Source organism: Triticum aestivum, chromosome 4D (genome assembly GCF_018294505.1).
Source record: "Triticum aestivum cultivar Chinese Spring chromosome 4D, IWGSC CS RefSeq v2.1, whole genome shotgun sequence".
NCBI lineage: Eukaryota > Viridiplantae > Streptophyta > Magnoliopsida > Poales > Poaceae > Triticum > Triticum aestivum.
This window is the reverse complement of record NC_057805.1, coordinates 301257026-301329114: the sequence shown is the minus strand read 5'-3', so window position 1 is coordinate 301329114 and position 72089 is coordinate 301257026. Positions and strand designations below refer to the sequence as shown.

At 44.9% G+C, this 72089-nt stretch overlaps 2 protein-coding genes across 3 annotated transcripts; both read left to right on the top strand.

Annotated features, from left to right (window-relative positions):
• Positions 1-27074: 27074 nt before the first annotated feature.
• LOC123097557 (ribosome biogenesis protein BMS1 homolog) lies at positions 27075-40376 on the top strand. Its single transcript, XM_044519328.1, has 18 exons — positions 27075-27346; positions 27658-27804; positions 27880-27970; positions 28064-28182; positions 29887-30077; positions 30585-30795; positions 32086-32323; positions 32844-33280; positions 33605-33707; positions 33867-34045; positions 34435-34787; positions 34989-35082; positions 35165-35383; positions 36285-36524; positions 37082-37291; positions 39123-39389; positions 39479-39682; positions 39765-40376. Exons 1-18 carry the CDS (start codon positions 27212-27214, stop codon positions 39915-39917), a joined length of 3591 nt encoding a protein of 1196 aa, XP_044375263.1. The 5' UTR covers positions 27075-27211; the 3' UTR covers positions 39918-40376.
• Positions 40377-43153: 2777 nt separating this feature from the next.
• Positions 43154-48679, top strand: LOC123097556 (receptor-like protein kinase FERONIA). 2 transcript variants are annotated; one of them, XR_006447369.1, is made up of 3 exons: positions 43154-46106; positions 47973-48115; positions 48197-48679. XR_006447369.1 is itself a non-coding variant. In XM_044519327.1 (2 exons), exon 1 carries the CDS (start codon positions 43433-43435, stop codon positions 46103-46105), a length of 2673 nt encoding a protein of 890 aa, XP_044375262.1. In that variant the 5' UTR covers positions 43154-43432; the 3' UTR covers position 46106; positions 47973-48679. The 2 variants fall into 2 exon arrangements, 1 of the variants encoding a protein (XP_044375262.1); XM_044519327.1 differs by having other exon boundaries at positions 47973-48679.
• Positions 48680-72089: the final 23410 nt, after the last annotated feature.

The following is a 72089-nucleotide window of genomic DNA, read 5'->3' as shown; positions in this document are numbered from 1 at the left end:
CAGCCAGGTGTGCTAGGCATGACATCACCTTACCGAGTCATAAGAGGACCAATGTTATAACTCTTGAAAGTATGTTCCAACCATCATATCTAACCGAGATTCAGATCTGATTGGTGTCAGGATACCTCAGACTCGGGATGCCTGAGAAGAAAAAGGTGCGACAAATTGATGAGAAGACATTATAAGATTCTCGGGAAATGAACTATGGAAGCGAGTTCCGAAACAAGAGTTCATCAGTAAACCAAGGAGAGGATGAGGGGGTGGCTGATGAACTAAATGACAATTCATCAAGAATTCCAAACGGATGGATTTCCACAATAATGTGAACAAGAAGATGACACTTGTCAATTCAAATGATATAATGTTGTATGCTCGAGGAAAAACATACATCATCAATCACTAGTTGAAAGGTGTGCCCAAAATATGAGCTCTGGTAGCATCACCGATGTTAGAATGGTGATTCGATAACCGATGGCCTAAGAATGGAATGTCGACCATTAACTTCAAAGCAATAAGGTTGCTAGAAGGGCAGAATCCAAACAGCATCGTTCACTTGTTGGTACCCCCGTTGGAATCAACACGAGGACCAAGAAAGAATGGTGATGGTGAGAAGTATCACTATACCAAGAATTCTTAAGAGGTGGTGAAATTCCCACGACATTCTTGACATAAAAGGTGGTAATACTCCAAGGTAAAGAAGAACAATGCTGGGTAGCAAGGAACTCAACGTATAACACAAACACAAACAATTTTGTGTTGGAGGGAAGGCAATAAAGTGGCCGATGATAACACAACTCATCGAGGGCAAGGATGGTATTTCTCTTCATGAATTCGATTGATATCCTGGAAACGCTCAGAATGTTGATTATGATCACGACACATTTGTCAAGAGGTTTCATGAAGATGTAATCGGTCGGTGATGACATCAAGTCAAAGGAATGATGAAGCAAAGGGTTATTGGAACCATGGGTACGACACAAACTTGAAATCAAGTTTGCTGTTCAAGGAGAAATGATATGAGGAGAAAGATCGTCGTAAGATTAGCTCATCGTCGAATTTTGTGCTCCGAGAAGAAGAACCAGGTAGCATAGTTAAATTTAGCACGATAATGATGTAGCGATCAGGCTAGGAATGACATGATGGAGTATTAAACTCGTAAGCAAAGAAGACTACTAACAGTTGTTTAATCATGATGCAGACTCGATTCAGTTATCGGTGTTTCTTCAGTGTTTAATGACCAAGAGCCCGTGAAAAAATATTTGGAATCAGTGAGAATATAGTACTTGATGGAGAACTCATAAGAAGTTATGCAGTTCCGTGATAATCTCGAGATACTAGGGTGTAATACTCGACAAAAGATCAAAGTAAAGGTTGGACTGGTGCATTGATCTATAGAGGACAAGTGGTTTTAACTTGTCTGAGAAATTGATTCAAAGGGGAACAATATGGTCAGAACCACATTTGTAAATGATCAAACCACAGATACAATACAAGCACTTATAACAAGGGGGTAACTATTTTGCGAGAAGCTTCCATGATAAGATCTACATCGTGTCCATGGGCATGAACGAAAAGTTCAAGGTCGACTCCCACTTCTTCAATGCATAACCTTTCATTCACTTCTCGCGTTTGATGAAGTTGCAGTGTTGAAAATTTTATCTGGCAAAATACCAGAAGAGTATGACTCATGAAAACTTTCGAGTTCACACATATTATGGAAGGCATAGGTTCAACCCATCGGGGCATCGTGGAAACATATATCACAAGCTTCAATAGTAAATATCACCAGCTCGAAAGCAGAGCATGGTTGGCCAAATAAGGAATAGGATTTACCAAAGGCATTATGTATCAGGGAGAGAACTTCCGAAGTGATTGAATATGAAGGACGTTGTCGGATAAAATCCAACAAGGTTCTGATGGTCCATAAAGGATCTGATGTGAGTATCGGCACACAACCAGAGGAAGAATCAATGCAAAGACCTTGGATTATAGAAACAACTAAGTAACTTAGAGCTCAATTGCAAAGGAATTATGATTTACAAAGTGAAGGATCAAAACAGACGCTCTGATCAAGGATGGATAAGTTCAATAGACATAGGGGCACAATCGACGACAATTTGATTGGCGAGAACCAGCTCACGCTTCACATGACGTCTGAGCCGGAAGGATGAATTCTAGGATCTGATTGAGGATTGCGAGCATTCGCAACAAATTTAATCAACGGACTCAAAATGATAATGACAAGAGATGCCAATAAGATTACGAGACTTAAGGTTAATCATAATGGAAGTAAGCAAGAATTTCAAGAGCAAAAAGGCTCCTCAGGATTTTCGGAAGATCGAATGGTATTTTGAACACTTTTGTGAAATACTTGAATCAACTGGGGATGAGCGGATACTCAGTAAGTGCGAGAATTATCCGTAGGGGTATTCAGGTGACAAAGAACAGCAAGGCAGTAAGCTCAAAGGATTCTCGTAACAACAGAGAGAATTTTGGGGTATCTCGTAATAACAAGATCAACTGGGAAACATTTTATGAATGGCGAGTATACATGGTTATCCATAGGAGTTTATCGATGGAAGGGAATTGCAAAAGCGATGAACACAAGTTCTCGGGTTAACAGCGGAGAGTGTCTTCAGGGTCTTCACGTGCAGCAGACGATCATCGGTAATAAGGGGCTCTCCGGGTGAAAGTGATAACGAGATCCTAATGTTAGATTTAGCAAAATTCATTTAACCCGAATAGAAGAGAGATCAGAGTCCCAGAGTATAGACAAGGAGTAAAAGATCCTAATACCACCCAATGGCGACGTGGCCCCGTAAGCCACACAGCCATGTTAGTAAAAGTTTTTCAATGACTAGACTCGACTTCGGCCAAGGAGTTGGAAAGGGGGATTCCTACAGGCAGTCGGCTCTGATACCAACTTGTGACGCCCCCGATTCAATCGTACACTAATCATACACGCAAACGTGTACGATCAAGATCAGGGACTCACGGGAAGATATCACAACACAACTCTAAATATAAAATAAGTCATACAAGCATCATAATACAAGCCAGGGGCCTCGAGGGCTCGAATACAATTGCTCGATCATAGACGAGTCAACGGAAGCAACAATATCTGAGTACAGACATAAGTTAAACAAGTTTGCCTTGAGAAGGCTAGCACAAACTGGGATACAGATCGAAAGAGGCGCAAGCCTCCTGCCTGGGATCCTCCTAAACTACTCCTGGACGTCGTTAGCGGCCTGCACGTAGTAGTAGGCACCTCCAGTGTAGTAGGAGTCGTCGACGACGGTGGCGTCAAGCTCCTGGGCTCCAGCATCTGGTTGCGACAACCAGGTAGAATGGAAAGGGGGAAAAGAGGGAGAAAAGCAACCGTGAGTACTCATCCAAAGTACTCGCAAGCAAGGAGCTACACTACATATGCATGGGTATATGTGTAAAGGGCCATATCGGTGGACTGAACTGCAGAATGCCAGAATAAGAGGGGGATAGCTAATCCTGTCGAAGACTATGCTTCTGGCCACCTCCATCTTGCAGCATGTAGGAGAGAGTAGATGGTAAGTTCACCAAGTAGCATCGTATAGCATAATCCTACCCGGCGATCCCCTCCTCGTCGCCCTGTTAGAGAGCGATCACCGGGTTATATCTGGCACTTGGAAGGGTGTGTTTTATTAAGTATCCAGTTCTAGTTGTCATAAGGTCAAGGTACAACTCCAGGTCGTCCTTTTACCGAGGGACACGACTATTCGAATAGATAAACTTCCCTGCAGGGGTGCACCACATAACCCAACACGCTCGATCCCATTTGGCCGGACACACTTTTCTAGGTCATGCCCGGCCACGGAAGATCAACATGTCGCAGCCCCACCTAGGCACAACAGAGAGGTCAGCATGCCGGTCTAAATCCTATGGCGCAGGGGTCTGGGCCCATCGCCCATTGCACACTTGCACGTTGCGAGGGCGGCCGGAAGCAGACCTAGCCTAGTAGGCGTTCCAGTCCAATCCGGCGCACGCCGCTCCGTCGCTGATGTCACGAAGGCTTCGGTTGATACCACGACATCGAGTGCCCATAACTGTTCCGGCGTAGTTGGTTAGTGTGTATAGGCCAGTGGCCAGACTCAGATCAAATACCAAGATCTTGTTAAGCGTGTTATTTTTAAGTATCCGCGGACGCCGACCAGGGCCAGGCCCACCTCTCTCCTAGGTGGTCTCAACCTGCCCTGTCGCTCCGCCACAAAGTAACAGTCGGGGGCCGTCAGGAACCCAGGCCCACCTCTACCGGGATGGAGCCACCTGTCCTTTCAGCCCCCTCATCAGAATCCCTTGCGGGTACTCAACGAGCTGACCCGACTTTAGTCACCACATGTGTCATGTATATAAAGTATATAGTATATACCCGTGATCACCTCCCTAGTGATCACGGCCCGATAGTATAGCATAGCACACGGACAAGAGTGTAGGGCCACTGATGGAACACTAGCATCCTATACTAAGCAGTAGGATAGCAGGTAAGGGTAACAACTGTAGCAACAATGACAGACTATGCAGCAGAATAGGATTAACCGAAGTCAGTAACGTGCTACACTCTTCTCATGCAGGCAATATAGAGAAGAATAGGCGATATCTGGTGATCAAGGGGGGGGGCTTGCCTGGTTGCTCTGTCAAGAAGGGTTCATCGTCAATGTAGTCGATCACAGGGGTACCGGTAGCGGTCTCGGGGTCTACCGGAAAGAAGTAACGGAGGGGAACACCATAAATAATAGAGCAATCAAAGAATCACAAAGCATAACATGGCAATACACGGTGCTAGAGGTGATCTAACGCAGGGATAGGTAATACCGGCGAAGGGGGAAAACATCCGGGAAGGCATCCCCGGTGTTTCGTGTTTTCGGATAGATGAATCGGAGGGGGAAGGTTGCATGTTTGCTATGCTAGGGATATGTGGCGGACAAACGGGCTGCGTATCCGGATTCGTCTCGTCGTTCTGAGCAACTTTCATGTAGAAAACATTTTCATCCAAGATACTGTTTATTTTCTAAGATTTTTCAAAGATTTATCAATATTCTTGAATTATTATATTTAGCTTAAACCGAATTGACCAAGTCAATTTGACTAGTCACAGGGTAGGTGTGGCCCACATGTCATAGACTATAAACCTAAACAAATAAATAAACCTAACTTATTTAGAAGGGGCCTACATGTCATATACTACTAGAGTAACTTAGCACTAATACATCTAGCTAAACAGCAAAAATAATCCTAAAACTAATCCACCTAATTAAATTAGACCTAAACTAATTTTGGGGCAGCCCCACACATGGCACATCGGCCACACACACTCAAATGCTGCACACACATCACACACACCTACAGAACACACACACACAGCACGCATCAGCTTAGAGCAGTAGCAGGCAGGAGCTACCGGGAGCAGCAACGAAGCAGCCAAGCAACGGAGTAGTGCAAGGGGCAGCAGCCGCACGCAGCCGAGCAGCAGCGACGCGGCCGAGCGGCAGCAACAACAGGGCAACAGCAGCGGCAAGGCAGCAGCTGTAGCCGCCGAGCAGCAGAAGTAGAGTAGCAGCAACAGCATAGAGCAGCGGCAGCAAGGAGCAGAGAGCAGTAGCGACAAGCGCGGGAACAACGGGCGATGTGCGCACACGGCCGGGGCGCGGTGGCCACACGCGCAGACGGGCGCGGGGCAAGGCCCAGGGCGCGGCCAGGGAGCAGCAGTGAGCAGACCGTAGCAGTGGCGGCTCTAGCACGCACGTACGCGTACGTGTACGCGGAAGCTCGGACAAGTTCGGGGACGGTGGCTACGACAATGAATCGAGGCGGGAAGAAGGGGGATTTGGGGGAGGGGCTCACATCTAGCTCGGTGGCGAGGTCGGGGAGAGTCGGGGTTGACCGGAACGGCGGTAATCGACGACGGACGACGACGTACGGGACGAAGAAGACGACGATGGTGAGCGTACGAGGCGGTCTGGCTTGAGCTAGTCCCCGGAACGGACGGATCCGGCCGCGGCGGACCTCCTGGACGTGCTCCTGCACGCCGGAGACACAGGTGGCCGCATGCTTCACTGGTTGCAACCATGGCGGCGCTCAGCTTCGGATAAGGCAGAGGGGAGAGGACGAGGGAAGTGGGGGAGGGGAACAGACGCACTAGGGTTAGAGGGTGCGCGGGGGCGTCAAGTAGGCGCCGTGGGGGAGGGAGGATGGTTGCCACGGCGACATGCCTCGGCCACAGCCGGGGGATCTCTGCCACGATCCCCCCTGTGAACAAGAGGAAGGGGACGCTAGCTAGATGGGCCGGCCTGGTTGGCCTAGTGGCCAGCTGGGCCGAGGCCCAGCGGGGGAGGGGGGATTTCTTTTGCTTGTACTTTATTTTTTTGTCTTTCTTTTTTTATTTGCTTTACACTATTTTAGCTTAATTTCCTATTAATTTTAGTTTTAGTAAAATGTACACGTAGCATCTAAATTAGTATTTCAACTTAGTCCATAGTCACAAAAAGTCTAATCCTCAAATAAATTAGTTTGACATTTTATTAATTACAAAATGGATTTAAATATATATTTTTACTGTTGTTTTAATCATCTTATAGTAAATAAATACCTATGCAATATTTGGTTCACTCTGAACATTTTAGTTTTACTATTAGAAAAGTTTTATTGTTTGCTTGATTTTGAATTTGAATTTGAATCGGTTTCGAACTGACGCGAGATTATCAACAGTAATCGAAGTGAAGTGGCGTCATTAGCGGATGGTTACTGTAGCTTAATTACCCGGGCGTCACAAACACGTATCATCACGAAAGTGTCTTATTTTTGTAGTGACTACGACGATATGACCGAGGTGTGTAACAATGGAGGGGGGCACCGTACACGGCTAAGAGAAGACTTGGTGTGCCCCCTCCCACGTATATAGAGGAGGGGGGAAGAGGAGGCTGAAGGAAATATGCCCTAGAGGCAATAATAAAGTTATTATTTATTTCCTTATTTCATGATAAATGTTTATTATTCATGCTAGAATTGTATTAACCGGAAACATAATACTTGTGTGAATACATAGACAAACAGAGTGTCACCAGTATGCCTCTACTTGACTAGCTCGTTTATCAAAGATGGTTATGTTTCCTAGCCATAGACATGAGTTGTCATTTGATTAACGAGATCACATCATTAGGAGAATGATGTGATTGACTTGACCCATTCTGTTAGCTTAGCACTTGATCGTTTAGTATTCTGCTATTGCTTTCTTCATGACTTATACATGTTCCTATGACTATGAGATTATGCAACTCCCATTTACCGGAGGAACATTGTGTGCTACCAAACGTCACAACGTAACTGGGTGATTATAAAGGTGCTCTACAGGTGTCTCCGAAGGTACTTGTTGGGTTGGCGTATTTCGAGATTAGGATTTGTCACTCCGATTGTCGGAGAGGTATCTCTGGGCCCACTCAGTAATGCACATCACTATAAGCCTTGCAAGCATTGTAACTAATGAGTTAGTTGCGGGATGATGTATTACGGAACGAGTAAAGAGACTTGCCGGTAATGAGATTGAACTAGGTATTGAGATACCGACGATCGAATCTCGGGCAAGTAACATACCGATGACAAAGGGAACAACGTATGTTGTTATGCGGTCTGACCGATAAAGATCTTCGTAGAATATGTGGGAGCCAATATGAGCATTCAGGTTCCGCTATTGGTTATTGACCGGAGACGTGTATCGGTCATGTCTGCATAGTTCTCGAACCCGTAGGGTCCGCACGCTTAACGTTTCGATGACAGTTATATTATGAGTTTATATGTTTTGATGTACCGAAGGTTGTTCGGAGTCCCGGATGTGATCACGGACACGACGAGGAGTCTCGAAATGGTCGAGACATGAAGATTGATATATTGGAAGCCTATATTTGGATATCGGAAATGTTCCGGGTGAAATCGGGATTTTACCGGAGTACCGGAGGGGTTACCGGAACTCCCAAGGGTTAATGGGCCATAGTGGGCCTTAGTGGAGAAGAGGAGAGGCGGCCAGAGCAAGGGCCGCGCGCCCTCCCCCCTAGTGCGAATAGGACAAGGAGAGGGGGCGGCGCCCCCCTTTCCTTCTTCTCCTCCACCTCTTTCCCCCTCCACTCCTAATCCAACAAGGAAAAGGGAGGGAGTCCTACTCCCGGTGGGAGTAGGACTCCTCCTGGCGCGCCCCCTCCTGGCCGGCCGCACCTCCCCCCTTGCTCCTTTATATACGGGGGCAGGGGGCACCCTAGAGACACAACAATTGATCGTTTGATCTTTTAGTCGTGTGTGGTGCCCCCCCTCCACCATAGTCCACCTCGATAATACGGTAGCGGTGCTTAGGCAAAGCCCTGCGTCGGTAGAACATCATCATCGTCACCACGCCGTCGTGCTGACGAAACTCTCCCTCAACACTCGGCTGGATCGGAGTTCGAGGGACGTCATCGGGCTGAACGTGTGCTGAACTCGGAGGTGCCGTGCGTTCGGTACTTGATCGGTCGGATCGTGAAGACGTACGACTACATCAACCGCGTTGTGCTAACGCTTCTGCTTTCGGTCTACGAGGGTATGTGGACAACACTCTCCCCTCTCGTTGCTATGCATCTCCATGATCTTGCGTGTGCGTAGGAATTTTTTTGAAATTACTACGTTCCCCAACAGTGGCATCCGAGCCTGGTTTTATGCGTAGATGTCATATGCACGAGTAGAACACAAGTGAGTTGTGGGCGATACAAGTCATACTGCTTACCAGCATGCCATACTTTGGTTCGGCGGTATTGTTGGATGAAGCAGCCCGGACTGACATTACGCGTACGCTTACGCGAGACTGGTTTTACCGCCGTGCTATGCACACAGGTGACTAGCGGGTGTCAGTTTCTCCAACTTTAGTTGAACCGAGTGTGGCTACGCCCGGTCCTTGCGAAGGTTAAAACAGCACCAACTTGACAAACTATCGTTGTGGTTTTGATGCGTAGGTAAGAACGGTTCTTTCTCAGCCCGTAGCAGCCACGTAAAACTTGCAACAACAAAGTAGAGGACGTCTAACTTGTTTTTGCAGGGCATGTTGTGATGTGATATGGTCAAGGCATGATGCTATATTTTATTGTATGAGATGATCATGTTTTGTAACCGAGTTATCGGCAACTGGCAGGAGCCATATGGTTGTCGCTTTATTGTATGCAATGCAATCGCCCTCTAATGCTTTACTTTATCACTAAGCGGTAGCGATAGTCGTAGAAGCATAAGATTGGCGAGACGACAATGATGCTACGATGGAGATCAAGGTGTCGCGCCGGTGACAATGGTGATCATGACGGTGCTTCGGAGATGGAGATCACATGCACAAGATGATGATGGCCATATCATATCACTTATATTGATTGCATGTGATGTTTATCTTTTATGCATCTTATCTTGCTTTGATTGATGGTAGCATTATAAGATGATCTCTCACTAAATTTCAAGATAAAAGTGTTTTCCCTGAGTATGCACCGTTGCCAAAGTTCGTCGTGCCCAGACACCATGTGATGATCGGGTGTGATAAGCTCTACGTCCATCTACAACGGGTGCAAGCCAGTTTTGCACACGCGGAATACTCAGGTTAAACTTGACGAGCCTAGCATATGCAGATATGGCCTCGGAACACTGAGACCGAAAGGTCGAGCATGAATCATATAGTAGATATGATCAACATAGTGATATTCACCATTGAAACTACTCCATCTCACGTGATGATCGGACATGGTTTAGTTGATATGGATCACGTGATCACTTAGAAGATTAGAGGGATGTCTATCTAAGTGGGAGTTCTTAAGTAATATGATTAATTGAACTTAAATTTATCATGAACTTAGTCCTGGTAGTATTAGCATATTTATGTTGTAGATCAATAGCTCGCGTTTTGCTCCCCTGTTTTATTTTGATATGTTCCTAGAGAAAACTAAGTTGAAAGATGTTAGTAGCAATGATGCGGACTTGGTCCGTGATCTGAGGATTAACCTCATTGCTGCATAGAAGTATTATGTCCTTGATGCACCACTAGGTGACATAACTATTGCAGGAGCAGATGCAGACGTTATGAACGTTTTGACAAAAGCTCGGTATGATGACTACTTGATAGTTTAGTGCACCATGCTTTACGGCTTAGAACCGGGACTTCAAAAATGTTTTGAACGCCACGGAGCATATAAGATGTTCCAAGAGTTGAAATTGGTATTTCATACTCGTGCCCATGTCGAGAGGTATGAGACCTCTGACAGTACTTTGCCAATAAGATGGAGGAGAATAACTCAACCAGTGACATGTGCTCAGATTGTCTGAGTACTACAATTACTTGAATCAAGTGGGAGTTAATCTTCCAGATAAGATAGTAATTGACAAAGTTCTCTAGTCACTATCACCAAGTTAATAGAACTTCGTGATGAACTATAATATGCAAGGGATGACGAAAGTAATTCCCGAGCTCTTCGCAATGCTGAGATCGGCGAAGGTAGAAATCAAGAAAAGAGCATCAAGTGTTGATGGTTAAATAAGATCACTAGTTTCAAGGAAAGGGCAAAGGGAAAGAAGGGTAACTTCAAGAAGAACGGCAAGCAAGTTGCTGCTCAAGTGAAGAAGCCCAAGTTTGGACCTAAGCCTGATACTGAGTGCTTCTACTGCAAAAAGGACTGGTCACTGGAAGCGGAACTACCCCAAATAATTGGCGGATAAGAAAGATGGCAAAGTGAACAAAAGTGTATTTGATATGCATGTTATTGATGTGTACTTTACTAGTGTTTATAGCAACCCCTCGGTACTTGATACTGGTTCAGTTGCTAAAGAGTAGTAACTCGAAACGGGAGTTGCATAATGAACAGAAACTAGTTAAGGATGAAGTGACGATGTGTATTGGAAGTGGTTCCGAGATTGATATGATCATCGCACACTCCCTGTACTTTCGGGATTAGTGTTGAAATAAGTGTTATTTGGTGTTTGCGTTGAGCATGAATATGATTTGATCATGTTTATTGCAATACGGTTATTCATTTAAGTTAGAGAACAATTGATGTTCTGTTTACATGAATAAAACCTTCTATGGTCGTACACACCAACGAAAATGGTTTATTGGATCTCGATCGTAGTGATACACATATTCATAATATTGAAGCCAAAAGATGCAAAGTTAATAATGATAGTGCACCTTATTTGTGGCACTGCCGTTTAGGTCATATTGGTGTAAAGCGCATGAAGAAACTCCATGCTGATGGAATTTTGGAATCACTTGATGCTTACGAACCATACCCTATGGGCAAGATGACTAAAACTCTGTTCTCCGGAACAATGGAGCAAGCAACTGGCTTATTGGAAATAATACATACTGATGTATGCGATCCGATGAGTGTTGAGGCTCGCGGCAGGTATCGTTATTTTCTGACCTTCACAGATGATTTGATCAGATATGGGTATATCTACTTGATGAAACATAAGTCTCAAACATTTGAAAAGTTCAAAGAATTTCAGAGTGAAGTGGAAAATCACCGTGACAAGAAAATAAAGTTTCTACGATCTGATCGCGGAGACAAATATTTGAGTTACGAGTTTGGTCTTCAATTAAAACAATGTGGAATAGTTTCACAAATTCGTGCCACCTGGAACACCACAGCATAATGGTGTGTCCGAACGTCATAACCGTACTTTATTGGATATAGTGCAATCTATGATGTCTCTTACCGATTTACCACTATCATTTTGGGGTTATGCTTTAGAGACGGCTGCATTCACGTTAAATAGGGCACCATCGAAATCTGTTGAGACGACGCCTTATGAACTGTGGTTTGGCAAGAAACCAAAGTTGTCGTTTCTTAAAGTTTGGGGCTGCGATGCTTATGTGAAAAACTTCAACCTGATAAGCTCGAACCCAAATCGGAGAAATGTGTCTTCATAGGATACCCAAAGGAGACTGTTGGGTACACCTTCTATCACAGATCCGAAGGCAAGACATTCGTTGCTAAGAATGGATCCTTTCTAGAGAAGGAGTTTCTCTCGAAAGAAGTGAGTGGGAGGAAAGTAGAACTTGATGAGGTAACTATATCTGCTCCCTTATTGGAAAGTAGTTCATCACAGAAACCGGTTCCTGCGATGCCTACACCAATTAGTGAGGAAGTTAATGATGATGATCATGGAACTTCAGATCAAGTTGTTACTGAACCTCGTAGGTCAACCAGAGTAAGATCCGCACCAGAGTGGTACGGTAATCCTGTTCTGGAGGTTATGTTACTAGACCATGACGAACCTACGAACTATGAAGAAGCGATGGTGAGCCCAGATTCCGCAAAATGGCTTGAGGCCATGAAATCTGAGATGGGATCCATGTATGAGAACAAAGTGTGGACTTTGGTTGACTTGCCCAATGATCGGCAAGCCATTGAAAATAAATGGATCTTCAAGAAGAAGACTGACGCTGACGGTAATGTTACTGTCTATAAAGCTCAACTTGTTGCGAAAGGTTTTTGACAAGTTCAAGGGATTGACTACGATGAGACCTTCTCACCCGTAGCGATGCTTAAGTCTATCCGAATCATGTTAGCAATTTCCGCATTTTATGATTATGAAATTTGGAAAATGGATGTCAAAAATGCATTCCTGAATGGATTTCTGGAAGAAGAGTTGTATATGATGCAACCGGAAGGTTTTGTCGATCCAAAGGGAGCTAACAAAGTGTGCAAGCTCCAGCGATCCATTTATGGACTGGTGCAAGCCTCTCGGAGTTGGAATAAACGCTTTGACAGTGTGATCAAAGCATTTGGTTTTGTACAGACATTTGGAGAAGCTTGTATTTACAAGAAAGTGAGTGGGAGCTCTGTAGCATTTCTGATATTATATGTGGACGACATATTGCTGATTGGAAATGATATATAATTTCTGGATAGCATAAAGGGATACTTGAATAAGAGTTTTTCAAAGAAAGACCTCGGTGAAGCTGCTTACATATTGAGCATCAAGATCTATAGAGATAGATCAAGACGCTTGATAAGTTTTTTCAATGAGTACTTACCTTGACAAGATTTTGAAGTAGTTCAAAATGGAACAGTCGAAGAAAGAGTTCTTGCCTGTGTTACAAGGTGTGAAATTGAGTAAGGCTCAAAGCCCGACCACGGCAGAAGATAGAAAGAGAATGAAAGTCATTTCCTATGCCTCGGCCATATGTTATATAAAGTATGCCATGTTGTGTACCAGATCTATTGTATACCCTACACTGAGTTTGGCAAGGGAGTACAATACTGATCTAGGAGTAGATCACTGGACAGCGGTCAAAATTATCCTTAGTGGAATAAGGATATGTTTCTCGATTATGGAGGTGACAAAAGGTTCGTCGTAAAAGGGTTACGTCGATACAAGTTTTGGCACTGATCCAGATGACTCTAAGTCTTCATCTGGATACATATTGAAAGTGGGAGCAATTAGCTAAAGTAGCTCCGTGCAGAGCATTGTAGACATAGAAAATTGCAAAATACATACGGATCTGAATATGGCAGACCCGTTGACTAAACTTCTCTCACAAGCAAAACATGATCACACCTTAGTACTCTTTGGGTGTTAATCACATAGCGATGTGAACTAGATTATTGACTCTAGTAAACCCTTTGGGTGTTGGTCACATGACGATGTGAACTATGGGTGTTAATCACATGGTGATGTGAACTATTGATGTTAAATCACATGGCGATGTGATCTAGATTATTGACTCTAGTGCAAGTGGGAGACTGAAGGAAATATGCCCTAGAGGCAATAATAAAGTTATTATTTATTTCCTTATTTCATGATAAATGTTTATTATTCATGCTAGAATTGTATTAAGCGGAAACATAATACTTGTGTGAATACATAGACAAAAAGAGTGTCACTAGTATGCCTCTACTTGACTAGCTCGTTTATCAAAGATGGTCATGTTTCCTAGCCATAGACATGAGTTGTCATTTGATTAATGGGATCACATCATTAGGAGAATGATGTGATTGACTTGACCCATTCCGTTAGCTTAGCACTTGAACGTTTAGTATTCTGCTATTGCTTTCTTCATGACTTATACATGTTCCTATGACTATGAGATTATGCAACTCCCGTTTACCGGAGAAACACTTTGTGTGCTACCAAACGTCACAACGTAACTGGGTGATTATAAAGGTGCTCTACAGGTGTCTCCGAAGGTACTTGTTGGGTTGGCATATTTCGAGATTAGGATTTGTCACTCCGATTATCGGAGAGGTATCTCTGGGCCCACTCAGTAATGCACATCACTATAAGCCTTGCAAGCATTGTAACTAATGAGTTAGTTATGGGATGATGTATTACGGAACGAGTAAAGAGACTTGCCGGTAACGAGATTGAACTAGGTATTGAGATACCGACGATCGAATCTCGGGCAAGTAACATACCGATGACAAAGGGAACAACGTATGTTGTTATGCGGTCTGACCGATAAAGATCTTCGTAGAATATGTGGGAGCCAATATGAGCATTCAGGTTCCGCTATTGGTTATTGACCGGAGACGTGTATCGATCATGTCTGCATAGTTCTCGAACCCGTAGGGTCCGCACGCTTAACGTTTCGATGACAGTTATATTATGAGTTTATATGTTTTGATGTACCGAAGGTTGTTCGGAGTCCCGGATGTGATCACGGACACGACGAGGAGTCTCGAAATGGTCGAGACATGAAGATTGATATATTGGAAGCCTATATTTGGATATCGGAAATGTTCCGGTTGAAATCGGGATTTTACCGGAGTACCGGAGGGGTTACCGGAACCCCCAAGGGTTAATGGGCCATAGTGGGCCTTAGTGGAGAAGAGGAGAGGCGGCCAGAGCAAGGGCCGCGCGCCCTCCCCCCTAGTGCGAATAGGACAAGGAGAGGGGGCGGCGCCCCCCTTTCCTTCTTCTCCTCCACCTCTTTCCCCCTCCACTCCTAATCCAACAAGGAAAAGGGAGGGAGTCCTACTCCCGGTGGGAGTAGGACTCCTCCTGGCATGCCCCCTCCTGGCCGGCCGCACCTCCCCCCTTGCTCCTTTATATACGGGGGCAGGGGGCACCCTAGAGACACAACAATTGATCGTTTGATCTTTTAGCCGTGTGCGGTGCCCCCCTCCACCATAGTCCACCTCGATAATACTGTAGCGGTGCTTAGGCGAAGCCCTGCATCGGTAGAACATCATCATCGTCACCACGCCGTCGTGCTGACGAAACTCTCCCTCAACACTCGGCTGGATCGGAGTTCGAGGGACGTCATCGGGCTGAACGTGTGCTGAACTCGGTGGTGCCGTGCGTTCGGTACTTGATCGGTCGAATCGTGAAGACGTACGACTACATCAACCACGTTGTGCTAACGCTGCCGCTTTCGGTCTACGAGGGTACGTGGACAACACTCTACCCTCTCGTTGCTATGCATCTCCATGATCTTGCGTGTGCGTAGGATTTTTTTTTGAAATTACTACGTTCCCCAACAGAGGCCGGCCCAAGGGGGGCGCGCCAAGGGGGGTCCTACTTGGACTCCCGGTCCAAGTAGGATTCGCCCCGCCCCCCCCCCCTTCCTATTCCAACAAGGACAAGGAGGGAAGGAGGAAGAGGGGAGAAGGAAAGAGGGGGGCGCTGCCCCCTCCTAGTCCAATTCGGACCAGCTATGGGGCGGGGGGCGCACGGCCACCACTTGAGGCCCTTCTCTCCTTTCCACTAAAGCCCATTAAGGCCCACTACTTCTCGGGAGGGTCTGGTAACCTCCCGGTACTCCGAAAAATACCCGAAACACTTCGGAACCATTCCGGTGTCCGAATATAACCTTCCAATATATCGATCTTTACCTCTCGACCATTTTGAGACCCCTCATCATGTCCCTGATCTCATCTGGGACTCCGAACAAACTTTGGTCATCAAATCACATAACTCATAATACAAATCGTCATCGAACGTTAAGCGTGCGGACCCTACGGGTTCGAGAACTATGTAGACATGATCGAGACATATCTCCAGTCAATAACCAATAGCGGAACCTGGATGCTCATATTGGTTCCTACATATTCTACGAAGATCTTTATCGGTCAAACCGCATAACAACATATGTTGTTCCCTTTGTCATCGGTATGTTACTTGCCCGAGATTCGATCATCGGTATCATCATACCTTGTTCAATCTCGTTACCGGCAATTCTCTTTACTCGTTCCGTAATGCATCATCCCGTAACAAACTCACTAGTCACATTGCTTGCAAGGCTTAGAGTGATGTGCATTACCGAGAGGGCCCAGAGATACATCTCCGATACTCGGAGTGACAAATCCTAATCTCGATCTATGCCAACTCAAAAAACACCATCGGAGACACCTGTAGAGCATCTTTATAATCACCCAGTTATGCTGTGACGTTTGATAGCACACAAAGTGTTCCTCCGGTATTCGGGAGTTGCATAATCTCATAGTTAGAGGAACATGTATAAGTCATGAAGAAAGCAATAGCAATAAAACTAAACGATCATAATGCTAAGCTAACAGATGGGTCTTGTCCATCACATCATTCTCTAATGATGTGATCCCGTTCATCAAATGACAACACATGTCTATGGTCAGGAAACTTAACCATCTTTGATTAACGAGCTAGTCAAGTAGAGGCATGCTAGGGACACTATGTTTGTCTATGTATTCACACATGTACTAAGTTTCTGGTTAATACAATTCTAGCATGAATAATATAACATTTATCATGATATAAGGAAATATAAATAACAACTTTATTATTGCCTCTAGGGCATATTTCCTTCACCTGTGGTGTTGGAGGGTTTTTTCATGGAGAACCAGGTAACTAATTTACTGAAATAGTCACTCATCTGTTATCCTAGTCCGTCCGCCCCTTTAATCACCCGGCCAAAATCGCCGTGAATTTATTTTTCTTCTAGCTGATTCGAGGGTTTCTTTCATTCATAGAGTGCACAGTGCAAGGAGACATCAGGCCTATGCAGCCTCAGCCAGACATTCTAGGAGTTCCATCTGAGCGTACCAGATGACTTCAGGAAGCGCACGGTATGTTCAATCACACCCTACCTCGGTTGGCATGGCCTACTTTTCTATACATATACTATATATTTCTACATTTGGATAAAAGGTGCCACATGTGGCATATACGTCAAAGTTTTTTTCTTCTTTCTATATTAGGCAAATTAATGTTGTATTGTTCTTTTGATTACTCTCATATTTGCATGACATCATGGTTACACTATCTGTTTAACTGTAAATTTTTGTCCTTTGATTTCAACCGTTGTACTGTTCTTTCAATTACTCCCATTTTTTCATGTTACCCTATTCTTTAACAATCTTATCATTTCCTGCAGTACATCACTTTCTTTGCCACAGCAACTATAGTACACAGTCTTGGCCTTTACATAACTGAAGACTCTAGGGATGTCATATTGAACACAAACCATGGATTTACAATCATTGCATCTGTAAAACTTGATGAACATGGTCACTCCTATTTTGGTGTGGGCCTTTGGAAAGAAATTTCTAAGTTTTATGTAGTGAAAGCTGGCACTAAAATTGCACTGCACCTAAAAGTGTTGGTCATATGATATATGCTAACTTCCGCGACGATATCATCTGTCCAGACTTTGTTCGAAGTAAGTGTTCTTTTCAAGTATCTACATGTTGACTTACCTAGCAATATCAAAGTAATTGTGTAGTATTTAAGCAACCAATTGGGATTCCATTTTCTGACTCTGTTAAGTCTGTTCCTACCTAGTAACTTCTAGTTACCAATACACTTATCTTCTGCCCTGTTCTAACTAAATATTCCCTATCCTCCCACTCCTCCACTCCTATCAGATAGAGCCACCACCGAGGAGACTTCAGAGGTGGAGAACGAGGCAGCCAACAAGCGGAGGCGGGTCAAGAAAGAACCACAAGCAACTCCGGCGGGGCTCGACTTCATCAGCAGTCTCCCCGATGATATGTTGATAGTCATCATCTCCCTCCTCCCAATCAAATATGGCACGCGGACAATCGTCCTTTCCCAGTGGTGGCGCTCCATATGACAGTCCACCCCTCTCAACCTCATCGTTGTCCACAAGCTCTGCCATGGCTATCGCAAAAGCTTGGACGCATTGTCCCAGATCCTCGACAGGCACCATGGACCAGTAAGAGGCCTTATCACGAGCAAATTCCATTCCAATGGCAAGGACTGAGCCAGGCTTGAAAAGTGGTTTTGATCTCCCACCCTAATTAGCTTGAGGAGCTCAGTTTTAATGATGGACATATGCGCTCGCTGCCACCGTCCGCGCTGCGCCTCGCGCCCACGCTGTGCCTCGCCAGGTTCATGAGCTGCCTCCCCCCCCCCCGATTAATGACGCACCCACTATTTTTCTCCCACGACTGAAGCACCTCGAGCTCGTCGCCGTTTGCATCCCCAAGGATGACATGGATCGCGTACTCCGTAGCTGTAATGCACTCGAGTACCTTCGACTTAAGGCGATCAATGGGTTGAGTAGCTTCCACATCACCTTCATGACTCTCCCGATAATTTATTTGTGTTGTTGGTGCTGCAATAAGAGATCACATAAGGTGTATCACAGTATGGTCGTTGAGGACACAAATTTAATTGATAGATTACTTGTAGTTGATCAACAAGGTCCAACAAGAATCAATGTCATTTCTGCGCCGAAATTGGCAGTGGTAGGCTACTTGTCTATCAAATTCTCTGAACTTGTTATTGGATCCACACCCGTTTAGGTACAACAGTCGCCTTCTTCTTCTCCTTCTTGGAATTAACATTTTTTCTAATTTTGAAGATGTATGTTCGTCTGTCATCCAGAAAATGATTCCGACAAACTTGACCCCGTATCTGCACACAGTGAAGGTCTTGGCACTAGAATCTATCGGCCCTAACCTGGACCAAGTTGTCAGTTTCCTGAGATGCTTTTTGTGCCTGGAGAAGCTATATATCGAGGTGATACTCCTTTCTTGTTAAATGTTAACCATAAGGGAGTTCAATATTTGGTAGCTTTTTCGAAGGTTACAATGACGAATGTACCATGACTTCCGAAGGATTTTGGAGGATTTCAGTACATACATGTTTTTTTCTTCCTATAATGGTTGCTTGATTCAATGGTTACAATCCATACGCATTTCTCCTTTGGATTCATCTGTACTAGTTTTCGTAGGGAAATTTCCATCCACTCCAAACTCTTGTGAAGAAGCCTACATTTTTCTAGATTGTAATCAAATGCCCATGTTAATCATGTAGGATCAAAGATGGCATGTCACTCTATTCGTGTATTTTAGAAATCCTGCAAATCAAAGAGGCATGTAGTAGTGTTCAAAACTACATGTAGGCACTAATACGTTCTCTTCTTTTGCAGATAAAATTAGGCCCGGTAGTGGATGATGTGATACAATATAACAATCACATCGAATGCCTTGATCTACATCTCTCAGAAATTACTTTGAACTCCTATTGAGGGACCTTACCAGAGATTATATTCGCTAGGTTCTTTGTTGTGACAGCAAGGGTGCTAAAGGTAATGAGGTTTGCCCTATATTTATTTCGCAAAAATGAATGGTTTGCTGATCAGCGCCGGCGGCTACAACAAAATGGAAAAGGCTCTGCAGAAGCTGAATTTCATTTCAGAAGTTCAGTTGATAGAGTAACCGGAAGTCATTATGTCAAGCCCATACATGACATGCAAGTGGTTGATCCCTTTGTAGAAATGTTGAGGTTTCGAAAGAAGTGTTACAAGTGGTAATATCGGTTTGAACCTCTCATATGTCCGTGTTTAGCTCATCGGCGTTGGCGTCTGCAGTTGCATGAGCTGAATTACATTTCTAATATTTGTTTGAACCTTATAATCTTAGAATTTGAGCCTTCTAACTGAGGAATTTGAACCTTGTAATATTTCGGGCTTTTGTGGTACAATCGTTGAAATGGCATCATATGAGACTCGTATATTGGTAGTACTATTTTGACCTTAATATGCAATGGACGATTAATATATGGCCCTCAGTGGACTTTATTTTATTTACCATTCTCGAATGTGTTCCCCCTATCGATCTCATCGCAAACGATCTATATTGCGGACTCGACAACGATCTTCGACATTATTGTACACAGTTGGTTTCTTCAACTGTGTGCCTTGTAGAGCGCATAATTATCACACTCGAGTGTCCATAATTACCCGTCCGTGTAACTTTGACCTCGTCACCCACGGGTAAACTTATTGTCGAACGTGTGCGCTGCTTTAAGTCATTCCACACACATTTTTTGCAAAGCTTTTGCTAGTAAATTAACGCCCATGATTCCTCTTATAGCCGACATGTGGCTAAATGAGCCGGGCAGGAAGCTTGCGCGGTTGCGCATGAACATGCTCACCAACGATACATTTGGCGCCTCTTTGATCCCACGCATGGTCAAATGAAACACATGTGGGGTGCTAAAGCGTGCACTGGAATCATCCGCCAGGAACGCGGTGACAAGACGTACGATTACAAGCCATCTGACCCCCATTTATTACAGCGGCCATTTAACCCTTGTGTCTCTTCAACCTTTTGACACGCCCTAGTATCGCAAAAAGCATACCCACGGTGACAAATACAGAGTGGGTATCCTGCGCGGCTCCAATGGCACTCCTAGCGGTTGCCGTCGACGAGCGACAGTTCACCATGCATGTTGTAGTGGACACCCACAGAAGGTTCACGGAGCTCTCGGTGGTGTACACCAACAACCCTATATAGGTGGATGATCCCATCCACATTATGGAGTTGTTGCTTGCTGCGAAGAAGTACAAGGTGGTCGGGTTCGACCTCGAGTACACCCGCGCTCATGTCGGGTCTCGTCACAAGGTAGCCGTCGGCCAGATGTGCGTGCACAATCACGTCCTCGTCTACCGTTGCTACATAGCCACAAGGCCTTGCGAGCGTTTTTTCAGGTTTGTCAACATCCCCGACTACATGTTCGCTATGGTAGACATCACCAATGATGTAAAGGTGCACATGATTTCAGACATCGCTTGGCAGAATCTTGTCGACATCCCGGTGCCAATATAAGATCTGTGGTAGCAAGAAGCGTGAGAAGGACCCATTGGTTCACCTCACCGAGGCCATCATCAATCCCTACTACAAAGACATGAAGGATTCCTGCAACAAGGACAAGCGTGCTTGGCACTCGGCCTGGATGGAGAAACTCGACGAAGCTCACATCGTGTACGCAGTCAAGGAGACGTACACGAGCTACGAGATGTATAGGCGGATCGTTGACATGAGGAAGTGCCTCCTTCCCCAAAACGGCCAGGGATCCAGCCAGAAGCAGAGCAATTGCAAGCGTCGTCACAACAAGTAGATGATTAGATGAGCGTTTCTCCTAGTTTAGTAGGCATGTAATTGTTTACTTTGGTGTGTGCAAATGTTATGTGTGTAGTCACTTATGTATTTGGTTATGCAATCATGTTCTTATAAGTATATATGTTGTTGTTCTGTAGACAGAGCATAGATACTGTGCGGCTAGAGCAAATCACATCGCCCATGGGCTAAGCTAGGGAACCCGTCGGTGATGATTTCATCAATCGCTGACAATTGTATACCAGCAAGCGTTTGCCCAGAATACACATGGTGTATCAGCAGGAATCGTCTGTGTTGTTATCAGTCTTCCCACAGATTTCTGATTACTTGCTTGTTTGCCACATATCACACAAAATCTTGTTAAGTTGAACCTTCTCTGTTGTTTTGGCTCATCACAAATAGTCCGTCTGAGTGAACTGTATGCCGTATATCGCACACACCTTGATCTGGCTGACCGTTTTTTCTGTTGTGTTGGCTAATCGCAAACAGTTCATCTGAGTGAACTGTATGCCATATACTGCACACACACCTTGATCTGGCTAACCGTTTCTGTTGTTATGCTCATCGCAAATAGTTCGTATGGATCAACTATATGCCATGTACCGCACACACAACTTTAATCTGAATCGTGCTTGATGTCTCCGCCATCACACACAGTTCATCTTATTGGTGACGGTTTTATTAGAACACCGTTTGCGATTAATGCATCGCACACAGTTTGGTCGAAGGGTCTCTGATTCATGTGTCACGTTAGCAGCATCCTATAGTAGCGACAAGCTCATGGAAACCTTTTTATCAGAGTACTACCCTAAGATGAAATCTTACGAAGCTAGAAAAAGGATCTTAAACTTCCGACAAAGACCTGGAGAAAGCCTGGTAAATGCATATCAAAGGTACCGAACCTTGTTAAATGATTGCCCTCATCATAAACTCCCAGATTGGCCTGGATTAAATCCCTTCTATGGAGGACTTCGGGATGATTCCAAGGAGGAACTAGACTTAGCTTACGCAGGTTCCTTTATTACCATCTTGGTGCCTAAGGCCCAGGAATTATTGGATGGTGAGCTTGCTAATCATGAAGCTTGGGGGAGTGATGACGAAGAAGATGGGAAAGTTGAGATAAATTTTGACTGCATAAAAGCTTATCTTAATTTGGGGAGAGTTAACCAACTTAGTGATGAACTTTATCTTGACCCTAACGTTGTTTTAAGATTTGTTAAGAGCTATGCAAAACATATGGAGCTTCCAAAGAAAGAAATTGGGAATGCTATACCGCTGAGGACCCGGAGGAAGAGATTGTTGTGGAGGCCTTGGATCTAGAAACATCAGTAACTCCCATTGAAGATGATTATGAACTAGTACAAGAAGTACCATTTTTTGTTAGAAAGGCACAACTGGAGTACCTGAGCAATGAACATAAATAGGAGGAAGCTAAAGGTATATGCAACATTCATATAAAACCCCCGAAAAGGAAAAGGAAGGAAAAGCTCATTGAAGCAATGGAGAAAGAGGTAACATATTTTGTGAAGGGTTGTAAAGCATCCGACACCTGTAAATCAGTGGCACCTTGCTCCTTTGGTAGTACTTCTTATATGGGCTTTGTGATATGGGCTCTTGTATCAATGTGATACCTTATACTCTTTATACTAAACTTCATTGATGAAATCTATATGCATGTGATCTGCAGCCTACAGACATGGAGATAAAATTAGCTGATGGCACCTTCGGGAAACCTTATGGTATGGTGCTTGACGTTTATGTCAGTCTAGGAACTTTCACTTACTGAGTAGACTTTGTTGTAATGGAAATTCCCAAGGATGATTTTTGTCACTACCGGCATCTCGCCCAGGCTCCCCGCAAGTAAGAGCAGGCAAGAAGGAGAAGGCAAGATCCCGCCGACGGTCTCGAAGACGTCTCCTGCGACCTCCATCATGCTCGAGGGCTACTGATGGTGTCCTGCACTGGGGTGTCCCTCACAAAGGAGCCCGACCTCGGTATCCACCAGGAGCCCACCTGGCCTAGTATAGAAAGGGAACCCCTAAAGGAGCGCTAGAGACCTTCGTGCCCTCCAAGACTAAGGGCGGCGGCGCCTATATCGCATCTATTGACATGTAAACCCTAGACCTCCCTACATATATAAACTAAGGTCGGGGACCCCTCTAGATCATCTAATCTCAGATAGGCAAACTGTCCGTAGCAATCTCATACACCATTGTAACCCCTCGCACGAGGTATCCCTCCATGATGAATAATGAAAGCAAGTAGGATGCAGGGTATTACTCTCCGGAGGCCCGAGCCTGGATAAACCCTCTGTGCAACCTCCGAGCTAAGACTTCCAGCTGTGCTTCGACCCCTACCGAGGGACCTGATGGTATTTTGCACCATCATGAACACAAAGAACAACCACAACAGAGGAATAACTCAACAAAATGTTAATAATGAAAGTAATGATGGAATAAACCTACGGTGCTTGATGGCAACAAGTAATTTGTTCGACCAATTTACACTTCTACCAAAGTGCCTCGTCTGGTTGGAGGGACTTGTGATTGAAAACAAGAGCAAATGTCTCTGCGTGCTATTCTCCTCAACGTGAAGTTCCTCGAACCTCAATTGATTTACTCTTGGCAGATTCTTCAAGGCAACCTCTAAACCTTCATAGACTTTTCCTTGGCGAACCACGATCACTCTTGGTTGCTCAGACTGACACCTAATCGTCTAGTGAGTGTGCCGCTCACAAGAGTAAATGGCACAAGCTTCGTATCAATCTAGCTCCTCATGATGCTCAATCAGTTAACTAGATTTGGGCTATGGGTTTTCTCTAGGTAAAATCTCTCAATACTCTAACTTACTCATGGAGCAGCCAACCATTGCAAGTTGGGGTGGGGAGGGGCTATTTCCAGCTAACCGTTGCAAGTTGTTTTTACAGTCAAAACAAAACATACATTAAAAGCTGTTAAAGAATTTAAAAAAAAATCATGATTTGAGAAAAGATCACAAATTTGAAAAAACTTTACAAAATGCTCATGAATTTGGAAAAATTTACAAATTTAGAAAATGTTTTTTTGTGGATTTGAAAACTGTTCATGGATTTGAATAATGTTCATGATTCTTGAAAAGCCCTTGAATTAAAAAATGTTCATGAATTTGAAAAAAGATTATGATTTTGAACAAAAAGTTTGCGCATTTGAAAAATGTTCATGAATTGAAAATAATTCACAAAAATTAAACAAATTTCTATTAAAAAATGTTTGCAGTTTCAAAATTCTTCATGAATTATTTTTTCATGAATTAAAAAACATCCATATATTTCAAAATTTTCCATAATTTTGACTTTTTTTGTGTGTGTTCATGAATAAAAAATTTAAAAAGATAAAACCCACTCTATCGAATAAAACTAGGAAAAACGAAAACCAAAGAAAGCCCGAGACCAGGAGACGAGAGGGGACTTTCTAGAAGGCTCCCAAAACTAATGAAGGAGAATTTCATGGGCCGACAAGGCACTCAGATTAGTTAAGAAAATAGTAATGGACGCTCTATACCAATAGTATTGTAACTGGAGTTGTAAGGGCATGTACAATGGTTGATAAGATACTTTTATCTTAAGTCTTGCATGTAATTTAGAGATGACTGAAAAATGTATACAATGGGTCATCTCTTAGTCTTATCTTCAATAACTAGTTATTCCTAAAAATGTGGTGAGACATATTGTGCTAAAAGATCATCTCTTGTCTTCTCTTAAATAAGAGAAGACAAGCCTTTTCTTATGAGTTCTTTCTCCTCCATCTCAACATTTATCCTACATGGCACTCCTAAGATAGCACCATTGTACATGCCCTAAGTGGCATATAGGAAACAACCATCTGGCGCTGCACAGGATCGAGACCTCCTAGTCCCCACATAGGGGTGGTGTGGGTGCAGCAAACACGCACCTCCGGGCACTTTGGGTTGTGCGGGGCGGGGCACCCCTATTTTTTTTCCTTTCTTTGTTTCTTTTCTATTTTTTTCCTTTTCTTCTTTAAAAAATGCCCAGAATTTTAGAAAAAAATAAATTTTAATACACATTCATGAATTTTAAAAATGTTCTAAATCTAAACGAATATCCCCGCTTTTTAAAAATGTTCTTTGATTTGAAAAATTCCTCAAATTTCAAAAACAAATCTTCAGCAATCTAAAAAAATGTTTCTGGGTTGATAAAAAGTTCATGAATTTCGAAAATGTTCTTCTATTTAAAAAATATTCAATTTTTCCAAAAATTTCACGCATTTCAAATAATATTTTGAATTATATATTTTTTTACGAATTTTAAATATGCTCCTAGATTTTAAAAAATGTTCATGAAGTTTGAAAGTTGTCCCCGTATTTAAAAAAATGTTCCACATACATGTTAAAATTTCCAAAAAATTTCCCATATTCCATAAAATGTTTTGGCATTCAATTTTTTTACTAATTTGGTTTTCCCTAAATTCAAAATTTATTCATGAATCTGAAAAATCTTCTCTAATTTCAATTATGTTAGAATATTCATACATTTGAATAATCTTCCCTTGTTGGGAAAATGCTCACAAAATAAAAATTAGAAAAACCAAAAGGTAAAAGAAGGAAAAGAATGATGAAAGAAATAGAAAAACCACAAAAATACTGAAAAACCGACACTCTCATTAGGGGGGTGCACGTTTGCTCACTGTTCCCCGACCTATATGGGGAAAATGATTTGCCGCTTCAGTGCGAGGACTAGACCTGGTCGATGGGAGGTCCTATTTGTCTGTACTGCGTCAAATAGTGACTTGTCGAATAGCCGGCGACCAATTGGGATGGCCCATCAAGGATGCACATGGCACGACTGTTTTTCTTTTTTTCTTTTTTCAAAATTTGCTCCCACTTTTTCTAAAAATGTTCATAATTATTTTTCAAAATTTTAAGAAATGTTGAAAACAATTCAAAAAGTGCTAACATTTTAAAATTTTGTTCTTAAAAAAAAACCCACATTTTATAAAATTGTTCACAAATTTAGAAAATGTTCTTGCTTCCAAAATTTTATATTTGGAATTTCAATTTGACACTCGTTTGTCTGAATCTTTGAAAGCAGGAATAAAATTTGAAAATACTAGCAATGTTCTTAAATCCCAAACATATTTTCAAAAGGCAAACAACTTTAAAAAAATATAATTTATTTTTGAAATTGTTCACATTTTTAATGAAATTAGTTTTTGAATTCCTTGAACAATATTTGAGTACATAAACATTTGTGGTAAAGACAAACATTTTAAAAATTGGAAACCTTTTTTGGAAACGCTCTAAGTTTTTAAAACCTGTGAATTTTGTTTGAAAAATGGGATCGCTTTTTGAATTTGCTTTTTTCTGATTTTTGGATAAAGAACATTTTTGGTTTAATTTTTGAATTTATTTTTTAAATATGAAACATTTTAAAAAGATATTTATTTTTTTCGAATTTTGTGAATTTGGAAAAAGAAAAATAAATATGAAAAAAGAATTAATAATAATAATACAAAGGAAAACGCCTAAAAGAAACTAGGAAACGAAATCGAAATTAAAATCTTTGCGTTGAGGCGAAAATGTGCCGGCCTCGTGGGCACGACTATGTGCGTTTTGACGACTGTTGCCGCACTGAGCGGCAAATAGGATCTTCCCTGGTCGACCCCCTTGTCCCAAAGCTCTCTCCATCCACCGGGCCAAAAGCCCATCCCGTAGCACACGCAGGCACTCGGCAGCTCCCAAAACCCTCGCCCCCACTCTCCCTTCCGGCGGCCATCAGCTACCCCCCCTCCCCTCCTCCCCGCCGCCCCAAAACCCTCACCAGCAAAGACGCCGCAAAACTCACCATGGCTCCGGGGGACACCGGCGTCGAGCAGCCGCGTAAGGCGCATCGCGTGGCCAAGTCGGGCGCGAAGGTGCGGAAGAAGAAGGGCAAATGCGCCGCCGGCGACGATGAAGGGGGCGAGAGGAAGAACCCCAAGGTACGGATGGGGCCCGCTGTCTCCTGGGTTTCTCTCTCGGAAAGTGTGGGCTTTCTCGCCGCTTGTTTTGTTATCCGTAGATTAGTCAAGTATTCGGCTGGCGAGCATCCTATCTGGGTGCCTGTAAGAGCCTCGCTTAGGATGAACGATTCTGTTTAGTGCTTGATTGTTGAACATCCGGTACAAAGTACATATGATTCATGCCCAAATATGCTTGCACTATAAACGATGGTTACCGTTTCATTATTCCTTTTTCCTATCTGGTTTTGGAGGCCTTCGTTTAATTAGACTGCAAAAATGCCTTCTCCCAGGCTTTTGCCTTCCGTTCAGCAACAAAGGCGAAGCGGCTACAATCTCGGTCAGCAGAAATTGAACAACGCCGTCTCCATGTGCCAATCATGGATCGCTCAATTGGGGAACCACCTCCTTTTGTTGTTGTAGTCCAAGGACCTCCGCAGGTATGATATGGCTCTTGAATGAAAATGATGCCTATGTATTCTTCTCTGACCATTAGCTTACTTCAAATCGATCAGGTTGGAAAGTCGCTGCTGATAAAATGTCTAGTAAAGCACTACACTAAACAGAACTTGTCAGATGTCCGTGGTCCCATCACGGTTGTATCAGGTTAATGAATCTTTCACATCTCATACTTAAACAGTGGACAATGCTCTTCAAATTAACCAGATTATTGGGAATATTTATATATTTGTTACATAGGTAAAAGCAGGAGGGTGCAGTTCTTGGAGTGTCCAAGTGATATCAATGGAATGATCGATGCAGCTAAAATAGCAGATCTTGCTCTGCTGCTTATTGATGGTAGCTATGGATTTGAGATGGTATGTTGTCAAAGCTGTTATTCTTATAAATACTCGTAGGCCTGTTAAGTTGTTTAGCAGACACTAGGGCTGACGACATAAATATGCTTCGTGGATTTAGATGCACCTTAGGAGCACATACCCACCGACTTCTATTCTTACAAAGAGATTCGATAAAATGCCGCATCTTACTCCCCTTGGATAAAATGCCCCACCTTACTTCATAAATTATAATCGATAGCGAGCCATCTTACTTTGTCCTCCTCCTTTCAATATTTAAATCATTTTTGGCTAAATGGTCTCCAAATCAGGCTCCAAAAGGTCAAAATGCTCCAGTAGCTTCTTCTTCCTTAGCTTGCCCCACCTCCTTCCTCTCCCAACAAGGGTGTTTGGATCTTAGCTTGGGTGCCGTCTCCACCCCACCTTGATGGCTGCTGGAGCTCATGATGGTGTCTACTCCCGTTGCCGGAAGGGTTGAGCTTTGCCTTGGCCTGACCCAAACGCACCACTCCCCTCCGCGTTGCTTACCCATCCTCTGGCAGCTCTACAAAGGGAACCAACAGCGCACCCAGCATGGCTCTTGGTCCATTCATGTGAGTCCTCCATCGGGTCAAGATCCCTAGTGCTGCACCAAACTCTCAGGGAACCGAACTCTTCACTGTACTCCACTCGCACAAGCTCCAATAAATTGCTGCTCCACTTTCTTCAGTTCAGTGGGAGAAAAACAAGCAACCGACCAACACACATGACTAGTGATTGATGGAATACGTAACAGTACATGCAAAGCATCTATGATCACACCATTGCTGTTGATTGGTGAATTATACCAATTGTCTGTGATCCTTTCCTCCTTCTATGTCCTGTTGAAGATGATATATAAGGCTCTCAACGACTAGCTGTGGCAGAGTGCCATGTCACCTGTCGCCACGGTTCTCTCCTTGGTCGGGGAAGGCGGCGGGGATGAGAGTGCAGTGAGAGGGTTGGAGCTGACGAAGATAATGGGTGTTTGCCTTCCCCGTGGCTTTTGGATTGAAACCCCATGCGTTGCCATGGTATTGGAGATTTGATTTCTGAATATTATATAGAATATAAATTCAGCAAGATTTAAATATGCGAGAAGTTTTTTGCAGCAATTAAACAATAATCTTAACATAAAAATTTAAACATGTCACACTTAAATGTGTAGGAGTTAAAACCCAGTTAGAATACACTATTGCATGTTGCATGCATGGTAGGGAGGCTATCATGTCCAGATCAGAAGGTTACTAGTGAACCAAGGTAGCAAATCTAACAGCTAAACCAATTTTGACGAGGTGGCTCAAGAGCTGGAAAATAGCAATCAATGTTTGCTAGTGGGGTTTGCCTATATATGTTGTATAAATACTCAAAAGGCATTCTATCACGCTAAAAGTAAAATGGGTCACTAGATCAATTACAAAGTGAGATGGGCATTTTCTCAAGGTCAAAGTAAGATAGGATGTTTTAGAAAATCCCACTTCTCTTACACATTAGGCTAAATGCTTTATTACGGTTATTAGATTTCCTGTCCATGAATATTTGGTCCCTTTTTCATGGCTCGGTGTTCAACATGTTAATTCCCCAGATCTCAGTTTGTTAATTCCTACCAATTGGTGAAGCTGACCTGTTGTTTTGATCTATGTTTGTCTGTTAAATCTTTTCTGTTAACATTGTACTAAAGCTACCCAAATGAAACCTTGTATCCAGGATACATTCGAGTTCCTTAATATCATGCAAGTGCATGGATTCCCCAAGGTAATGGGAGTGCTTACACATCTTGATCAATTTAAAGATGTAAAGAAACTCAGGAAAACTAAGCAGCGCCTTAAGCATCGTTTCTGGGCTGAGATAAAGGAGGGAGCGAAACTGTTCTACTTATCTGGTCTCATTCATGGAAAGTAAGTTTCTGTAAAGTTGGTATTTCATTGTTCAGACTCTTAGTTTGTAGGTAAATAACTGGAAATGTGATCCATGGGACATGGTAGTTTATTTTAAGCCAATTCGAGCTCACTGCTAGTGCTCGCCATATCATAACGAAATACTATGCAGTACTAGGTGATTTCCCTGTGCGTTGCTGTGGAATTTAAAGATTAACTTTGGATAAATTTTGTATGAACGAAATGACCTAAATCAAAAGTTATTATTTTCAGAAGTAATTGTGTGTGAACAAATAGTTTGCATGTACGCTGGACCATTGAAGATGGACCAATTAAATTGAGGTATGCATGTGCTAGAAAATAGTTTTAGTGGATGATGACGTGGCACATTTGGTGATGTGGAGGGCTGCATATTGAGAGAATTAGAGTTAGTGGGGATCAACTATTTAGGTATACTATGCAATATGCATTGGCTTCTCTATGCTGCAGCTTCATAACATGGCTGTACACTTGTTCAATTCTGTGCAGATACACGAAAAGAGAAGTCCATAATCTTGCAAGGTTTATATCTGTTATCAAACCCATCCCTTTGAGTTGGCGAATGGCACATCCTTACTTGTTAGCAGATAGATTCGAAGATGTAACTTCGTCAGAAAGTGTGCGCTTGAATAGGAAATGTGACAGAAAAATAACGCTGTATGGTTACCTTCGTGGATGTAACATGAAAAGAGGGACCAAGGTAACATTTAAACATATGCCTTCTCTTTCATCATTGCTGAACTTTGATTTGAATCAGGGATTAACTTATTTGTGCAAAGGCTATTATACTTCATAACAGGCATTATTACTCCCATGATTGAGTTAATATATGAATTCATCAATATAGTTTACATTTGGACTTAGTTGAATAGCTAAAAAATGGAGGTAAAGAACAAGATCTTACTTTTCAGTAAGCATGAACTTGATTTGGGTGAACCTACAGAAATTACTATTCGATAATTATTTATTGTTCAGTTTGAAATTGACTAGATGGAATGCATAGCACTATTTTCATTAACTGTACTAGATATCGCTCAATCTGTTTCAAAATAAAAAGTGTGCAGTTTATCTCTCGGACATTTTATTTCAACTTCAGCAGCAGCCGAATAATACAGAGCTTTCATTAATGATATGAACTCCTGACTTGCAACCAAAGGAAACACACCTTTTACTAAGCCATATGCTATATTGCTATGAGCAAGTTACTTTTGTGCATTCACATACAGTAGAAACAAGCATCCCCATGCTCGACAAGTCCTTCAACACTAAAGTGATGAATGATTTAAGTGGGTGAGTATTCTGTGTAGTGGTTATAGCTGGGGAAAAAAAATCACTTATTAGGTAGCCAGATTACTTTTGTGATGTCTTATACATTATTGATTACTCCTTCCGTGTCTATTTACATGGTGCACATGTATTTTGAGATTCAACTTTGACCATCAATTTGACCAATAAAACGTGGTATATGTAAAAAAAACTGTACCATTCAATTCGTATTAAAATGTAGTTTTAAATGGTATGCTTTTAAGTTTTAACATATAATTAATATATTATTGGTGAAAATGATGATCAAAGTTCAATCACGAAAAACGAGGATGCCATGTAAATGGGCACGGCTGGAGTACCTTGCCAGTTGCCATGCCTACATGGTGACTTGGTTGTTAATTATTTGTTTAAAGATGGGAACGTTCTTTAAAGGGACCAAATGCTTTTCAATAGGGTTAGAAAGCGAGATTTTCTTCAATTATTATGCACTAAATTTGATGGGACTGCTGTGAATACCGAGGATGACTGCACAGGAAAGTGAGATATCAACCCCACACACAATTTAGAGGTGTGTCAGTATTTAGTCCTTGCACGTTAGAAGGAATTGGACTTCACCTCACTTAGAAGGATGCATGTACACATTGTTGTTCCTGTTCTTTTCTCTCTGTGTTTGATTTCATTGGCCTACTTTTTTGGATGCTAACACCTGCAGTAATTTGTGCAGGTGCATATCACAGGAGCAGGTGATTTCAGCTTGTCTGGTGTAACAAGTTTGGCTGATCCCTGCCCTTTGCCATCGGCTGCAAAGAAGCGAGGATTACGTGACAAGGAGAAGCTGTTCTATGCCCCAATGTCTGGTCTTGGGGATCTCCTGTATGACAAGGATGCGGTGTACATCAACATCAATGATCATCTTGTTCAGTTTTCAAACACCGATGACAACAATGCATCTAAGAAACAAGGTATGACCAGCATGTTAAACTATAAATACCTGAATTTGGTCCCCTCCACTGTGATTGCCTGCAGTTGGAGTTTTTTCATGTATGCTTGTTCAGGATAATAGTTTTTTATGAAATGATCATGCATAAACATGCTTTGTTTAACAAGGATATTTTAATGCCAAACTGGAAACTCAATTGATTGCTGATATTGTGTCGCTGACCTGGTATTGCATTCAAATAATGTTGTGGCTTATGGGTGTTGCTGAGACATAGATTGCAAAGTGAGGCTGGCTGCTACATAGTGGCTGCTTGTGCCTCGGGAAAATAATCTGAGTAGAGAAACTTTTGCTGGTGGACCAGTTATTTGACTAAATTGCCCCTGTAATATCTTTATGGTTTTCCGATCGTTCCATATAGTGCCATATGACTATTACAGAGCTTCTGAAAGTGTGTGCGACTTTTCTTTAATATAATATTTATCTCTAATAGTTTATCACATATCTATGCTTAATTGTTTGCTGGGCTGCTGACCATGCTACAGGGAAAGGTAATGATGTCGGTGTGGCTCTAGTAAAAACTCTTCAGAACACCAAATACTCCCTTGATGAGAAGTTAGATCAGAGTTTTATAAATTTCTTCGGCAGACGGCCTGCTGCTCAGTCCGAAGACAGTGACATGACAGGCAATGCCATTTCTTCAAGACAGAATGACCAGGGAGAAGCTAACATTTTGGCACAAGTAGGTGGTAATAACCTTAGTAGTGCAGGCACCCTGGAGAGCAATGGGCACTCTTCTTCTGAGTGCTCTAGTGATAGTGAAGGTGACAATGATGATGACATTCAGCCAAGTGATCATGGCGTTGACTTGAGAGAAGAAGTGGAATTTTGCAATGGAAGAATGAGGCGAAAAGCTGTGTCAGCTAATTTTCAAGATGACGATGATGATGATGATGATGATGATGATGACGATGATGATGAGGTTTACCATTTGCCCTTAGTATCAATGCATATCAGTGGATAGCTTTCTTTCTCTTGTTTTGTGTTACATACTTAGTTTATGTTCCTTTTACTTCCCACAAATGCTTTATATTTAAGAAATAATTGTTGAACATGCATTTATTTGTGAAATGTAACCCACCCAGGCAACCTATAAGACCATACGTTGGTATTAGCTTTTACTAAGTTCACCTGTCAATATAAAGTGGCATTTTGTAGGCATGAACTCGTTTTTTAATGCTTCTATGGCACTATGGGTTTTCAGTCTGAGTCTGTAAAAATATTTTAACCTTGTTTTGAAATACAGGGTTCTGATAACGAAGATGATAGTCATAATGAAGATTCTGACGATGACCACCTATCTGAAGGTTCTTTATCATCAGATGGTAGTGGAGAAGCTCTTGATTCAGGTAGGAGCCAATTTCACACGCATATCTTACCTCATGCACCCAGCAATCCTTGCATATACATATTTGTTATGCTAATTTCTTTGCCGAACCAATTTCCTTAAGAATAAAGCACTGACAATATTTTGTTTTGACATTTTAATTCTAACCTTTTTTATTTAGATGATGGAACTGAAAACACTTCGAAGTGGAAAAAGTCTTTACTTGCCAGAACACTGGCCAGACGGGGTGCCAGTCTAATGCAACTTGTATATGGGCAAGCTTCAGCAGAACTAGACAATGATAGTGGCGAAGAAGGTAGCTCTGATGAAGAAATTTTTGTACCAAAAGGACAAAAAAAGGTAATTGTGTGTTGCATGCATGATAATTAACGGTAGATGAGGTATCTTATCTTCTCTAGGATAGATTATCCATGATCTCTGGTTTGATAACCATATTGGATCAGAAATAGGTCAACAGAGAAGGGACTTTAATAGACCCTTGTTTTTCCTTATTATACTTCAGCCATCTGTATGCTGGGGGCAAAGAAAGTAGTGCCCAACTGCACTCTTGTTTTTTGCTATCATTTTAATAGTTCTCCTGGTCACAATATTTATGAAGGTACACACTATGCAGTGCTAATATATGTTCATGTGAGCATTTTACCTTCTGTATTTTACAGAGTTCTACATATCTTGCTAGTTTTGTTATTAGTGTGAATCAATAGATGACTTTGTTTTGTGATTCACAGCAAGTAAAGAACGAATTACCAAGCTTTGATGATATTGATGCTGAGGATTACTCTAAGTTCTTGAAAGTGGAGCTACGTGATTGGTCTAACGAAGATCTCATCAAAAGCATCCGTGACCGTTTTGTGACTGGAGATTGGTCAAAAGCTTCTCTGAGAGGACGCGAGGTAGATGAAAATGGAGAGGGTGATGAAGAAATCGATGGTGATTTTGAAGATCTGGAAACTGGTGAGGTGCACAAGAGCCAGGCTGCTGAAAGTGCAGCTGGGAAGCCAGGTGTTCAGAAAGAAGACGAACTAAAAGTTGAAGAACTAAGACTCAAGAAGCTTGCGCTTAAAGCAAAATTTGATTCAGAATATCCTTATACGTGATCGTTTTATCCTTCTTTATTTCTCTTTCGATTTGCAGTTTGTTCTTGATTGCTTGCCTCTTAGACTGGAACAGCACCTCCATGATCTGTTTATTTTGACCGGTTTCTTGAACTTTTTTTTATTTGACTAGAAATTAGAAATGCATTGTTGCTCATTTCTTGTTTCATTCCTTGACTGAAACCTACATATGATGGATCGGACCTCTCTGGCGAGGAAGTTGATAACGAGAAGAAGAAATCGAAAAGAGAGCAACCTGATGCAGGGGGCTATTTTGACAAAGTATGCTGTGCCATTCTCTGCCCTTTCCAGCTCTGCTCCTGAAAAAAGAAAGGAGACTGATCTAGCTTTTGTATCTTTTCAGTTGAAGGAGGAAATTGAACTCCGCAAGCAAATGAATGTATCTGAACTCAATGATCTGGATGAAGATACCCGAGTAGAAATTGAAGGATTTAGGACTGGTACTTACGTCAGATTAGAGATACATGGTGTGCCGTATGAGCTAGTTGAGCATTTTGATCCTTGCCACCCCATTCTTGTTGGGGGTATTGGCCTCGGTGAGGAGAACACTGGATATATGCAGGTCAGCTATTTTATATTTACTTCCAGTTTTCTTGATCAGTAGCTTAAGGAATTGAAATATGCTGGTGCAGTTACTTGATGTTGGAACTACGAATACTCTACATAACTGTAAAATAATGTTACATGGAGCTTTCAACCTTCCACATTTACATCACGTGTAAATATTATCGCGGCAATCAGAAGGAAAAAGTGGAACAGATCTTGACTGATTATTTGGCGGTGTAGATTATAGTGCCGCAGATTAGTCAAATCTGGATGTTAGAGTTAACCTTGTTGCATTAGAAGTACACCTCCATTCCAAGTTACAGACTTACAGTGAAAACTTGGTGGATGCTAAGAGTTTTCAGAAAGTCTTGAAAACTGCAGTATTTGAGGAGGGTGATATTCTATTAATATGTGAAATCGCAAGTTGAAAATCATATTCATATGGGAGATACATAAAAAACAAATCAGCATGAATATTGATGTTTACTCCCTCTATCCATATATATAGGGCCTAATGCATTTTTCGAGCCTAACTTTGACCACATGTTAGAGCAATAATATATGACATGCAAATTACACAAAGCATACCGTCAAATTCGTGTGGAAGGAGCTTCCAATGATATAACTTTCACATTATACATCTCATGTACTATTCATCTTATCAATAGTCAAAGGTAATCTCGAAAAATGCATTAGGCCCTATATATATGGATGGAGGGAGTAACTGTTTTTGTCTTCCACTGGATATTTTGCCCTAGTTTTTCTGTATGATGTTTAATGAGCACTATCCACTTTTGAATTATAAATATGTGTGCTGTAGCATCTAACAGGCAATTGCAGGGGGTCATTTGGTTCATTTTTATTATACTGGCGGTGACCCACAATTTCACATATTACCCTGTTTGTTGTTGATACAGGTTAGCTTGAAGCGCCACAGGTGGCATAGGAAAGTGTTGAAGACAAAAGACCCAATTGTTGTCTCTATTGGTTGGAGACGTTTCCAAACAACGCCTGTATATGCAATAGAGGATCGAAATGGCCGGCACCGCATGCTCAAGTACACACCAGAGCATATGCATTGCTTTGCTATGTTTTGGGGGCCACTGGCTCCACCAAAAAGCGGTGTACTAGCAGTCCAGAGTCTTTCCAGCAATAAGGTACATTCATTGATGAGTTCACACCAGTCCAGAGATGGTTAGTGGCAAATAATAAAAAATATGCTTGGTGTGACATTTAGACATGTTATTTTCTAGCAAATGTTCCTGTTTTTAATATCTTCAAGAGGCAGTGATAATCAAAATCAGAGGCTATCATAGTCGCAGACAAGTAAGTGACAACAGCCTAGTATCATAATCATCTAATCACAACCAAATCGAACGGAATCTTCAATTGTTGTGTTGCCAAGGCCCTGATTTATGTCCCCAACTTTATTTTCTCCATGACCCACGTTTCATGCTTTCTCTTCGAAGACAAAAGTTGAACTCGCCATTTCTCTGAAGAAGTTAGGCACTATGAATGCCACGGAAAGCTAGTCAGGAGTGACCATCATTTTATTGGATGGGCATGTTCACTAAGTGTCTGTCACTGTAACATGCATCTCGGAGATTCAGTTTGCACTACTTGATAATAGTTTGTAGTTTAATTCTGTTTTAGCAATAGTCATTTTAGTATATTTACTGATATGCTTTGCAATGATGTTTGCACATTCACGCAGGTACCATTTAGAATTACTGCAACTGGTTGGGTTCAGGAATTCAACAATACTGCTCGAATTATGAAGAAGATCAAGCTCACAGGCGCACCATGCAAGATATTTAAGAAAACCGCCTTAATTAAAGGGATGTTCACATCTGATTTAGAGGTTGCTAGGTTTGAAGGTGCAGCAATTCGGACAGTAAGTGGAATCCGAGGACAAGTTAAGAAGGTAATACATGAAAGGGCTTGCTTGAATAATCCGTGGTAGTTATTTATAGCATCTTATGATTTGATGAATCTAATCGTCTAATTTTACGCCTCCACAATTTCTCAACATTTTTATATCGTTGCATTGTCTTTGGTCTTGTAATGGACATGTAAGATGTAACAGCACACCAAGTGGCCTGGCTAGTAAACAGACCTTTTGCATACACATTTTTTTACTCTCCTTGCTCAAACCAAATTGAAGATCTTGAGAATGACCAACTATCGTCTCATGGGCTAGGTTTATAGCTAAACTCCCAAGTTTTAGTAGTTCTTAACTAGAACCTTTTAGCTTTTTGGGGACACCAATGGAAGTGATAACTGTACAGAACCTTGAAAACTACGAGCGGACATTATAAAACTCTCAATCTGTCCCTATCATATCTATAATTATGGTTTTGGAGAGATTTGTGAGGGGGATATTTGGCAGCGCCAATGGACAAGTCGAAGTAGTATGTGCTTGTACTTGTCCGTCCTTATCTTCTACTACCCCCGTTCCTAAATATTTGTCTTTTTAGAGATTTCAAATGGACTACCACATACGGATGTATAAGACATTTTTAGAGTGTATAGACATTTTTAGAGTGTAGATTCATTCATTTTGCTCCGTATGTAGTCACTTGTTGAAATCTCTAGAAAGACAAATATTTAGGAACGAAGGGAGTAGTACATTACAAATATATTTGAGTTACTCTACCCCTAGTAAGTTGATGCCTAAAAAGGCGGACAGTAACAAGGCGTTTCATAGAAATCTAGTAATGTGCATCCAAATGCATATAATATTGGATGTACGGCTGTCAATCAGCTGAACCAGAGCGAATACAACCAAACTCGGCTTGAGCTCGTTTTTTTTTTTGCCATGAGCGGATTAACCCAAAGGTTAACTCAGACTCGGCTCGTAAAACCTCGGGTCGGGTCGCTGAGGACTCGACAAAGCTTGAGCTTTGCTTTACTCAGGTTCTTGGAGAATCATCATTATCTTCTGACCAGAACATTTGCTCGGAAACTAGGCACTGGTCTACTAAAGAAATGTTGCAAACCTAATTTTCATAGATGGTACCGCAACTTCAATCTTCTGCAGTGGCCAAGGTGGGAACCAATAAACTGGGCACCAGGCTGTGCAGGTTGTGCTTCGCTGTTTGCTGCAGGGAGCATCCAATGTGAATGATCCATAATGGGCTGCAAAGAGACTGTCATGGGCCAATTGAAGAATGTTAACGGGCTAGTCCAAGGAGGTTGTAGGCAGCGAATTGAGTTGTAACATCCAAGTTAGAATCTGTTGCGGTTAGAAACAACCGGGTTTTAATAACACGGGCTTCAAATAAGGTCAGGGCAAGAAGAATAGTGAACCCTTAATTGGATGGATACTGCTAATCAGTCTATAATATTGTGTTACCTACGCTGAAATGGATGTATCTAGCACTGAAATACGTCTAGTTACATCCATTTCAGCATCAATTAATATGGGACGGAGGGAGTATCATTTTAGATTTTGGTAAGTTAGCAACTTCAGAACTGTGTGGGCTAGTTTAGGTGTTATTTATAGCTCTAAGAAAACTAATAAATAATAAAGGAAGTAAAAAAACGTGCGCCATGTAGGCACCCCTATTGATGTATGTTTATTAGTAGATTGGAATCTTATCTGGATTCTGTGTAAGCACATTAGTTTGTTTTTGCTGTTGGAGAGGAAACTTCAAGGTCAATCTGGAGTATGGAAACCCTGAAGCTGACAAATTCATCATTTTTCTGGTAATTTAAATATTCAAATGTAGGCACTAAATAGTACTCTGTTACAGGCAGCAAAGATCGAACCAGGAGATGCGTTAAGGAGAAAAGGGGAAATTACGGAAGGCATTGCAAGGTGCACATTTGAGGACAAAGTTCTTATGAGTGACATTGTCTTCATGCGAGCATGGGTCAACGTTGAAGTTCCCACCTACTGTAATCTTGTGACCACTTCTCTTCAACCCCGAGATCAGATGTGGCAAGGCATGAGAACCACTGCTGAGTTGCGGAAGGCACACAACATACCCATTCCACACAACAAAGACTCGGTTTACAAGGTTCTGAGCCTTAATTTCTTGTCAGGGACCCTTTCTTGCTCTTAATATCCTTTTTTTACCATCTCTCCCACATGTTGTTATCATGGCAGGGTATTGAGCGGAAAGTGCGGAAGTTCAACGCCATAGAGGTCCCTAGAAAACTGCAACCTTTGCTTCCTTTTAAATCAAAGCCGAAGGATAGACCTAAGGGCAAGAAAGGATCAGCTGTGGACATGATACCGGAGATTATGAATATTGGCGAGAAGAAGATACATGGAGCTCTTCAACAGTTGCATCTGTTAAAGCATGAAAAGGTGACATGTTATGTGCACATGAGCATATTCTTACTTGATGCATTGTTGTGCGTGGTGCTTATCATCCGCTTGATTTATGCAGACGAGGAAGGAGAAAATCAAGCGCGGGCTGCAGAAGAAAGCTCATGAGGCGCAGAAAGCCAAGACTGATGAGATAACGAGGAAGCGGCAGAGGGAAGATAGGCGTGAGAGATACAGGGAAGAAGATAAGAAAAAGAAGCGCGCCCGAAAGTAGGCGCGGAAGATACAAGGGGTCTGTCTCTGCACGCGCGTTCCCATCATAGAAGCACCAGCCAGAGCGCACTGTCTACCCAAGACATGTTACTCCACTGGCACGGCTGGCAGCAGACGACTCATGAAACCTCTAGTAGCGATCTAGTTGGAGATGCATGTGATATTGCTAGTCACTCGCAAAAAATTATGGGCAGTGACACCCTGTTCACCGATAAGCGTGTGCCTCCGTGAATTTTGTCACCCTTACGAGTGACTAGCTGGGATCGTATGTTGAATTGTCAAGTTGAGAGAGAGAACAGTTGGCCAATTTTGTTCTTCAGGTTTTGTAACGGTGGAGCTTTGAGAGTTGTTGACATTGGTTCTGATTGGCTGGTGGTTCTGCACACGTGGACCTGCCCTTGTATGATTGGCTACGTTCTTTTGCATGCAACGTTTACATATATGGCCATATGGGTTCCTATTTCCTTGTTGCCTGATGCTTTCTCATTCAGATGCTCTGAGCTGAACTAGCTTTTCTGTCGAGAGATGGACATGCGTCCGCACATAAGGGGCGCCGTGTCCAATCCCGTTGTTGCGCACACGTGTGAACATGTCACAGCGAAATCAAACCCAAGCACACAAACCCTCGTTCATCGTTGTAAATGCACCCCGTCCCAAAACTAGAGACCACATTGCCAACTTACCATTATCTTGAACCACACTAAAAACCGCAAATGAAAGGTCCATCACTCTATGCGGAGATAAATACAGCGATGCGCTCCTGCTGAGGCGTCTCCATTTAATGAACGCTATGCTTGGTTAATTCGGTGTTGTAATGGAAAAATACCATGGTGCACCCGGGTGTCAGCGCAGCCTATATACACAACATAATTTAGTAGTAATTACAAAATAATAATTTAAAATCGAATATGATCAAGTTAGACATTCGTATAAAAATGATTCGTCAAGGAATAACTTTTATAGTATTCTGGATGATAAAAAGTTCAAAACGCTGTATACAAGTACTGTTCACGCTATTTAGTCCTCAATGTTTTTTTCCCGAAGTCAACAACAATCATTCCTTGATGAAACACAATATATTTAATCTTGCACATATACAATGCGTTGGCGCTTGAGAGCCATAAGTTCACACAACTCGCCAAGTTGCTGGTGAGAACGAGAAGAGGTGCGCGCGAATTGAACTTAGCTCAGATGGTTAGATTTTTTTTGGTGAAATCATCCCATTAGAAGTCTTAAATGGTTGCATTTTTTAAAATTCATCTCGAGCATTTCGACGATGTGCGTTCAGTGGGAGGAGACGTTCATATTGATTACGAAGATGTCGGCGGCGACTTCGTTAATCTTAAGATGATGTGCCGGTTCAGTCTCTCGGAGATGCTCATAGAGATAGAATGTGTATGTGTGTATCGTTTCTGAGTCTATATTGTGTTAAAAAAAGATGAGGTGTGCACGTCACGATCCCTGATCCCGCTAGACTGCTCGCCCCGAAAAAAGGGGATCTCATACACAGGCGGAAGGAGGCGACGCGCGGCTTCGCTTTGCGAGCCGCTGACGCTGGCGTTGGTTTCCTCTCCCTCCGTTTGCCGCTTCGGCAGCGGGAGGGAGGGGGAACCTCGGATATGTGCGTGAGGTTGGTTCACAGTAGGGTTAGAGTTGTGGGAGACGTTGACGGGACCGTTGCGGTGGCGCCACGTCTGAATAAGTTTTCTCGGGCTCTGTTCGCGGTCAGATGGAGCTCTTGCCTTCATCTAGGAGCGAGCGGGGTGGGGGATCCCCGGATCTCGTCGAGGTCGTGTGCTATGGTGTCTGGAGGTCGGCCGACACTGGCCGGTTGGATCCTCGAATGGAAGGTGGTTGTGTGGAGATGGAGATTCTTCTTCCTCCTCATTGGTATGATTTTCTGCTGTTTTCTCCCTATTTCTTTGTGCCGCTGCTAGAGGGATGTACTGCTTTACCCGGCTGCGGGGTCGGAACCGGATCCTAGTTCTATTCTATCTAGAAGAGGCGCATGTAGCGGTACTCAAATCCATAGATGGCGAAGGCTGGTGCAGGCGTGTTGGATGTACATGTGTGTCCTTGAGGCTGTTTAGTTTGGTGCCTTAGCTGCCCTGCCAAAATATAGGTCATTGACCAGGCTTTGAGGGGGCGTTTGGATCGACTCCAAAATATTGGTACGCCAACCCGTCTCGCCCCCCTCTAGCTTGTTTTGCTCAGATTGCTGGCGAAAACGTGGGCGTCGGAATTGTCCGCCTATTTTTTGGCGCACCAATTGCGCCCATGATTTGGCAGGGCAAGGGAGGGAACGAACCAAACACCCCCATTGTCTTTTTGGTGCCGGAACGAAGAAAAGAGGGAGCAGTGTGGCGGCTCGGGGCTAATTGCAGATGCTTGTGTTGCAGGAGTCTTCTTACAAGGTTAAGGAATGATGACACAGAGCTTCGATGATCTTCGTGTTTTGCTGGTTGTTTCAAGGGGCTCTCCGTTTTTCCTGGTTCTTTGCGTATGTGTTAAGTGCTGGTATGGGACAAAGACTTTGTATTATTTTGTAAAATTTTGAGGCTTATTTGGTGATTTGAATACAAGCATATTTTAAAAAATTTATCCCTGATCCCGCTGCATGTTACCGGGGCCCACGCGCGGCTTCCTCCTCCCGCCGCGTCGGGCTCTCGGCTGTCGAACGGCACCGAATACCGATTGCGCCGACCCGGCGTTGGTGGGCCCTCTATCCCGTGGCTTATTCCGGGTTTGGCTGGCTCACAGCTTGCATTTGGCAGCAGCGGCCGCGGTCTCTGACTAATGGGACCGCGTTCTGGTGCTAACAACACGAATCTATCGGCTGTCCACATTATACTTACTACCTGACCCGACCTCACCCCATGCAATCCCGCGTCGTCTTAGGTACCAGCACCGCTGTCAACGGTCCATGACGAGCGGGCCCCCACGTCTTCCCCTGCACATGGCCGCGGTTCCCACCACCGGAAAACCTTTTTTATTTCGACGGTACCGAAAAGGCTTTTAAAAAAAAGCCCGGGGAAAACGGGACGCGCAACTGAGGCAGCTGTCCTCCACCGTCACCACACCGCGCGCGCAGCACCCGTACCGTTCCACTGTTCCGCGGGGCCCGTCGTCTCGGAGCCCCCACCGGCCAGCGGAACACAGCAGGCCACGAGAGTGACACACGCACGCTACCGCGGCGGTGAAAAGAAGCAGAGCAAGCGCGGCAGCAGTAGTCGTAGAGCTGAGCGGAGTAGGTCGCCGTTGCCGTTGCTGGCAGCCCCACTTAATGCGGCGCCCGTAGTCCCGAAACCTCTCTCCCATTCCCTTCTTCCTCCTTGACGCCACCCTCACCCTCCACCACCTCGGCCACCACTTTCCCCTCAAATCCCACCTCCTCCGCCACGCTCTGCCCGCCGATTCTCCCGCCAGCACGCAAATCCGCCCCCAGATCGGTGCCGAGAGCCGTTTGATGGGCGATCTGTGAGCCGCGACGAAACGCAAGCTACCACAGCTCGCACCATGAGAGGAGGCCCGAGATGCGCGCTCCTGCTCCTCGTGGCCGCCGCGGCGCTTGTCCCCGCGGCGCGGGCGCAGGGGGCGACCGCGCCCGCGCCCTCGTCGGGGGTCCCGTTCGTGCCGCGGGACGACATCCTGCTCGACTGCGGCGCCACGGGGAAGGGGAACGACACGGACGGCCGCCAGTGGGACGGCGACGCCGGGTCCAAGTACGCGCCGCCGAAGCTCGCCTCAGCCAGCGCTGGGGCGCAGGACCCATCGGTGCCGCAGGTGCCCTACCTCACCGCGCGGGTCTCGGCGGCGCCCTTCACCTACTCCTTCCCGCTCGGCCCCGGCCGCAAGTTCCTCAGGCTGCACTTCTACCCGGCCAACTACTCCAACCGCAACGCCGCCGACGCCTTCTTCTCCGTCTCCGTCCCGGCTGCCAAGGTCACGCTCCTCTCCAACTTCAGCGCCTACCAGACCACCACGGCGCTCAACTTCGCCTACATCGTGCGCGAGTTCTCCGTCAACGTCACCGGCCAGAACCTCGACCTCACCTTCACCCCGGAGAAGGGCCACCCCAACGCCTACGCCTTCATCAACGGCATCGAGGTCGTCTCCTCCCCCGACCTCTTTGACCTCGCCACGCCGCAATTAGTCACCGGTGACGGCAACAGCCAGCCGTACGAGATGGATCCTGCTGCTGCTCTGCAGACCATGTATCGGCTCAACGTCGGAGGCCAGGCCATCTCCCCTTCCAAGGACTCCGGCGGGGCTCGGTCATGGGACGACGACACGCCTTACATCTATGGTGCAGGGGCTGGGGTGTCGTACCAGAACGATCCCAGTGTCGCAATCACCTACCCTGACAATGTGCCGGGATATGTGGCACCTTCGGATGTCTATGCCACGGCGCGATCAATGGGGCCAGACAAGGGTGTAAACATGGCCTACAATCTCACCTGGATATTGCAGGTGGATGCTGGGTACCAATACCTTGTGAGGCTCCATTTCTGTGAGATACAATCCCCATACACTAAACCCAATCAGCGGGTGTTCAACATCTACCTCAACAACCAGACTGCCATGCAAGGTGCTGATGTGATCCAGTGGGCGGATCCCAATGGTATTGGTACCCCAGTGTACAAGGACTATGTGGTGAGCACTGTGGGTTCTGGGATTATGGATTTCTGGGTGGCTCTACATCCAGATGCAGAAACCAAGCCACAGTACTATGATGCTATTCTCAATGGGATGGAGGTGTTCAAGCTGCAACTTACTAATGGGAGCCTCGTGGGGCTCAATCCTGTCCCAAGTGCTGATCCACCAGCGCATAGCGGGTCAGGAGACAAGAAATCATTAGTCGCGCCTATTGTTGGTGGAGTAATTGGAGGTTTGGCAGTGCTTGCGCTTGGATATTGCTGCTTCATCTGCAAGCGCCGGAGGAAAGCTGCCAAGGCTAGCGGCATGAGTGATGGCCATTCTGGTTGGCTGCCGTTGTCGCTGTATGGCCATTCACACACTTCAAGCTCAGCCAAGTCGCATGCTACAGGGAGTTATGCTTCATCTTTGCCGTCCAACCTGTGCCGCCATTTCTCCTTTGCAGAGATCAAGGCCGCAACAAAAAACTTTGACGAGTCACGGATCCTTGGTGTTGGTGGGTTCGGTAAAGTTTACCATGGAGAGATTGACGGGGGCACAACTAAAGTGGCTATCAAGCGTGGCAATCCCTTGTCTGAGCAGGGCATACATGAGTTCCAGACTGAAATTGAAATGTTGTCAAAGCTCCGGCACCGTCATCTTGTGTCGCTGATTGGTTACTGCGAGGAGAAGAATGAGATGATCCTGGTCTATGACTACATGGCTCATGGAACTCTGCGTGAGCACCTATACAAGACCCAGAATGCACCGCTTAGCTGGAGGCAGCGTTTGGAGATCTGCATCGGTGCAGCTCGTGGGCTTCACTACCTTCACACTGGTGCAAAGCACACCATTATCCACCGTGATGTGAAGACGACAAACATCCTCCTGGATGATAAATGGGTTGCCAAGGTTTCAGATTTTGGTCTGTCCAAGACTGGGCCATCGATGGATCACACACATGTGAGCACAGTTGTCAAGGGCAGTTTTGGTTATCTAGATCCTGAATATTTCCGCAGGCAGCAGCTCACTGAGAAATCTGATGTGTATTCGTTTGGTGTGGTGCTGTTCGAGGTCCTTTGTGCTCGGCCTGCCTTGAACCCCACTCTTGCAAAGGAAGAAGTTAGCTTGGCAGAGTGGGCACTGCACTGCCAAAAGAAGGGAATTCTTGATCAGATTGTTGATCCCTACCTGAAGGGAAAGATTGTTCCGCAGTGCTTCAAGAAGTTTGCCGAGACGGCTGAGAAGTGTGTTGCCGACAATGGCATCGAGCGCCCTTCGATGGGAGATGTGCTTTGGAACTTGGAGTTTGCTCTTCAGATGCAGGAAAGCGCGGAGGAGAGTGGAAGCATTGGGTGTGGGATGTCAGATGAGGGCACTCCCCTCGTGATGGTTGGAAAGAAGGATCCCAATGACCCATCAATTGATTCCAGCACCACTACGACCACAACAACTTCCCTAAGCATGGGTGACCAAAGTGTCGCGAGCATCGACTCGGATGGGCTGACGCCGAGCGCGGTGTTCTCACAGATCATGAACCCCAAGGGGCGGTGAGGTAAAAATCTGGGTCTGCTTTTCAGTCAGTCACCGTTGGGGCCTGCCTAATTTATTCATTCAGCATATTTTCATGCGTTTGTGCTCTTGCTGTCTCGCAAGTTATGCATTAGAAGTCAAAAAATTGTTCCATATTAGATATTTCTGTCTTGCCTTGTTTTTTTTTCTTCTTCCTCTTCTTCAGTGTTGTAATGACTATGCTTATTTGCATGTTGTTATTGTACCACCACTGCTATGTGTTGTTGATCCAACATGTAATACTGTATGAGAAAAAGAAAGTGATGTGCACGACCTCTGTTCCCCTTCTTTTTGTCATGCTCATTTCCGAATCCTGGTGATTGAGATGGGTTCTTTTTATTATTATTCTCACAGCAAGTTATTCTGCCTTTTTTTTCGACCTAAAGAAATATGTACTACTAGTAACTGCCCCAACATCTTATATTTAGGAATGGAGGTAGTATGTGCTTGTGTTATTGAGGTGTGGCATCCACGACTATAGAGGTCGGCCAGGCCATCCATGCCGTGTTGACGTTGATTGTTACACCAGTCATGCTCATATATGCTGGTGCTATGCTGTGTTCCATGTCTTGTCTTTTCTTTGATTATAGAACATCAATTTTTTTTTTGCAGACAACATCAATTGTTTGTGAGCTGTATTTAATTGCTATTATCTGGACACCCGTTGTCTGTTTATTTGCAGCTGTCTAGGCATGTTTAGGTTTCTTGATCCAGAGTAGTGTCCACTCTCCCTCTGTTATCTTGATTCGTTATTTGATTGCTTTACCTAGAGCCGTGCAGCGCATGAACTAGGACGTTGTGAGGCTATGCTTGATCGCTACCTACAGCTGTGCGCATCTGATCTGGAGAAAGAGTGGAATCGAATAAATCTAGCTCCCACTCCCAGCTGTTCCGCCGAGAGAATTAGCTTCCTGTGTCCAGTCTGTTGAGTGGACGAATGAAGATTCGACAGATGGGTGGAGAGAGCATCGTGAAATCTCCCAGTGGGAGTGGATGGACGACGTTTCGGGAAGCATTGATCATGAGGCGGCCCAACACAAAATCGTGTGCCTGTTCTGATGCGTCTTTGCTGCCTTGTATTTGTCCGTTCGCTGTCTTGCCAACCTTCTATTCCTTTCCCTGGATCATGTAAGGAGTGGAGGAGGGGTTTTTTAGAGCCACAAACCAAACAAGCGTATCCAGCTATAGCGAGCACAAGTTGTGTCGCAAACAACGAGAACGCGTCACCTCGTGGTTTGCGGTGCGCAACGGGTAACCCCGCCAAACTATCCCTCCGGTTACTTAGCTTTTTTGAGTCTTATGCCATGACACTGTTGTGTAGTGTTTGACTCTTTTTTATGACTAAAGCGAGTCCGAATCTTTTGCACTTTCTTTTCATCTTTATGCTAGTCTCTTCGGTATCGGACATTGCCCACTCTCGCATTGAGACTTGACACATACTTTGCTGGTACATCCAAACCCATGAAAAGAGTTTATCTTGTTCTCCTACACATAAACTTCACATCTGATCAAAACAATCACCATACCTACCTACCATGGTATTTTCATAGCCATTCCGACTATCTTTTTCTTGAGCCAGATTGTTCTACGGTATTTTCATTAAATAATATAAACAAAGTACCGAAAGAAATTTACAGTTAACCCATGTTGGTTTTAGGAAACATAAGAAAAAGGTTTAATCCGGGTCCACAAACTGTGCTACCCAATTCCTAATCTTGTCAGCTTTATTTGGTTTTGCTCTTAATTCTGATGCCCATAATCCTTCCTTGAGATAAACTTTCATGTATTGAAGTGTGGGGCTGCTGATATGAAAATCTTATTGTTTCTAACTGACCATATACTCCAACAGCTCATGATGATGATATCAAGGGCTATTTCTGATGGAAGTAGGAGCGGTGATAATGTGACCTCATCATGAGTTGATATACCTCTATGTTTATCTTGCATGAGATAATTCCAGCATCTGATGGCAAATGGGCAATCCCAGAAAAGGTGGAGTGATGTTTCTTCAGTCTTATCTATATAGAGCACACAATTGTAATCCTCCAAGTACATATTCTCGTGGTGCAGTAGGTTTCTGGTGTTTAATCTGTCATGGTATAGTCATGGTATAGCATCCAGAAGAAGATCTTGTGTCTAAGCCTGCATGATGTGCTCCAGAGGAGTTCGAAAATGTTGTGTGGTATGTCTGTCTTCTTGAGAGCTGTGTACATCTTCATGGGCGAGTAAGCGTTTCTGCTCCAGGAATAGTGCCACTTGTCCTGCTCATTACTTACCATTCTGCTACCAAGCAGTTCTTGGAGTGTATTGAATTGCTGATAAGCCTGGAGTGTTAGTGGCCTATGGAAATGCTGGCTTGTGTCTGGCTGTTCAATAATCTTGGACAGAGAGATGTCCCCATCAATGGCAAAGGAGTGTAGCTCTGGGAATGTACTCCCTCAGTTTTTATTTAGTCCGCGTATTAGCTTTGGTCAAAGTCAAGCTTTGTAAACTTTGACAAAGTTTATACACAAAAATATTCACATATACAATAGCAGATCAATACCATTAGATTTATTATTGGATGCACTTTCACATCATATAGATTTGTTATGGTAAATGTTTATCTTTTTTTATAAACTTGGTCAAACTTTACGAAGTTTGACTTCAGTCAACTCTAATATGCAGAGTAAATAAAAACGGAGGGAGTAAGTGATAATGGTTTACTAGTCCAGTTATCAGTCCAGAACAGAGTTGTGTCACCTAATCCTGCCTTGCATATAAAATGATGTTTGAAGATAGGAAGCAGTTTGGTAACAGATTTCCACCAGAAAGATCCCACATTTCTGTCACCAGGCAATATAGTTTGGTAGTATTTCTCCCAGATGATGTTGACCTATGGAATGCCTTCTTTATTGAGGAATTTCTGGAGAAATTTCATGAGTAATGCTTGGTTGTGAGTAGTAATGTCCAATACACCTAGACCTCCATCTTCCTTAGGTTTGCAGACTTTCTCCCAAAAAATCAATGTAGAACCTTGATCAATAGACCCATATTTTCTCCAGAAACAATGCTTGAGATATATGTTGATTTGTTTCACCACAGTTTTGGGCAGAGATAAAGTGCACATGAAAAAAGTGGGCATGCTGGTGAAGACTGATTTTATCAAAGTGAGCTTATCACCAGAGGATAGGAGTATTGAACAACTGAGTAATCTGTTTTCAATCCTCTTCATCATGGGCACATAATCCACTACATTGGGTTTGGATGTACTGAGAGGGAGACCAAGGTATGTGTGTGGCAAAGCACCAATTTTGCAACCCAGTAATGCAGATAACTCATTCATTTTTGAGGAAGGAGTGTTGATTGAGATCATGGTGGATTTAGAATAATTCACTTTGAGCCCTGTGTAAGCAGCAAAATGGAGCAACAGATTTTTTATGTGGGTGAGTTATTGAGCATCTGCATTGGCCACTAGGATAGTATCATCTGCATACTAGATGATTGGGTAGTCAGGGCATGAATTGTGCAGCAATGGAGAGTTTACTAGTGATTTTTCCATGGCTTCATTCATCATTGTTTGGAGCATGTCTGCAGTACAAAGATCAGGGGGGAGAGTGGATCACCTTGTCTGACTCCTATCTTACAGAGAAATTGTTTTCCTGGTATACCATTGAGCAGTACTGATGAGAATCCAGTGCCATATATCATTCCGATCCACCCAATCTATTTTTCTCCAAAGCCCTTTGCTCTCAAAATTTCTAGAATTGTGTCATGATTAAGCATATCAAAAGCCTTCTCAAAATCAAGTTTTAAGAGAACAATCTCCTTCCTGGACTGTTGGCATTGATGAATGTATTCATGTGCCCATGCTAAACAGTCTTGAATGCATCTGGTGTTAAGGAAGCCATATTGGTTTCTGTGAATCATATCCAGAATCACTTTTTGTAGCATGTTGGCCAGCAGTTTAGTGATGATCTTCATGGTGCAATTGAGCAGTGAGTGTCGGTGTCAAATTCGGCCGATCTCGGGTAGGGGGTCCCGAACTGTGCGTCCGAGGATCGAAGGTAACAGGAGACAAAGGGGACACGATGTTTACCTAGGTTCGGGCCCTCTTGATGGAGGTAAAACCCTACTTCCTGCTTGATTGTCTTTGATGAGTATATGAGTTACAGAAGTTGATCTACCTCGAGATCGTAATGGCTAAACCCTAGCCGTCTAGCCTATATGAATTTTGATAGCCTCTGCGGACTAAACCCTCCGGTTTATATACACACAAGAGGGGCCTAGGGTTGTACAGAGTTGGCTTGCAGAGGAAAGAAATTACATATCCAGACACCAATCTCGCCATCCACGCATAGGAGAGTCCTATCCGGACACGGGGGAAGGTCTTCTGCCTTTTATCTTCAGGGCCCATCAGTCCGGCCGATACCACACAACCCGGACACCCGAAGACCCCCTAATCCAGGACTCCCTCAGTAGCCCCTGAACCAGTCTTCAATGACGATATGTGCGGCATGCAGGTTGTCTTCGGCATTGAAAGGCGGGTTCCTCCTTCTGAATCCCTCAAAGCAATCTTCTGAACAGAATGAGCTGTATTCAGCTCTGTATAACAGCCACAACCCTCAGCCACGAAGGCAAAACACTTAATCAATCAAAATAATGTCTGTCAACTGACAACTTTTCGGCGAAACGCCACGTCTGGCCTCTTTAACATTTCGAACCGTTTTCTCCTCCCGCTTCACGTTTCGAGGTGCAGCCTCTATTGACACGTCTTGTCAAAACAGAGATCGTGTCCGCTTATTGTGGGATCCTCATCGATACGGTTTTGGGTATTCCAACCGTGCCATTCGCACGACCCCTCGGGAACAGGCGGGTTTTAAGGCTTGAGGGGGGCGTTTGATATTCATTGCCTATATTAGAGGATAAAGATCCCTCTTTTCTCCCCACACCTTCTTCCTTCTTCTTCTTCCCCATCCTCAAGCTCCAGCGCCCAAGCCTCAATCTTCCCACCGCCAACAACTTCTACAACCATGTCCGGATCTGGTTCGAAGGGCAAGTGGGAGGCCTCCTCCCTCACGGAGAAGGACGTAAAGGAACTCCGGGAGGCGGGATATCTGTCTACGGACATCGCCCACAGGCTCCCTGTCAAGGAGCAAGTCATCCCCACCCCGGAGCCCGGCGAAATGGTTATGTTCATCCCTCACTTCCTCCGCGGGCTAGGGTTTCCCCTCCACCCCTTTGTCCGCGGCCTCATGTTCTACTATGGGCTAGATTTCCATGATCTAGCCCCAAATTCTTTCCTCCACATCTCGGTGTTTATCGTCGTGTGCGAGGCGCTACTCCGCATCCCCCCACACTTCGGCCTATGGCTAAAAGTCTTCAATGTGAAGCCGAAGGTGGTCGACGGACAGCACGCGGACTGCAGCGGCGCCATGGTGAGCAAGATTCCCAACGCCACTTGGCCTAAAGGGGCCTTCATGGACACCGTCAAGGTGTGGCAACAGGAGTGGTTCTACATCACCGAACCCCGCGACGCCAAGTGGGCGGCCACTCCTGAGTTCAGATCTGGGCCCCCTATGCGGCTCGCGTCGTGGACCAACAAGGGTCTGGACTAGGGATTGACTGCGGAAGTGTTGATGCTGCAAAAGCGCATCACAAACATGATAGGCAAGAACACCAGTCTCACTAACGTGATTCAGGTGATGCTCTTCCGCCGGATCCTCCCCTGCCAACTCTGACCCCTCCACACGTGGGAGTTCAATCCGGAAGGTCCGCGGACCCTACAGCACTTCTTCGGCACAACACACGAAGAGATCTGGAAGCTGCTCTTCAAGGCCCAGAAAACGTGGCCGAAGAAGACCGAAGACATCGGCCTCGATAGCGAGAATCCGGCCACTCCGGTAAGTCTGTTATTCCCGAACATACATTCGGTCCATAAATTCTTAGGCATAATGAGTTCTCCGTCCCTCGCACACGGCTGGATAGCGAAGGCGGAGCGGATCAAGTGTCCGACACCGCTGCCTGAAGATCCGGCCACACCCTAGCTTACGAAGATGCTGGTTCCGGCGCCCTATCAGGCGCCGGAGAAGAAGGCCAAGAAGAAGAGCAAGGAGGCCAAGGGCGGCCTCCGCCGTAAGGGTACTTTGGACGCAGTGTTCGGAGAGACCGAAATCCCCTCCTCGCACGAGGGAGATGAAGACGAAGAGGAGGAGGAGGCGGAAAGTGACTCCCCTCTCAAGGGGAGGAAAAAGAAAAGGGCAGCCTCCATAGACCCGAAGGAGGGGGCGTCCAAGAGGAGGAAGATGAGTGAGGGAGTCCTGGATTAAGGGGTCCTCGGGCATCCGGACTATGTAACATGGGCCGGACTAATGGGCTACGAAGATACAAGATAGAAGACTTCTTCCCGTGTCCGGATGGGACTCTCCTTTGCATGGATGGCAAGCTTGGCGTTCGGATATGTAGATTCCTTCCTTTGTAAACCGACTCTGTACAACCCTAGGCCCCTCCGGTGTCTATATAAACCAGAGGGTTTAGTCCGTAGAGGCAATCACAATCAGTCAGGCTAGACTCCTATGGTTTAGCCATTACGATCTCGTGGTAGATCAACTCTTGTAATCCTCATATTCATCAAGATCAATCAAGCAGGAAGTAGGGTATTACCTCCATCAAGAGGGCCCGAACCTGGGTAAACATCATGTCCCCCGTCTCCTGTTACCATCGAACCTAGACGCACAGTTCGGGACCCCCTACCCGAGATCCGTCGGTTTTGACACCGTCGATGACCCTCTCGGATGGTTTGGATTCAGATGCCGAACCCATCCCCAAGAGGCTTCCCAGGGCGAAGCCCCTGGCCGCATCGTACGTATCAAAGGATACATTAAAAGTATTTGGTCATCTATGTTTTTAATATAACATATTATATTGTATGTGTTTCACCCTTGCTCGCGACCTCCTCAACCCGTCGCTATCTAAGGGGAGTTCTTTGGCACCAGAGATGGCAGAGAGCGAGACGCCTCCGCGAGCCTCTCCGCCAACCATCACGGATGACACCGCGGTGTTGTCCCGAAGGGCCTCTCCAGGCCACGGAGGAGTGAGTGGGGCTGCCGAGACGGCGACCGAGGGTGATGCCTCGGCTGCCGAAAACATGGGGGTGCGAGCCCCATGGCGACCGACGGCGAGGGTCCTGACCAGTCCGCCCCCCAGCCGAACATTATTTCGGAGACTAACGTGGCTCCGGAATCCGGTGAGCATCCCCCTTTGAAGGGGGGAGCATCAGCCCCGGTGGCGACCTCCACTAATCCAGAGGCGCCGAATACTCTAGTGGAAGCACTACGACGTGCTTCCATCATGGAGGAACACCGCACCCCGATGGGTGTGGTGGTAGAGAAGGTTCAGTCCGCCAAGAGTGGGCTGAACGAAGCCTTCACCAGCCTACTAACAGGCTTTGAGGTATGCGACGTAATGCTCTAGATGCTTTTCATATGAAGGAAATGTACCTGTATGTAGATAGTAGCTCCTGAGACTGTGTTCGGCTTTGGATCACATAGTATTCGGAAGAGGTGAAGTACTTTTCTATTTTATAACAGGGTTCCCTATTGGCGGCAACCGCCCAGGCCGTTGAGGTTTCCGAGCTCAATCGGAAACTGAAGCTGGCTAATGATGAGATCGACCGCATTAACAAGTGGTTCGATGAGGCGCAAGGTATGCATGTACTTTAAAAGAGTTTGATCTTATATCTTAGGTGATAGGAAAACTCAGAGTGTAACTCATGTACCGCTATGTTTATGAGTGTAGGTAGCGCGGCCGAGGTCGAAACCCTCAAGAGCGCCCTTGCACAGGCCAAAAAAGAGGCGAGGGCAAATAAAGCAGCCGCTGATAAAGCGGCTGCGAAACTGAAGACCGAACAGGTCGCCCGCCGCCAGCACGAGGAGAGGGTGGCCGAGGTGGAGCAAGGGCTGAAGGATGCCATCGGCAAGTGCGAGGCCTTGGAGGAGAAGAGTACGTCCCAAGCGGCCGATCTCGCCAAGGCCCTCCAAGAGGCCAAAGAGGCGCGGACTGAGTCCCGGAGTGCTCGGGAGGAGATCCGGCAGGCCGAACAGATAGCGGCTGGTAAGCCCTTTCTCTTGCAGAGTATATTTGGGGGTCAGAGATATGCCTTGCTCACTCGACTATGGAGTTCTCCAGACGCCTTTGCGGATCTTCCGAGGAGTGTCACCGACGCTGCACTATTCTTCCGAGCCCAGGCGGGGAGCTCGACAGAGAAGCTGTTCTGGTCATAGTTCTTGGCACCGGAGCACCCGGTGCTGTTGAACAACCAGATGAAGCAACTGGCGGAGCTGCACAGGATGTCCAGTTTGGCCATGAAGGACATCATAGTCCGGCTTTGGCCGTCCGAACCCATTCCGAGCAGCTACTTCAGCTTGGTGAGGCGACTCGTCGATGCGCTGCCCCGAGTTGAAGCCGTAAACCGCTCGGCGTGCATAGAGGGTGCACGGATGGCCTTTGCCCGTGTCAAGATGCACTGGGCGAAGATAAAGGCCACCGTCGTGGCGACCGAAGGCCCGCCCAAAGGCAAGGACCACCGCAAGCCGGAGCGGTACTTTGAAGATGTCGTAGTACGTGCCCGAATAGTAGAGGGCCAATGCTCAAAGGATGCCATGTTCAAGTGAATGTATCAAGGTTATCCAGAATTTTGTTTCATGAATCCAAGGCCTGTAATATATTTATGCCGTTATCTAAAAATATTTTCCTCCTGTGCGGCCATGTAAATTATGAAAGTTTGTCAGTCGTCGGCTTCAGCCCCTCCGTAGATGCTACGGGGGTGTTCGGTATAGCGCGCGACCACACTTGACCCAACGTCTTGGTCCGTGAAGGGGGTGTCTGCGCAGCAAACTAGGCAATCAGACTATGCGGCTTTACTACTTTCACTTAGCCATAGGAGTTTGATAGTGGGGCTAAGTACTAGCCCCTGGTGTGTATGCGGCCATCCGAACCTGGTGTGTACTGGGCGAAGGCCAACCCTTCGTATAATACAGAATAAATCACAAAAGATTTGTAACAAGTCACCGAATCGCCAACCAGCTCTCGCCATATCATAACAGTCAGTTTTCGGCTTTCTCTACCGAGGTGTTCGATCGGACGAACCAGGAACACAATCGCAGTAGTTCTCCCTTTACTACCTTAGCCGAACGAGCGGAACATAAGGTGGTAATCACAGGAGCCGGGTACCCCAACTATTGACCAAAGACATGATTCTGAGCTGATGCATATAATGCGATATTTGGGATGCCGAAGTATACTCTAGAAGTGTTCGGACTATTGAAAATATACGTGGCTGAATAGAGCCCCCGGCATTTAAGCCGTACCAAAGTATATAGGGCCATCTAAGGCAAAGAGGAAATACAGATTATAAAATAAACCAACACCAAACAGGGGTTGGCAAAGAAAAACTGTTTCCCATATAATCTGTTTGATACATCAAAACGTGTTATTACAGATAACGCCATAAACATCCAGGCTATTTTAGATGCCGATAATTTTGTGAACAAGGGGAAGTTGTATACAGGGCCTAAAAAGAAAAGGTAGTCTTGAAGATCCCATTGACACCCTGCCGCACGTCTGTGCCGCTTTCGCCTTGGTGCAAGGTCCTTTGAGAGGAGAAATCAGCGATCGTTTATATAAAAGGGGCCTGGGAAAGAGCCCTTGTACGACCGTAAGTTGATTAGGTTTTAACGAACCTGTAATATAAGAGAAAAGAAAAAAAGGAGGAAAAAAGGTTAAGGTCCAAATAGGGTCGAGCCGCACTATAGACCTTGTCCGCCGTATGCCTCCGTCGTTGCCCAAGGTATTTTAAGTGCGTAGTGATGTACACGCGGTACATATGCCGCAGTTATATGAGGCGATTGGCGGAGGCAGAACTGCTAGTCCAGCTCCGGTACATATGCCGCAGTTATATGAGGCGATCGGCGGAGGCGGAACTGCTAGTCCAGCTCTGGATTTGCCGAGCTGTCATTCTGCAGAGTAGGCCGGACTCGCTTGGCAGTGTCTGGGGTCTTGATGACCGATGAAGTGTTCGGCTTGATGGGGCCGCTCTGTACTTTGGCGGCAAGGGCCGCGGTGTGCTCCTCAGTACGGAGGGAGCGCTCCATGTTGCCATTGACTGTGATGACGCCGCGTGGTCCGGGCATTTTGATCTTTAAGTAAGCATAGTGCGGGACGGCGTTGAAACGGCGAAGGCAGTTCGTTCGAGCAGTGCATGATAACTACTGCGAAAGGGGACAATGTCGAAGATCAAGTCTTCGCTTTGGAAGTTATCTGGTGAAACGAAGACTAGTTCCAATGTTAATGAACCCGTGCAGCGGGCCTCTACGCCGGGTATCACTCCTTTAAAGGTGGTGTTACTAGGCTTGATTCGAGATGGGTCGATACCCATTTTACGGACAGTGTCTTGATAGATCAGGTTAAGACTGCTGCCGCCGTCCATAAGGACTCGAGTGAGATGGTATCCGTCAATGATTGGGTTGAGGACCAGGGCTGCCGAACCTCCATGACGAATACTGGTTGGGTGGTCCTTACGATCGAAGGTGATCGGACAAGCCGACCATGGGTTGAACTTTGGGGCGACTGGCTCTACGGCGTAGACATCCCTTAATGCGCGCTTGCGCTCCCTCTTGGGGATATGAGTGACATATCATATTCACTATTTTTACCCCAGGGGGAAATTTCTTCTGTCCCCGTGTGTTCAGTGGGCGGGGCTCATCATCGTCCTCGCTTGGCGGCCCTTTCCCCTTATGTTTGATATTTAGCTTACCGGCCTGTTTGAAGACCCAACAGTTTCTGTTGGAATGATTTGCAGGCTTGTCGGGGGTGCCATGAATCTGGCAAGGTCGGTCGAGTATTTTGTCCAAATTAGATGGGCCGTCCCTGTTTTCCTTTGAATGGCTTCTTCTGCTGACCGGGTTTAGAGCCACTGAATCCGGCCTTAATTGTTGTATATTCAGTTTCTTCATTGTTGTTCTTGTCGGTGTTCTGGGACCAGAGGTGCCCAGACTTGCCTGCCTGCGGCCTAGTGCGTGGATCGACCAACGGCCTGGTACGACCCATCTTCAGCCGCAAAAACTCAAGACCCTTGCGAGGGGCCAAGCCTCGCGAGGCGGGCGACACCAAGACCTCCTCAGGGGCAACCTCACTAGGCTGGCTCCCAAGGGGCAGAGATCTCTATGCAAGGGATACCTCGTGAGGTTCACGTGACGTGAGCCCTGACGACCGAGGCCAGGAGGGCGCCAGCGGGTGCAGTGTACCAGTTTCCTCTTTGGTGCTAAAGAGGCAAGCGCAGGCGAGGAGTCCCGAGGCGTCAGGCAAAGGTTTCCATATCGGTGCAACAAGACCAAGGCCAGCAGGACGACAGGACGGAGGTCACCACGGAGCCCACGACAGCGTCACCACCAGAGCCTTTGGCAGGCGAAGACCACCTTTTGTCAGGATAGCCTATACTAGTTGCCCCCCTTCAAACTTGGTCGTTGTAGGATCCCTTCCCGCCTAACATTTGGGAAGAGGACCCGGGCCTCTATAAATAGGACCTTGCCACCACCGTAGCAGGGGACGGATCATTCAGATCACCCTCACACACACCAGCTCGTCGAGCTCAAGAACACCTCTCCTCAGGAGACTAATTATCCATGGTACTAGTTCATCCTCAGCCCCACGAGGCAATCCACCCACAAACTGGAGTAGGGTATTACACCGCGAGGTGGCCCGAACCAGTATAAACCCTCGTGTCTCTTGTTCCTTGGATTCGTCGAGCTAGGCCATGAGATCATTGAGCGAGCGAGCTAGGAAGAGAGTGTTCTTTGTGCGCACCCCAGAGTTCAAACCTCAAGGGTTTGCCGGAACCCACGATCAGACATTTGGCGTGCCAGGTAGGGGGTGCGCCTGTAGGATCGAATGTATGTCTAGAGGGGGCGTGATTAGACTACTTGACCAAATAAAAATCTAGCCTTTTCCCAATTTTAGTTCTTGGCAGATTTTAGCAACTTAGCACAAGTCAAGCAAACAACCTACACATGCAATTCTAAGAGTATAGCAGCGGAATGTAACACAATTGCATATGAAGGTAAAGGGAGGAGTTTGAGGGAGCAAACGCAATGTTGACACGGAGATTTTTTATCCGTGGTTCCGATAGGTGGTGCTATCGTACATCCACGTTGATGGAGACTTCAACCCACGAAGGGTAACGGTTGCGCGAGTCCACGGAGGGCTCCACCCACGAAGGGTCCACGAAGAAGCAACCTTGTCTATCCCACCATGGCCATCGCCCACGAAGGACTTGCCTCACTCGGGTAGATCTTCACGAAGTAGGCGATCTCCTTGCCCTTACAAACTCCTTGGTTCAACTCCACAATTTTGACGAAGGCTCCCAAGTGACACCTAGCCAATCTAGGAGACACCACTCTCCAAGAAGTAACAAATGGTGTGTTGATGATGAACTCCTTGCTCTTGTGCTTCAAATGATAGTCTCCCCAACACTCAACTCTCTCTCATAGGATTGGATTTGGTGGAAAGATGATTTGAGTGGAAAGCAACTTGGGGAAGGCTAGAGATCAAGATTTATGTGGTTGGAATGGAATATCTTGACCTCAACACAAGTGTAGGTGGTTCTCTCTCAGAAAATGTATGTTGGAAGTGTAGGCATGTTCTGATGGCTCTCTCCACGAATGAAGAGTGGGTGGAGGGGTATATATAACCTCCACACAAAATCTAACCGTTACACACAATTTACCAAACTCGATGGGACCGAATCGCGAAACTCGGTCAGACCGATTTAGTTCATAATGTGACCGTTAAGATTTTCGGTGGGACAAACCCGTCAACTCGGTGAGACCGATTTAGTGACTCCTTGGACTAGTGAGACCGATTACACAAACTCGGTGAGACCAATTTTGGTAATAGTCAAACAGAGAGTTGGTCAGGCAAACTCGGTGGGACCGATTCGCTCATCTCGGTTGGACCGAAACGTTACGAAAGGGAAACAGAGTGTTTGCATTGCAATCTCGGTGGGACCGATCACTCATCTCGGTTTGACCGAAATGTTACGAAGGGAAACAGAGAGATTACAATCCCATCTCGGTGAGACCGAGATCCCTATCGGTGAGACCGAAAAGACTAGGGTTTCTGGCAGTGGCTGTGTCAAGAGAACTCGGTGGCGCCAGATAGACAGTTTCGGTGGGGCCGAGTTTGACTTTTGGTTTGGAACATATGTGGATATGAGAAAGTAGTTGAGGGTCTTTGGAGCATAGCACTAAGCACTTTGAGAAAGAAACTCATTAAGCAACACCTCACCCCCTCTTGATAGTATTGGCTTTTCCTATGGACTCAATGTGATCTTGGATCACTTAAAATGAAAAATGTAGAGTCCTGAGCTTTGAGCTTGAGCCAATCCTTTGTCCTTAGCATTTTGAGGGGTCCACTTTTCTCATCCATGCCATGCCAATCATTGAGCTTTCCTGAAATGTTTATCTTGAAATAGCATTAGCTCAATGAGCTATATGTTGTTAGGAATTACCAAAACCACCCAGGGATAGTTGCACTTTCAGCGCCGAAGCCACTCCCCCATCAATCGACTCGCCGACATCCCGCGGTTCCAATGTCTGATGACCTAAGGACCCGCGGCGACCACTGGGCAGCTTGGCCCGTTCGGGCGGCGCCGTCCGCTCAAGGAGACCTCGACACCGCACTCCTTGCGGCCGGCACGCCACTAAACACCGTCGGGCGCGGGCCGCAGGGACCGGCGCCCTCCACCCTCGCGCCGCGGTGCACGCGAGCTACCGTGAGATCCTCAGGCTACGCTGCGGCAACAGCACCACACACCCGACGGGAACAAGCGAACATGCGGGCTGCGCTCATCGTGGCGCGGGAGCTGCTGCGGTGCCGACTGGCGGAGAGCGTCCGCAACGCGCTTCTGGAGCGTGTCGCCGAGCTGTTGGACGCTGCATCTAGGGGTACGACGCCTTTTTGCTCCTTGCCTACGCCCCAAGTTGTGGCCAGATCGCACGGCGGGCCTCGTCGCGCTCGCATGCTCTCTGGCGCACTAGGAGGGTTCAACGACGTCAGCACGGCCGACGGCGCCGTTTGTCCGGCCGCGCCTGCGCTTCTCCCAGGTGGCGCGGGTCTGGGCGTCCCCCCGCGCGGCCATACGGGGGCGCCACCCTGCAACCATCAAGGGGACGCGTAGGGCCCGGCGGCACAAGGCGCAGGGCACCTAGGTGAAGATTCCGGAGCAGCGACTTTGGAAGCCTATGTGCCCCGCATGGTGGACCAGGAGTAAACACCAGAGGGGCCCCTGCTCGTTTCCCGAGCCGGGCTGGGAAGAAGAGATGCTGGAAGTTGGGGCCTTCCACGAGCCGCCCAGGAGCCTCACCGACCCCACCAACGACAACAATCGCAGGGTACCACTTATATCTCAGAAGCAGGCTTACGCTAACCATGAGTCGCAGGTGGACCAAGCCACAGCGGCGGTCAGGGACCCCAGGGCGGCAACCCTGCTCCAACCGGTGGTAGCGCACTGGGGGCTGCGCGGGAGGGGCCTGGAGCTAGGCCCTCCCCCGCGCCGCACGGAGCAAGGTGATACGTATCCAACGTATCTATAATTTTTTATTGTTCCATGCTATTATATTATCCATCTAGGATGTTTTATATGCTATTTTATACGATTTTTGGGACTAACCTATGAACCTAGAGTCCAGTGCAAGTTTCTGTTCTTTCCTTGTTTTCGAGTTTTGCAGAAAAAGAATACCAAACGGAGTCCAATTGACGTGCCAATTTTTGATGATTTTTTATGGACCAAAAGAAGCCCTCGGAGTAAAAGAGTTGGGCCAGAAGAGTCCCGAGCCATCCATGAGGGTGGAGGGCGCGCCCCCTGCCTCGTGGATGACTCGGAGACCCCCTGACGTGAGACTGACGCCAAAAATTCCTATAAATACAAAAACTCCCGAAAAGAAACCTAGATCAGGAGTTCCGCCGCCGCAAGCCTCTGTAGCCACCAAAAACCAATCGGGACCCTGTTCCGGCACCTGCCGGAGGGGGGATCCATCACCGGTGGCCATCTTCATCATCCCGGCGCTCTCCATGACGAGGAGGGAGTTGTTCGCCCTCGGGGCTGAGGGTATGTACCAGTAGCTACGTGTTTGATCTCTCTCTCTCTCATGTTCTTGATATGGCACGATCTTGATGTACTGTTTGCATTGCTATTATAGTTGGATCTTATGATGTTTCTCCCCCTCTACCTTCTTGTAATGGATTGAGTTTTCCCTTTGAAGTTACCTTATCGGATTGAGTCTTTAAGGATTTGAGAACACTTGATGTATGTCTTGCATGTGCTTATCTGTGGTGACAATGGGATATTCACGTGATCCACTTGATGTATGTTTTGGTGATCAACTTGCGGGTTCAGTGACCTTGTGAACTTATGCATAGGGGTTGGCACACGTTTTCGTCTTGACTCTCCGGTAGAAACTTTGGGGCACTCTTTGAAGTTCTTTGGGTTGGTTGGATAGATGAATATGAGATTGTGTGATGCATATCGTATAATCATACCCACGGATACTTGAGGTGACATTAGAGTATCTAGGTGACATTAGGGTTTTGGTTGATATGTGTCTTAAGGTGTCATTTTACTACGAACTCTAGGGCTGTTTGTGACACTTATAGGAATAGCCCAATGGATTGATCGGAAAGAATAACTTTGAGGTGGTTCGTACCCTACAATAATCTCTTCGTTTGTTCTCCGCTATTAGTGACTTTCTAGTGACTCTTTGTTGCATGGCGAGGGATAGTTATATGATCTAATTATGTTATCCTTGTTGGGAGAACTTGCACTAGTGAAAGTATGAACCCTAGGCCTTGTTTCGAAGCATTGCAATACCGTTTGTGCTCACTTTTATCATGAGTTACCTTGCTTATTTTATATTTTTCAGATTACAAAAACATATATCTACCTTCCATATTGCACTTGTATCACCATCTCTTCGCCGAACTAGTGCACCTATACAATTTACCATTGTATTGGGTGTGTTGGGGACACAAGAGACTCTTTGCTATTTAGTTGCAGGGTTGTTTGAGAGAGACCATCTTCATCCTACGCCTCCCACGGATTGATAAACCTTAGGTCATCCACTTGAGGGAAATTTGCTACTGTCCTACAAACCTCTGCACTTGGAGGCCCAACAACTTCTACAAGAAGAAGGTTGTATAGTTGCCGGGGAGGCTAGGTAAGAGGCACTAACACCCCGTCAACTAAGCTCTTTTCTAGCACCGTTGCCGGGGAGGTTAGTGCTTGAAGGTATATATTTAGATCTTGCAATCGAATCTTTTAGTTTCTTGTTTTATGACTAGTAAGTTTATAAAATAAAACTACAAAAAGAAAATGGAATTGAGGGTGCCTCATATGCTGCATCTTTTTAATGTCTTTAATGAAAATAAGGATTCCGATAATTGTGCCAAAGTGTTCGAAGAAGAATGCAATAAAATGTTTGGCATACAATCTTTGAATGATGAGCATGATTGCAATGTTGTTAGTATGAACTCTTTGAATATCCATAGTACTAATGATGATTGCACTAGTAATGATAAAAATGTCTCTTATAAGCATGTCAATTTTTGTGGAGTGCATAGAGCTTGCAAGCACACACCAAATAGGAAAGATAGATTTTGCAAGAGGCATAAGTATTTAGAAACTAAATGGTTGCAAGAGAGGCTAGATGCTTGTGCTGAAAATTTAAAATTTCTTTGCCATCCTTGTGAACTTTGCAATGAACGTGATCATTTAAATCTCCAATGCAAATTGTTTCATGATCGAATCGTGTCCAAAAATTGTGATGACTTGATTTCCCTTGCACGTCATAATGAACTTAGTTTGCTTGTGGGTTATGAAGAAATGAAACGTATAACTAAGGATCTTCCAGAATTTGTCCTTGATTTTGATCTAGAGGAAATTTATATGTATTGTGCGGTGAATTGCATTGAAAATCCTTATATTGCCAATTACATAAAGACAAGAAAACAAATAGAAGATGAAGAGAATACTAATGAAAGGGAAGAGGTTTCCCCGTATCCTCCTATTCTTTCTTATGATGAACCAGGTAACGAGGAGGAGCTTTCTATTCAACCAATCTCATTAATAAGGAGCTCCAAAAAGATGATTAAACCCACACATGATGTGGAGAAGAAAAATAAAAGATGGAGAAGCAAAGGTAAAAAGGTATCCCTTCCAAACTCATTGTGATGATGATAATTGCTATACTATTGGTGCTATCCATACTATTAATGATGAGAGTGATTATGCTTATGATATGAAAAGGCCCAAGCTTGGGGATGCTATGTTTGATGAGAATGACATGTTTGAGAATTTATTTGCTGCAATTAATGTTTGTCCCAAGCTTGGGGATGCTATGTTTAATGAAGATGATATTTTTAGTCTCCCAAGTTTTGATGAGCAAATTTATTATGATGATAGCATGCCTCCTATTTATGATGATTATATTGATGAAAGTGGGTTTGGAAGAGTGTCAACTTTAGGAAGTAATGATCCCACTATTTTGGATGATGTTGAATCTTATTGTGACAATTATGAAAGTGGATTTGGAGAGGTCATGACTTTATTTAGTAATGATTCCACTATCTTGGAAGAGATTTCAATTGATTATGATGAGAACAAAGTTGCTACTTATGATGATTATTGTGATGATACTTATGTTATAAAAAGTAGTGATGATTATATTTACAAAACTTGTCATGATTATGATTACCCTTTTTCTGAACATTACTCTTTTAATGTGGAAACAATTTATAGTATTCGAGTTTCTTATGATACTCCCACTATTCCGAATGAGAAATTTTTTGCTTATGTGGAGAGTAGTAAAATTTCTATGCTTGGAGATCATGAAAATAATGCTTTATGTGATGATTATATTGTTGAATTCATTCATGATGCTACTGAAAATTATTATGAGGGAGGAATATATGCTTGTAGGAATTGCAATAATATCAAGTTTCCTCTCTATGTGTTGAAAATCTTGAAGCTATGCTTGTCTTGCCTTCCTATGCTAGTTGATTCTTGCTCCCATAAGTTGTTTGCTCACAAAATCCCTAGGCATAGGAAGTGGGTTAGACTTAAATGTGCTAGTCATATTCTTCATGATGCTCCCATTATGTTTCAATTCTTATCTCTTATGTGAGCATTGAAATCATCATGCCTAGCTAGAAAGGCATTAAAGAAAAGCGCTTGTTGGGAGACAACCCAATATTTACCACTACTGTTTTTGTGTGTCCACATGATTAAGCTACTGTAGTAATCATGTTTTATAGCTTTTGTTTCAATAAAGTGCCAAGTAGAACCTTTGGGAAGACTTGGGTGAAAGTTAATGCGATCTTGCTGTAAAAAACAGAAACTTTGCGCTCACGAGATTAGCTGTAATTTTTACAGAAGAGTGCTTTTAAGTTGATTATTTTTTAATAAGATTAATAGACAAATTCCTAATGTCCATCAATTTATTTCAGAATTTTTGGAGTTACAGAAGTATTCGAGAGTTACAGATTACTACAGACTGTTCTGTTTTTGACAGATTCTGTTTTCTATGTGTTGTTTGCTTATTTTGATGAATCTATGAGTAGTATCGGAGGGTATGAACCATAGAGAAGTTGGAATACAGTAGATATTACACCAATATAAATAAATAATGAGTTCACAACAGTACCAAAAGTGGTGATTTTATTTTCTTATACTAACGGAGCTTACGAGTTTTCTGTTGAGTTTTGTGTTGTGAAGTTTTCAAGTTTTGGGTAAAGATTCGATGGACTTTGGAATAAGGAGTGGCAAGAGCCTAATCTTGGGGATTCCAAAGGCACCCCAAGGTAATATTAAAGGACAACTAAGAGCCTAATCTTGGGGATGCCCCGGAAGGCATCCCCTCTTTCGTCTTCGTTCATCGGTAACCTTACTTGGAGCTATATTTTTATTCACCACATGATATGTGTTTTGCTTGGAGCGTCATTTTTTTTGCTTGCTGTTTGAATAATATCCCAAGATCTGAAATTCTTAAATGTTATAGAGTCTTTACTTAGTTACATAATTATTCAACTACTCATTGATCTTCACTTATATCTTTTGGAGTAGTTTGTCGTTTGCTCTAGTGCTTCACTTATATCTTTTAGAGCACGACGGTAGTTTTATTTTGAAGAAATAGATGAACTCTCATGCTTCACTTATATTATTTTGAGAGTATTTAGAACAGCATGGTAATTTGCTTTGGTTATGAATTTAGTCCTAATATGATTGGCATCCAAGAGGGATATAATAAAAACTTTCATATGAAGTGCATTGAATACTATGTGAAGTTTGATTCCTTATGATTGTTTTGAGATATGAGGATGGTAATATTGAAGTCATACTAGTGAGTAGTTGTGAATTTGAGAGATACTTGTGTTAAAGTTTGTGATTCCCGTAGCATGCACGTATGGTGAACCGTTATGTGATGAAGTCGGAGCATGATTTATTTTTTGATTGTCTTCCTTATGAGTGGTGGTCGGGGACGAGCGATGGTCTTTTCCTACCAATCTATCCCACTAGGAGCATGCGCGTAGTACTTCGTTTCGATAACTAATAGATTTTTTCAATAAGTATGTGAGTTCTTTATGACTAATGTTGAGTCCATGGATTATACACACTCTCACCCTTTCACCATTGCTAGCCTCTCTAGTACCGCACAACTTTCGCCGGTACCATAAACCCACCATTTACCTTCCTCAAAACAGCCACCATACCCACCTATTATGGCATTTCCATAGCCATTCCGAGATATATTGCCATGCAACTTTCCACCGTTCCGTTTATTATGACACACTTCATCATTGTCATATTGCTTTGCATGATCATGTACTTGACATCGTATTTGTGGCAAAGCCACTGTTCATAATTCTGTCATACATGTCACTCTTGATTCATTGCATATCCCGGTACACCAGCGGAGGCATTCACATAGAGTCATATTTTGTTCTAAGTATCGAGTTGTAATTCTTGAGTTGTAAGTAAATAAAAGTGTGATGATCATCATTATTAGAACATTGTCCCAGTGAGGAAAGGATGATGGAGACTATGATTCCCCCACAAGTCGGGATGAGACTCCGGACGAAAAAAAGGAAAAAAAGAGGCCATAAAAAAGGGAGAAAAGGCCCAAATAAAATAAAAATAAGAAATAATAATACAAAAAATGAGAGAAAAAGAGAGAAGGGGCAATGCTACTATCCTTTTACCACACTTGTGCTTCAAAGTAGCACCATGATCTTCATGATAGAGAGTCCCCTATGTTGTCACTTTCATATACTAGTGGGAATTTTCATTATAGAACTTGGCTTGTATATTCCAATGATGGGCTTCCTCAAAATGCCCTAGGTCTTCGTGAGCAAGCAAGTTGGATGCACACCCACTTAGTTTCTTTTTGAGCTTTCATACACTTATAGCTCTAGTGCATCCATTGCATGGCAATCCCTACTCACTCACATTAATATCTATTGATGGGCATCTCCATAGCCCATTGATACGCTTAGTTGATGTTAGACTATCTTCTCTATTTCGTCTCCTCCACAACCACCCCTCTATTCCACCTATAGTGCTATGTCCATGGCTCACGCTCATGTATTGCGTGAAGATTGAAAAAGTTTGAGAGCATCAAAAGTATGAAACAATTGCTTGGCTTGTCATCGGGGTTGTGCATGATTTAAATATTTTGTGTGATGAAGATAGAGCATAGCCAGACTATATGATTTTGTAGGGATAGCTTTCTTTGGCCATGTTATTTTGAGAAGACATGACTGCTTTGTTCGTATGCTTGAAGTATTACTATTTTTATGTCAATATTAAACTTTTGTTTTGAATCTTATGGATCTGAATATTCTTGCCACAATAAATAAGATTACATGGATAAATATGTTAGGTAGCATTCCACATCAAAAATTCTATTTTTATCATTTACGTACTCAAGGACGAGCAGGAATTAAGCTTGCGGATGCTTGATACGTCTCCAACGTATCTATAATTTTTTTATTGTTCCATGCTATTATATTATCCATCTAGGATGTTTTATATGCTATTTTATATGTTTTTGGGACTACCTATTAACCTAGAGCCCAATGCTAGTTTCTATTTTTTTCCTTGTTTTTGAGTTTTACAGAAAAGGAATACCAAACAGAGTCCAATTGACGTGCCAATTTTTGATAATTTTTTATGGACCAAAAGAATCCCCCGGAGTAAAAGAGTTGGGCCAGAAGAGTCCCGAGCCATCCACGAGGGTGGAGGTTGCGCCCTACCCCCTGGGCGCGCCCCCTGCCTCGTGGATGACTCGCAGACCCCCCTGACGTGAGACCGACGCCAAAAATTCCTATAAATACAGAAACCCCCGAAAAGAAACCTAGATCGGGAGTTCCACCGCCGCAAGCCTTTGTAGCCACCAAAAACCAACCGGGACCCTGTTCCGGCACCCTGCCGCAGGGGGGATCCATCACCGGTGGCCATCTTCATCATCCCGGCACTCTTCATGACGAGTAGGGAGTAGTTCACCCTCGGGGCTGAGGGTATGTACCAGTAGCTATGTGTTTGATCTCTCTCTCTCTCTCTCTCTCTCTCTCTCTCGTGTTCTTGATATGGCACGATCTTGATGTACTGTTTGCATTGCTATTATAGTTGGATCTTATGATGTTTCTCCCCCTCTACCTTCTTGTAATGGATTGAGTTTTCCCTTTGAAGTTACCTTATCGGATTGAGTCTTTAAGGATTTGAGAACAGTTGATGTATGTCTTGCATGTGCTTATCTGTGGTGACAATGGGATATTCACGTGATCCACTTGATGTATGTTTTGGTGATCAACTTGCGGGTTCAGTGACCTTGTGAACTTATGCATAGGGGTTGGCACACGTTTTCGTCTTGACTCTACGGTAGAAACTTTGGGGCACTCTTTGAAGTTCCCTGGGTTGGTTGGATAGATGAATCTAAGATTGTGTGATGCATATCGTATAATCATACCCGCGGATACTTGAGGTGACATTGGAGTATCTAGGTGACATTAGGGTTTTGGTTGATTTGTGTCTTAAGGTGTCATTTTACTACGAACTCTAGGGCTATTTGTGACACTTATAGGAATAGCCCAATGGATTGATCGGAAAGAATAACTTTGAGGTGGTTTCGTACCCTACAATAATCTCGTCGTTTGTTCTCCGCTATTAGTGACTTTGGAGTGACTCTTTGTTGCATGTTGAGGGATAGTTATATGATCTAATTATGTTATCCTTGTTGGGAGAACTTGCACTAGTGAAAGTATGAACCCTAGGCCTTGTTTCGAAGCATTGCAATACCGTTTGTGCTCACTTTTATCATTAGTTACCTTGCTGTTTTTATATTTTCAGATTACAAAAACCTATATCTACCATCCATATTGCACTTGTATCACCATCTCTTCGCCGAACTAGTGCACCTATATAATTTACCATTGTATTGGGTGTGTTGGGGACACAAGAGACTCTTTGCTATTTGGTTGCAGGGTTGTTTGAGAGAGACCATCTTCATCCTACGCCTCCCACAGATTGATAAACCTTAGGTCATCCACTTGAGGGAAATTTGCTACTGTCCTACAAACCTCTGCACTTGGAGGCCCAACAACGTCTACAAGAAGAAGGTTGTGTAGTAGACATCACAAGGCGTTGCACGGAGGTAGGTCCTCTACCGAGCAGGCGCCAGCGAGCCCTTCCCCCCGGCAGAGGGCCCGTGGTTGCCGCCAGCATCCCCCTTGCCCCTTGGTCCCGTCCTGGTTTCAGACGCCCCAACGGTGGTCGGGGGTGGCGCAGGGTGGGGCCCTCGTCTGGCGATATGAAGCAAGGCTCATGCCTGTGAAGGTCTCCACCCGTGACACTCTCACGTAATAATGAGTGGGGCTGTACACGCCCCGGAGTCTCCGGAGAGCCGCCCTCGGGCCTCGAGGGCTCCCACCCATGTCCTAGTGGAAGCACCATGCTCCTCGCTGGCCCTCGACACTGTCCCCAATGACTACGCTCACAGCCAGTGAAAGCACTTAGCTCTGCGCTGGTGGGAAGACAAGAAGACTAGCTAGGTGCCGGACGCAGCCATTTGCTTTTATTCCCCTTTTCTGTAGCTCGATTCGCCGCCCCCTTTTTGGATTGAACTCAGAGTCTTTTCTGCCGTCAAGCGTGGGGGGTTCTTCTCTTGTTGTGTGGATTTCTTGCATTTTGGTTGCATGCTTTGTTCTGAGGCTCACGCCTGCCAACCCTCCCCCTTGCGAGCGCCTCGCGAGCGGGGGCTGGGCGTGGTATGCGCACAACAGCCACGCTCGGGCAAAACTGGGTGGTCACAAGCCGCCGCCGCGCGCACACCCTGCCATAGTCTAGCATCCGCTCCTCGCGAGGCCCTCACGGGCGGGACAACAGGCCCCTCGGGAGATCAAAAACCTCGCGAGCCAGAAGGGGCTCCCCTCGGGAGAAGGGCGCATCAGCAACCTCAAGGACCGCACAAGGCCTGCCGGGACCAAGGTAAATCACAACAACAACCCAGTTGAGGGGTTGGCAAGTTCACAAAAACACGTTTCAAGCCCGGCCTAAAGGAAAATGAAAATATCAATTTGCATGCACGAGGGGCTCCCCCTCCAAAATGCTCTCACGCCCTGCGGGGCCGTGTCCAAGTCTCTGTGTGCAGGTTCAAGCGAAGGAACGCGGGCTTAGTCGGGCATCTCGCTTGCAACATCGTCCTGGTCGCTCGCGTACGCGCTGCTGGCGCCATCGCTAGAGTCGTCTTCGCCGTCGTCGACTGCATCGTCTTCGTCCGCTGCGACCACCAGTCCGTCGTCCTCGGTGGCGAACGCCCTGACTAGGGCTTCCATGTGATATCCACCCAGTGTGCCAGGTTGTCACGAATAACCCCGGGCACTGGGGCAATGACAGCGTCGAAGTCAAATGGGGGTTGATAACCCACAAGTATAGGGGACCGCAACAGTTTTCGAGGGTAAAGTCTTCAACCCAAATTTATTGATTCGACACAAGGGGAGCCAAAGAATATTCTCAAGTATTAGCAGTTGAGTTGTCAATTCAACCACACCTGGATAACTTAATATCTGCAGCAAAGTATTTAGTAGCAAAGTAATATGGAAGTAACGGTAACGGTAGCAAAAGTAACAGTGATAGTTTTGCAGTGATTGTAACAGTGGCAACGGAAAAGTAAATAAGGGAAGAACAATATGTGAAAAGCTCGTAGGCATTGGATCGGTGATGGAGAATTATGCCGGATGCGATTATTCATGCAATAGTTATAACATAGGGTGACACAGATCTAGCTCCAGTTCATCAATGTAATGTAGGCATGTATTCCGAATATAGTCATACGTGCTTATGGAAAATAACTTGCATGACATCTTTTGTCCTACCCTCCCGTGGCAGCGGGGTCCTAATAGAAACTAAGGGATGTTAAGGCCTCCTTTTAATAGAGTACCGGACCAAAGCATTAACACATAGTGAATACATGAACTCCTCAAACTATGGTCATCACCGGGAGTGGTCCCGATTATTGTCACTTCGGGGTTGCCGGATCATAACACATAGTAGGTGACTATAGACTTGTAAGATAGGATCAAGAACTCACATATATTCATGAAAACATAATAGGTTCAGATCTGAAATCATGGCACTCGGGCCCTAGTGACAAGCATTAAGCATAGCAAAGTCATAGCAACATCAATCTCAGAACATAGTGGATACTAGGGATCAAACCCTAACAAAACTAACTCGATTACATGATAAATCTCATCCAACCCATCACCGTCCAGCAAGCCTACGATGGAATTACTCACGCACAGTGGTGAGCATCATGAAATTGGTGATGGAGGATGGTTGATGATGACGATGGTGACGGATTCCCCTCTCCGGAGCCCCGAACGGACTCCAGATCAGCCCTCCCGAGAGAGTTTAGGGCTTGGTGGCGGCTCCGTATCGTAAAACGCGATGAATCCTTCTCCCTGATTTTTTTCTCCCTGAACACGAATATATAGAGTTGGAGTTGAGGTCGGTGGAGCACCAGGGGGCCAACGAGGCAGGGGGCGCGCCCCCACCCTCGTGGACAGGGTGTGGGCCCCCTGGCCTTGATTCTTTCGCCAGTATTTTTTATTATTTCCAAAAATAATCTCCGTTGATTTTCAGGTCATTCCGAGAACTTTTATTTCTGCACAAAAATAACACCACAATTGTGCTAAAAACAGCGTCAGTCCGGGTTAGTTCCATTCAAATCATACAAGTTAGAGTCCAAAACAAGGGCTAATGTGTTTGGAAAAGTAGATACGACGGAGATGTATCAGGGTTCGCGGTCCTAGAGGTGGCTGAAGACACGGGAGAACGCGTGCCCAAGGAGGCCCCAGCTCCTCTCTTCAACAGCCCAGTCCCCAGGCGCGTCACGATCTCGGTGAAGAAGCGGAGATGGCTGGCGTAGTCCTCCACGCGGGGATGCGGGACGTTCTCCTTGCAGATAGAGCCCAATGCTCGGTTGGCCCTCACTCTGAGGGCCAGGAGCATGGGAGCGTGCTCGCGCTGCAGCGTCTATCGGCGACACGCCTCCTCCTTGTTCTGCTGCACGAGGGACGCGGCACCGTCGATCTGCTGCTGGAGCGAGAGCAGATCCGCACGAGCCTCGGCCAGGTCGGCCTGGGCAGAGGTCAGGGCCGCCGAAGCACCTTCTCGCGCCGTTCCGCCTCGTCCAACCTTGCCCTGAGGGCGGCGGTCCTGCCCTCAACTTCGGCCTCAGAGATCTTCGACTTCAGATCATACTCATTGGCAAGGTCTGCGCGAGCTTCCGCTACTCTCCGGTCAACCTCCTCCTGGATCTTGGCTTCGCACGCGGTGGCGGCATCTTCGGCCATGGCCACCTGGTGCTCCCTCATTTCCAGC

Excerpts from the sequence above, each read along its gene's own strand:
- LOC123097557 (XM_044519328.1), top strand. The coding sequence starts at position 27,212 with ATGGCTCCGGGGGACACCGGCGTCGAGCAGCCGCGTAAGGCGCATCGC. Across the intron at positions 39,390-39,478 it reads ACAAAGACTCGGTTTACAAG|GGTATTGAGCGGAAAGTGCG; the intron begins GTTCTGAGCCTT and ends TTATCATGGCAG. Across the intron at positions 39,683-39,764 it reads ATCTGTTAAAGCATGAAAAG|ACGAGGAAGGAGAAAATCAA; the intron begins GTGACATGTTAT and ends TGATTTATGCAG.
- LOC123097556 (XM_044519327.1), top strand. The coding sequence starts at position 43,433 with ATGAGAGGAGGCCCGAGATGCGCGCTCCTGCTCCTCGTGGCCGCCGCG.